The 72,089-nt window shown below is 37.9% G+C and overlaps 1 protein-coding gene across 5 annotated transcripts; it reads right to left on the minus strand.

Annotated features, from left to right (window-relative positions):
- Positions 1 to 13,865: 13,865 nt before the first annotated feature.
- YWHAZ (tyrosine 3-monooxygenase/tryptophan 5-monooxygenase activation protein zeta) lies at positions 13,866 to 41,072 on the minus strand. Of its 5 annotated transcripts, none has more exons than XM_081266256.1 (7): positions 41,055 to 41,072; positions 40,159 to 40,348; positions 37,104 to 37,408; positions 19,566 to 19,689; positions 18,847 to 19,010; positions 18,671 to 18,766; positions 13,866 to 16,107 (listed from the first exon to the last, which is right to left on the minus strand). In XM_081266256.1, exons 3-7 carry the CDS (start codon positions 37,395 to 37,397, stop codon positions 16,048 to 16,050), a joined length of 738 nt encoding a protein of 245 aa, XP_081122382.1. In that variant the 5' UTR covers positions 37,398 to 37,408; positions 40,159 to 40,348; positions 41,055 to 41,072; the 3' UTR covers positions 13,866 to 16,047. The 5 variants fall into 5 exon arrangements, with proteins under 5 accessions (XP_081122382.1, XP_081122381.1, XP_081122380.1 ...); XM_081266255.1 differs by lacking the exon at positions 41,055 to 41,072 and adding an exon at positions 40,688 to 41,043; XM_081266254.1 differs by lacking the exon at positions 41,055 to 41,072 and having other exon boundaries at positions 40,159 to 40,660.
- Between the last annotated feature and the right edge of the window lie 31,017 nt (positions 41,073 to 72,089).

The raw sequence follows: 72,089 nt of genomic DNA on the forward strand, positions 1-72,089 counted from the left end.
TCAGAGTTTAACAAAGTAGAGAGGGAAATTGGGCACTGATGACTTATTTAAAGGAGTTGAAGCAAAATCTTGATTTCTTTAGGTAAAAATCACTAAAGCCATAGATTAAGACACAGGATTAGACTGAGGTGGGTTTTTTAAAATAAGTCAATGGAGGGAACTCAAAATTGTATGTGCCTTCTCCTGATCCAAAAAGATATATGTCTTAGTTGTCAGAGACCCAACAAATAAATTCAAAGGAAATAACTGATGGACTGTGTGCACCCAAACTAGGACCTATGGAATAGGAGCTGCAGGAGGTCAATTTCTATCAGTAAGTACTGAGAACCTCCAAAGATGGAAACACCCTGCAAGTCAATAGGCAGCCTACAAAGGCAGGTCCCCTGATGTCCAGGAAAAGGTCAAATGACTACCTGGAAGAAATGGTACATGGAGAGGTTTAGGACCCCTTCTCTGTGCTTCTCCATTTAAGTTACCCTGCTACATTGACATTGTTTAATAATAGGTATTACATGTATTAAATTGTCACTGTACCCATAAATATGTACAATTAAAAATATAAACATAGATCCATGCATGCACACCTATAGTTTCAGTTACTCAGGAGACTGAGTCACTTGAGCCTGTGAGTTTGAGATCAGGTTGGGCAATATATCAAGACCCTGTCTCAGAAGACAAAAATAAATAAGTAAAACAATGAAAATAAATGAGTTATGAGGTGGGAGAAAACAGTAAATAAGGGAAATTATTTATTAGTATATTTTCCTATTGAAGACTAATATTAAAGCAAGCAAATGATGAGACATAAGAATAATAACTGCTTCAATCCTTATCAGACTGAGGGTCTATACATTTTATCTTAGCTTCTCCCCATTACTTGACCCTGATGTTGAATGATGTTGAATGAATTAACAAATGACGAATCAAAGCAAATGAGTCAATGGATAAATGAATGAAAGAATATGTGATTCTTACATAAGAAAGGTAGTTGTATGAAGTCATTTTCTTCTGCTCTAAGAAACAACAGTTCAATGAAGTAAGCATGTACAGGAGAATAAGACCCCCTTCTCCTATGCTGAAATCTGGCGGGTGATAGTCCTTTCTCCTTACATTTCTTCAAAACAGGATGACCAGGAATTCATAAAGCAGGGCTCCTCCTGCTCCTGGCTGATTTCTTGGGGACTTTTGCTGGCAGAGGGTGAAGCAGAAGTGGTGGCAGGGATGCCACTTGTCACATCAGAGCTTTTCCATTCAGGCCAGTTTTCATTCGTAACAAGCCACAAAACAAACCTTATATATGAGGACAGTAGAGAAACACTTAGTGGTACAAAGTAGCCACTGCTTCCCCTAACTTCCAGCATTTGGGGTGCATTAATGACTCACATGTGTCTGAGGGATAGGAACCACAGGGGTTTGCTGTTACAGTAGACGTTAATCTGGGAGAGCAGGCATCCTCCGACAAAAGTGTGCATCAGTTCAGACCTTAGGTGGAAGGAACCACAGCAAGATGTGCTTGAGATAAACCCTGCTGCCTTCCTCCCCTAACAATGCAGAACACTGTGCCCTTCCCTCCCTGGAGAATGGGGACATCAGTCACACCCTTGTTGGGACATCCAGTTGCACTATGTGTCTCCTGGGCTCCGTACCCACTTGTATTTCTATGCCCAAGACCCTGATTCCAATATCCAAACATGGGTTCATCCAGATGTGCCTTCTCATTCCCATCCCTGATTTCCATTCTGTCTTCCCTTCCCCTGGCCTGTCTGCCTTCAAATTCAGGCTGTAGCTCTGCTTGATAAGCCTTGAATGTAAGTTAACTTGTCTAAATAATTGCTTCAAGGCCAAACCAGAGAGATGAATATCAGTAGCCTTGTAGGGTAGCTGGGAGAAGTAAGGAAGTCTCTTCTTTATGAAAATGTTTAAAACTTCAAAGTGCCTCATAAATGTAAAGGTATGCCATGATACTGACTAGCAAAAACAGGCATTAAGGCAAACTTGGAATTTTTCAAGTCTGTCATAGTTAAGTTTTAGAAGAAAGTTCATTCAGGGGATTGCTAACTGTGTAAAGTGTGGGTGGCATCTAACAACGCTTTCTCAGGCTGCAGGTATATCAGATGTGAGGGAGAGGAAATAGTCTTTGGTACTTTTTCCTTATTCTATTTTTATCATGAAAGTCTAAGAATAGTTTTCTGGACACGGGTGACTTAAGTGCACTGTGGATTTTTTTTTTCTTCCAGGCTAATTTTTGAAGTGAAAGACATTGAATTCTGAAGTACCAGAGAGATGATGTGAAAAAGTAATGACTTTCTCCCTCTGTTTCTCTCCTTCTTTCTACTCAACTTGGATGCCTGATGAACAACATGGGTTCAAAAGAGCAATTAGTAAAACCATTATCTTTGGATCCCAGCTCCTTACAAATCCCCTTCTTGTTTGAGGAGGATATTCGACTTTAAATCCCATCATCAGAATTCTAAAATGAGCTCAGAGGCAAGAAAGTTGTCACCTGTGCAAGTGCACAGGTAATCAGTCAGAGGTGTGAATAAGGCCTGATCTTCTCTCCGATGGCCCATGATGAATGCTTAGCATTATGTGAAAAATTCTTTACAAAGATAGCTTTATCCACTTTTACCTATTATTTACAAACATAGATCAAAAATTCAAACTTTTTCCTAGCTATCCTTTTCATCTTTATCCCTGAAACACCCAGTTCGCCTAAGAGGCAACCAAACATATTTGTTTCTTAAATATTCTTTCACAGAATTTTTTTTATATAGGCCATTTTATTTCTTTGCTTTTTTTTTAAACAAGTGGTTCTCGTCTAACTTATTTTACTTAATATATTTTGTAGTGTTTTTTTACATGAAAACATAAAGAGCTTCCTTCTTTTTATGGCTCTGTATATAGATAATTTCAAGTCATGTGCTCTTTTTTAAGCAAAGCTGTACTGAACAGCTTTGTGTGTATATCGGCAGCATACCCTCCTAAAGTAGAATAACTAGTTATGTGCTGTAGAAATTAGATATTTCCAAATGTTCTCCCAAGCAGTTTTATCAAGTGGTACCCCAGAGGGATGCCCAAGAGCACTTTCTCTTCACCAACTACGTGCTTTCAAAACTTGGTGATCCTTGACAACGTCTCTCTGCCCTTATGGATGTGCAGCTTAGGCCTAACTAGACTCATTTCCTTTTATATCTAATATGACCTCCCAGTTAGTTTAAAACCAGATGTCACTTTCTGGCAACTAATGAAATATAACTTTCTGGGAAAAACAAAGCAAATCTTTCCTGTAAGTTATATCCAGGCTATCCAAATAGCCATTACATTTTAAAGTATGTTTTATTCTTTATTTAACCAAATTCCTACTTGCAAGATCACATGGTTGTGTGTAGGATACGGCTCTGCCATGTTCTCCTAACACTGTACATGTAGCCACATGGGCACAGACTTGGGCCATAGTTTATCTATTTTTTTTTTTTTTTTTTTTAGTTATAGATGGACATGATATCTTTGTTTTATTTATTTATTTATTTATTTTTATGTGGTGCTGAGGATTGAACCCAGTGCCTCACACATGCTAGGCAAGCGCTCTACCACTGAGCTATAGCCCCAACCCTATGTGAGTTTTGACAGAAGACCCTGTGATCTTCCTACAATACAGAGGCAGGGAGGCCTTTGAGGAGCTATTAAGAGGCCATCTTGAATTTGCCTCTCATGTCCCTATGAGAGGGTTTCTCATTGCCTCACAGGTTCAGATGAGGTGTGGGACCTTATGCCCAGCACCCCTCAGAAACGAGTTGCAGGACTTAAAACCCCCTTGTTTCAGGCTATAGGTGGCTCCTCTGAAAAAGGGGGCCATACACGTTTGATTGCAGTCAGCCAGCCCCTCCCTATCATTATTATTTCAGTGTCAACTTTTCTATGGGGAGGCAAGGATTTGGAAGCTGGCCCCTTTTCTTCTTCTTTGTGCTGTCTACATAAGTATGATAAACTGAATCTAAAAGTAATTCGTGGTATCTTTTTTAATCACTCAGACCTTGGTTTTGGTCCCGCCTTATGTTTTACATGTGACTTTCACACTCTGTAGCACTTCACATTTTATTATGCATTTAATAAAAAATATTCATACCACTTTCTTTAGGTCAGGCACTTTACAAGGTTCATTTAATACTTGCAACGACCCTATGAAGTAGATGCTATTCCCATTTTAAAAATAAGGAAACTAAAGCCTGGAGTGACTAAGAAACATGTCCAAAGCTGGGAAGGATGATGCAAAACTGTAATCCTAGCTCTCAGGAGGCTGACCTGAGGATTACAAGTTCAAAGACAGCCTGGGCAATTTAGTGGGACACCGTACACATAGCCACATGGGCACAGACTCTCAAAAAAATAAAGGGCTGGGAGTACTTCTGGGCTCAATTCTCAGCACTAAAAACAAACATAACACAAACAAACAAAGAAATCCAACAACATAGATAACCTAGATCACATACTTCGTGGCAGAATCAGGACACAAACCCAATTTGCTGTTGGTACTCCAAACCACAGTTCTGCTGTCACAGAGTCTGCACCTGGGGCACTTTTTCTTAACTGCGTCTATACAACATATCAGCATCACCAGGATCAGCTCATTTGTCATGCAGCCCCCTGGGCTCCAAATCTATGCTATGAGAATCACTGATAATGGGTCCAGAAGTTCCTAGACACCTTGCAGCAATGATGTACCTGGAGGACAACAGACAGACAGGAGACTGGGTTTCTGAAGACTAAGGAGCCACCATCCAAATCCTCATCACATCCAGACTCTTGTATTTGGAGAAAAATGATTCCTATTTGGCTAAGCCACTGAAGTTGGGTTTTTGTTATATGTAGCTGATCATAATCCTAACAAATGCACATTGCTTTAAATAGAAATGATATAGATTTATTGACAATCTGATTTTCTGGAGCAGCACTGAAAAATAGAATTATAATGTAAGCCACAAGTAATTTAACATTGTCTATAATCACATTTTGAAAGGTAAGATTTTAGTAACACATATTAATCCAGTAACACATCTTTATCAAAAACATTATTCATTTCAACATAATAGAAAAATTATAAGTGATTATTTTACATACTTTTAAAAAATGTAGTTATTTGTGTGCAAGTTATACATTTTGTTCATGGCACATCTCAATTTTGATTGGTCACATTTCAAGCCTCAGTGGCTAAACACAGCAGTTGGGCTGATGTACCAAACAGTACAGCCCTTAGCTCCTCATCTTTGGCCTGTTTCATTCTGGTTCCTCAAATGTGACTGTACTGTATCAACAGGGGAGCTTATAAGAACTATGTCTGAGTTCTAGCTCAGCTACTGTTATACAGCAGGTCTGAGTACTGCGGGGAATTGGGAATTCTTTAAGTTCTCTGTGTGATGATAACAAGCAATGAAGTTTGGCTATCACTGCCCTTGAGTTTTTATTTCATGAGTCTCATTATCAGTCTGGAAACAACTGGGAGTTTATCTCAGGACTGTCTCTTTCCACATCGGAACTAGCAGACTTACGATGGGTCCCATCTGTGTCTGCTCCGCCTCTCATGTACACACACTCACTCTGGGCCCCAGAAGTCTATTTGATATCACTGAATTTAACAGGGAAATATAACCGTGATTCTAGTACCTGATCAGACTGTACCTAACCATCAAAAAGATGTGCTCTATAGTTGCAAAGAAAACCTAGGTAACAATAGAATCTTCGGGCCATGAACACATGAAGATGGATATGACTTCTGCTTGTGGCTGAAAAAGACAAAACAAGTCCCCAGGGAGGTCAGGGATCAGAAAAGCCCAGCTCTACTTCATGCATGTGAATAAGGGCAGGTGCCAGCAATGTGCAGCACAGATAGCTACCATAAATCTGGCTTTGGGTTAGAGCTACAGAAGCCAGCTGTTTGTCTACAACATCTCTTCTAAATTAACCAGTAACTCAAAGTGAGTGTTATCAATACCCTGTGAAATGCTTGTATACATTAAAAAAAAGCCATTAAATACAAAACAGAACAAGTTTATTCTAGAAATAAAGTCTTGAAAGCAAATTACTCCAGTGAAGTTCACTCCTTCCAACCCCTAAATACTTTTTGAGCACTTATCTGAGTAAGCCATGATATTACTTGATTGCAAAGCAATAAAATGTAGGCTTTTTATTAGTAAGCAGCACAGCTGTAGAGGTGGGGGTTAAAGGTTTCTTCACAAATTCTTGCTCAGTGTCCATTCTGTTCCAGATTATAGGCTGAGTGCTGAGAGAAGAATGATGAAGTCCTGTCTTCTGAAGCTGAAATTGTACTGGGTACAACACCTGGCGGGGGTACCTGCAGCATGTTTGCCTTGAGGGGCTGGCTGACGACAGCTTCATCATCAAGAGCTCCTGCCTGAGGTAACTGCAACAAACAGGAAAAGTCCCCTGCTGGAAAGAGGTGCAGGTGTGGTGTTGGCAGTTTAGAAAATGTTGAATAAATAAGATATCTTCCATTTTCTTGAGAAGTAATTTTTCTTTAACAGCATTAGTACCAGGACAGAGATATCATGTGCTTCCTCTTGTGATGCCCAACACTACTTCAGTGAGACTCCTGAAAATCAAGTGTATGACCTGAACTTAATGACAAAACATCAAGGTGGGATTGGGACATTTGACAAATTTACTGGCCCATACTCTTTGAGAACATCAAGAGCATGAAAAACAAAACCAAGAAATTCTTCCAGAATAATGCAAACTAAAGACTAAAAAGACATAACAAAATGTAACTAGAGCCCATGATGAGATCTTGACACGAGAAAAACATTCTTTTCCCCTCTTGCTACAAAAGGTATCTGGTGGTACAACTGGCAGATTTGAATAAGGTTTGTAATTTAGGTAATAGTATTACAATGCTATAAATTTTCTGATTTGGTTAATATAACTTGCAATTTGCTTATGAGAAAATAACACTGTAGATGTAAACAAGTTTTGTAAAAAAATTTAAACATGGAAGACTATTTAATTCCTGCTCATATAATTCAGAATATGCAGCAAATCCAAAGATAGTCTTTAACCCCAAATAACCTGAAATAACAAAAGTATGTGTCTTTTACTTAGGAACTCTCTAGGACACGCCAAATCGAGACATTTTTCTTTTTTTTATTGATTATTTAAAGCATTACATAGCTCATGATATATCATCTTTCATACATTTGACTCAAATTGTGTTTTGAACTCCCATTTTCACCCCAAATACAGATTGCAGAATCACATCTGTTACATATTCACATTTTTACATAATGCCATATTAGTGACTGTTGTATTCTGCTACCTTTCCTATCCCCTACTATCCCCCCTCCCCTCCCCTCCCCTCCCATCTTCCCTCTCTACCTCCCCTGATGTTGTTCAATTCTCTCCCTTTTTTTTTCCCTCCCCCTTGCCCCTCATAACCTCTTATAATTTGAGACATTTTTCTTAATAAATAAGACTTCATACTCTGGAAAAAGTAAACTTGATATTTTGTGTCATTAGGTAGAAAATATTTTCTTTCCTAGGAAAAATAAAATTCTTCATGGTTAGCATTTTGCTTTAAAGTCCTTTGAAGGAAAAGAAAATTAAAAAATCAAGTAGGGAGTGGGAATGTTTTTCAGTTAAGGTGGACTTTAATCGTATTAAATGACTTGCCAAACTGTTCACTTACCTATGAAATTATCAGTTACCAGTGAAAACATTATTTTCAGTATTTTTAAATTTTGGTTTCTATTCTTTCATCTTCTTAATAATATTCAACATTTGTTTTATAGTGTTTTTTTCCTGTGGCTCTTCAGTTCAAGTTCTTGGTGTGCCAATCCTTCAGAGTTCAGTTTAGATTTTTATAATTCTTTTTTTTTTTTTTTTTAACTGTGATCTGAGATTGTTTTACAAGTGGGGATGAAAGTGTCTAGTCCCATACTGTAATGATAGTTAAAAAGAGAAATTCTTAACTGCATTTCACATTGCAGACCCTCTTCTGTGTGGTCTAGTGGATACCAGGACTTTTGGGTAACTTGGTCTCAAGGTCCTCACCTTGCCCACTCCTTCCTCTTCTGACTGCTCTCATTCTACCTGGGTGCAATGAGGTGGGAGCAGGAAAAGGCTTACTTGACTGGAACTTAAGGAAAATGGGCATAGGACTCTTCCAACCATGACAGATGTTTAAGCTGTTCTGCCTAGTCCTTTTCACCAATTCTTCAGAAATTTTTGCTGATTTATCTCTTGGAAACCATCTCCTGCTTCTCTGCTTTCTGCTGGTGCATCCCATGAACTCTTGCTGTAGAAGATCTCATCCAGGCAGCTCTTTAAAGCCAAGTTCTTTTTTCAGATAGCAATAAGCTGTCTTGATCTTGGCCTACTATAAATATATCCACATTCTTTGCTTCCTTGGTTTTTAGGAGGATAAACCAATTCTGATGCAGTTACTTCCCATACCACCATCTGTATGGCCAGCTAGCCCCCATCTTTTGGCTTGAGACTTTCTCATTGGTCTGACATCCCCCCATATCACACAGATTACTTTCCAGAATAGGGTGTGAGGTCCCAGTGGCACATCCTCTCCTTTCCATAACTGGACAAGCAGATGATGGAGAGAAATGCCTGGTACTCTAGAGCTTTTCTCTGTAGAAATTTATTTCCAATCTTTTGGACTCTTCAAGTTTAATCCTTTATAAGACACTCTAAGTAGGAACTAAGGTTTTCTGGGTACCTTTCTTGCAATCCCGGAAGAGACAAAAACAAACAAACAAAAAACAAGGACCATTTCTGTATGTTTAAGGATCAAGTAGAATTTGTATTTTTAAATCTCTGAAGTCTAAATTAGATTCTTCCTTCAAAAAGCAAATCGAGTTAAACAGAACTCTTGAAGAATCTCAAAGTATTGAAAATCTAAAGATTTGGCTACATGCAGGGTAAGATAGGAGATGCCTAAGTGATTTGAAACAAACTCACTTCCTCAAAAGGTTCAGAAGCTAGGAAGAAATCTCAAAGACAGGCTAAATTTGCTGAACTGGCTTTGTCTAGTGCAGGCAGTCTGGCTGGGCACAATTCAGGAGCCACTTGTCAAAAGAAACTAACTTTATTTTTAGAACTACAAACGCCAAACAAAACAGCTCCTCAGGAAAAAACCCTCAGAGCCCAACTGCCACCACCGGCTTCCCACAAACCTCTCACCCCCACACAAACCTCACCACCTCCCACAATCCTCCTGCTCTTGAGGCTGATTGGCTGGGTCGCGTGGGCGGAGCCAAAGAAGTCCCCCAATGAGCAGCTCCGTGGAGGAGCCAATCAGCTAGATGTTGCTGGGGCTGCTGTGAGCCAATCATCCATCAGCCGGCAGCTGGAAGTTTGCTGGGGCCCTTTTGGCTGTGGCTCTCAACAGTCTAGTGTGATGTGAAACTCTTCAGGTCCCATAGACATAGACCAAAGGTCCCTAAAGATGTTTCTGGCTTCTTCGTTTCATATGGTACTTTCTGATCCATTTAGCATTTCATAGTACATCCTTCATATCGCCATCTCTCCCCAGCCCCCTGACCAAAATCTCCAGGCCAATTTGGGAGCAAAGAAATAAGGTAGCAAAATTACATGTTCATTTTCCTGTCATAAAAAACAAACTCAGAAACTATTTCCCAGGTATTTAATGTCAATGTTATTTTTACTATTCAAGCAGGCCTTCAACTAATTTTTTTGGCCTGCTGGGCTTTCTTTTCATTTAGTTCTTTTCCCTTCTGTGAACTAAACTGAATCCCTGGATGCCCAGAACATGCCCTGTTCATGGCACGATCTTTCTCTAATGAGCATTTGTAAGCCCCCCAGCTCAGCCCCAAGCTGAAATCATTACTTAAAATTACTGCTAACATATTTGCCCATGTCCTCTTGCCTTAGCCTGTCACTTCCTTTTCTCTATGGGCAACCTCTAAATTAACAAAAAAAAATTCTAAACATTTAAATAGTTAAACATTACAGTAGACTGCATTTTGATACATCATACACAAATGTAGTATAAGTTCTCATTCTTTTGGATGTACATGATGTAGAGTTAAATAGGCCATGTAATCACATGTGCAGGTAGGGTCATAACGTCTCATTCATTCTACTGTCCTTCCTACTCCCATACCTCTTCATACCTCCCTTCACTCGCCAGTCTAATCCAAAGTACTTCTTTTCTTCTCCCACCCTTATTATGAATTAGCATCTGAATATCAGAGAAAACACTTGGCCTTTGGTTCTTTAGGATGAACTTATTCACTTAGCATTTTCTCTAGTTCCATCCATCTACCTAAAAATCCCATTTCATTCTCTTAAGGCTAATACTCCATTGTGTATATCCACATTTTCATTATCCATTCATCTTTTCAAGGACACCTAGGTTGGTTCCATAGCTTAGCTATTTTGAGTTGAGCTGCTATGAACATTGATGTGGCTGCATCAATGTAGCATGCTGATTTTAGTCCTTTGGATATGAACGGAGGAGTGGAATAACTGGGTCAAATAGTGCAACTTCTAAATTTTAAACTTATTTTTCATCACTTTGGTTGAAGAAATGTTTTATAAGCAAGATTTTATTTTTGGATTTCATAAGGATCATATTGCATATATAGTCATTGTTTTTTCACTCAACATTGTTATTAATGTTCAATCATGTTGCCAACTAGTTATAGCTGATTCATTTTCACTGTGGAAAATTATGTTACCGAGTAAATAACCATCCATTTTTCCTTTCAAAGGACACTGGGTTATTTCCAGTTTTTTTGCTGATTCCAACAGTGCAGCTGTGAATGTTCTTTCATTATTTCCTGGTACACACAAGATTCCTAGGAGACATACTAAGGAGAATTATTGGAATGTGAATGTTCACCTTTACAAGGGATGTACCAATCTTAACTCCCAGCAGCAATGTGTAAAAATCTAATTCCACTACATTTCCAACAGGTGATATGGCCAAATTACACTAACCTAATGGAGGTAAAACTTGGTTTGCATTTCCCTGGTTAAATCTCTTTTCTGTTGTTAGTGGGGATTGAACCCAGAGACTGCCACTGAGCTAAATTCTGTTTTTCTTTTGAGACATGATCTTGCTAAATTTGCTGAAGCTGGCTGACCTCAAAATTCCAATCCTCCTGCCTCAGCCTCTGGAGCCATTGAGATTACAGGCATGTACCATCCTCTTCTTGTCTCAATTGCCTTTTCACTTTGATACCTTAATATGTAGTTTAGTTAGAATTTATCTAAGATTTAGAATTTATCTATTCTAGCTGGTGCTTTGTGTGTCCATTTTAAAAGCTTTTCTTAACACTTCAAATTCAACAAGTTATTCACCTACATTCTCATGAAATCCCAGTTTGATTTTTTAAGTCTTTCACCTGGAATTGAATTTTGTGCATGGCATGGCATGAGGTAAAGAAAATACACATGGCATTAATTTTTTGAAAATTTCCCAAATTGTTATCTTTTCCCTTTCAACATAGGAAAAGTTCTAAATAGCATCTGCTCCCAAACTAAACTAGGTGTATTCATGGTTCACAAACTTGTTTTGTAGATTATTTCTAGTTTTAGAATTAGCCTTTTTGGCTCAAAATGTAAAGTCTGGCTCATCTGGACTTCCCTGAATGTCATCTGCATTCCCTCTCTGCTTGCAGTCTTTAGCTGTGTAGATAGTGCATTAATACCCATGAGACTTCTGCTAAAAATAATGCACATTCCTGGGCTCTAATCTAAAATATTAGAATCCTTGAAAATGGAAATAGGTATTTCAAATAAGTTATCAAGTGATTCTAAAAGCATTAGAAATGAAAACTACAGGCTGTTAGAAGGGAGAACATAGTCCACTTCTTCACAATCTCAAGAGTCCCCAAACATTTGAGTTCACACTGTTTTCTTAAATCGGTAGCTTCTCTTGATGCCCTTATACATGCTCTACTGTCTATGTGGAGCGCATTCATTCTGCAAATAGTAAACAAAAACATACATTTCTGAAGAGCTTTAATGGTGGATGGTTCAAGTCAACACCCAGTTCTGTTAGAAAATATAAGCACCTACTGAAAACATTAATAGGGGCTATAATTGAAGTGCTGGGATTGAAATTAATGCTGAGAAGCCTTTGATTATATTAGCCTACTTAAGTTCGGGCTTTCTGAAATGTCATGGAATAAACTATGATCAAATATTTGAATCTCTGGCATCACCTAGGGTTAAGTATGCTTGAATATATTCATTCTTCATTTCTGCATCGCAAAGTCACATATACTTGCATGTCCAGCATGATTGAACATCCTCTCTCAAAATTGAATAGTTATAGTTATACAGGATGGGTACAAATATCTTCCAAATGCTTGGCCTATCAAGGATTTATTCCAGTAACTTCCAAATTCTAAAACACTTTGGGGTTCATCGTCAGCAAACAGACTTCAAAGCATTCAAATAAGTAGCAAAATCAGATTTAGATTGACACAGGTAGTATTAGGTTAAAATAGATGTACTCAATTACTACCTGGTTAGCCAAGTTCTCTTAGAGGCCTATCATGGAGTTTGTTAAAAACCAAAAATTTACCTAGACCCAACAATCTTATTTTTATGCCTTTTAACATTTATAGGGAGTTAGAATTAACTAATGATATTGTGCTTGTTAGAAGTAACACTAAAGATAAAAACATAGATTCACATTTGGGAAAAATGACCCATCTAGACATTTTCCAGTACTTGGTCTCATCACACACATTAAGACTGTATTTCAAAGCTACCATTGTAATTTCCTATATGATGTGTATATGGCAAATCCTACAGAAATGTGATAAGCTCAAAGTAAAACAGCATCAGATAAAAGTTTTTAACACATTGCATACTCTCATGCAGTGATTATGATGCACTTGCATTCAAATGAATTACTGTTTTCCCCCATACACAAATCATTGAAATGATGCTGTTAAATGCTTAAGTCTCTAAAACTTCTCAGATTTTTAAGAACACCTCACCATTAAGTTTCCAGTTATTCTGTTTCACTTTCAAGTTGAGGTGTGACCACAAATAATACTAAACTGCATCTTCCAAATTAGTCTTGATTAGTTCGAAAATATTTTGGGCTCTTGTGAGACTGCCAACTATTTGTAGGGAAGACAGGGAGGAAAAAATATTGAGCCCTTAAAATTAAGTCACTTAATATTTAATTTTCTTATCCTCTCCCTCCCCAAACTCTTATGATGTATATAGAATAAGAAATAACAAAGCTGCCCCTAGACAAGGGCTACAGGAAATTCCTTCCTTTTCTCTAAGTAGAGCACTGTTTTACTCTCCTAGGACAACTGTGATCTTTCTTTTTTAAAAGAAGTTCCCATACTTCACCCACACAAAACATATCACTGGATTTTTCAATTTCCTGGTGTTACCATGTTATGTTGACAAAAACAGACATAAAGCCTTGATTTGGGACAATTAGGGAAATAAGTTATAAACAAATTTATTACTCAAATTCCAAGGGAAAAAAATCTCAAGTTGGAAATCATTCTTCATTTATTGGCACTACTATGTAGAAAACATTAAATCACTATTATCAGTGAAGTACTATCACATTTATTTCAGAAATGAACTAATTTAGATGACTAATGCCTATAAATAGCTAATAGGCAAACTTTGAAAAGTTTTGGATTTATTTATAATTTACTTGAATGAGATCCCATCCTTAAGTCTACTAGATTAATTCTCCTTAGCTATAAAAACGATTATTTCACCAACCTGGCCTGGGGAGTCAGGAGAAATCAACAGGTAAGGTAGGAACTGTGAAGAAGATGCACTGTTTTCCCAAATGCATGAGATCTTTTCTCCTGGAAATAAAAGACCCCAAGGCCTCCATTGCACTTTTATTTGAATATACTATTTGGGAAAATAGTCCCAAAAGGCCACTATTTCCCAATTTAATCTGAGATCATAATAAAACAAGCAACAAAGCAGTGTTTGGAATTTCAGTTTCTCACCCTTATCACCAAGACTCACTGCCTCCCATCATCAATATTTATTGAGCATTTACAGTGTACGAGGCACAATAGAACATACAGAAAACATTGTCCCTGCTCTTGAGGAGCTTACATTCTAAAAGGGGGAAAAAATACAACTCTTTTAAAATGGAATTTTTGTTTGGTGTTTTCTGTAAAGTACTGAGGAAATATTCTGCAGGGTGAGCTTTGGGTATAACTTAGCCCCATCATTATTTAAAGAGAGGAAGAGGAAAGATTTTAAAGGCAGACAATGACAGACCATTCAGGATTGGTAGGGTTTACGGGGAGATAAACACAATCTCATCAACTAAGGAGAGATGTGCTGCAGTAAAGAGGATGTGGGAAATAGTTGGTGGGATGCAAGCAAAGGAAGCAGGGTGGGTATCTTAGACATTGAGTGGAGCCAGAAAGATCATGCGGCCTTTTCCCAAGTACACGGCCACCAAATAGGAATGGTTGGTGACAAGACAGAAGGCTAAAAAAGAAAGGTAATCTTGTGCACCTGACAAAGGATCAAAATTGAAGGCAAGCCATAGAATATCAAGAAATTCTTAAAATCCAAAATGATTTGGAAGCACAAAACTTTCAGTTAATGCTACCCAATGTCATGATGGGTCAAGAACATTGTGGCTTCCTAAGTTAGAAAATGCCATGTACCAAAATTTTGAATGGAACACAAAACTTTTTTCCAATCAATCTCATCCTCCCCCAGAAAACAGTTTTTTTTTCTTTTTTTTTTGGGGGGGGGAGGAAGGGGAACATGGGACACGGTTGAGAATGGTAGTTATATTAGTAGTATTCTTGTTATTATAAATTTTGCATTTAAACTTGGTAAAAGCCCATTAGCTGCCAAGAGGGAATAAGGAATACATTTCCAAGAATGTACAATTTACTTTAGAGAAGTTTCAAAACCAAAAGACTATAATTTACATGAAAAGCTGTAGAGAAAGTAGTTGAAAAGTCCATTCATAAAACTTTTATTCCACTTACATGAACTTAATACACGGGTTCTTAACAATTATGCTTGGATTGTTCATGAAAATTTCATAAGACATTAAACAAAGCTAGCCATCATCTCAAGTTATTTCCCTGTTAACTATTTTTACAGCACATGCATGTTAGGTAAGTATCAAAAAAAAAAAAAAAAAAAAAAAAAAAAAAAAAAAACCACAAAAGCAAAAAAACAAAAACAAAAAAAAAAACCCCAAAAAAACCAAAAACCAAAAAACCCTAAAAAAGTTAAATACAAGGGGGTTGTTTTGTTTACTGCTGTGCTTGATATACATGAAGTAATGGATATCAAGCAATTAATTTTTACTGCATCTTTACTTTTACATTTGTTCTTAGGTTGCCTAAAACATTTAAATACAAATAAAATGTGTAGCAAAAATAATGAAAGCAAACAGCAGGTAACTTTACAAATAATGGAATGTGAACCGTTTCTGCCCCTATCCAGAGTAAATTGGGTCACAACTTTGTCTAAAGAAGCACTTTTGCAGCTGTAGTCAAAGTTGTGCACACTGAGATTGACTATTCCACAGAAACACATGATTCACACATGTAGGATCCATGGGATATCTGTTTCTACTACAGCCTTGTAAGTGCTCCAATCCTTAAAGTACCCACAATAACTACACCTGTGACTGGAACCAATGATCCCTTTTATTCCCCACCAGGACAAACCAATATGTAGGCAGTTTTCTTTGCTTAGACATGGAAGCAGTTTTAACACTGGCCCTTGTGAAGCCACAATGTACCTAAAGTACTATGCCAAACATTTATAACTCGTATAAAAATTCCACATCCCCATATTGGCCACCTCAAGATGAAAACAGATAACTCCCTAAATGTTAACTGGCTCTACTCCCCTAATATTAAACATAAAAACCACATGGGAAATATAGAAATTCAAATAGAAGTAACATAAACCTGTCATAAATCGTAAACAAAAAACTATTTGTGGGACAGCATGGATGACAAATGGTCTACTGTGTAAATTTTAGAATGAGGCAGACAAAAGTTGGAAGGCCGGTTAATTTTCCCCTCCTTCTCCTGCTTCAGCTTCGTCTCCTTGGGTATCTGATGTCCACAACTGGTTTAAAAAAAAAAAAAAAAAAAAAAAGGAGGAAAAGGTTTTTCAGCATGTTTCAGTTTGGAGAAAAGGGAAAACTTTCATATGTATGCCAAGTCCTAGCATGTAACCATGTGTTTTTGTTGAAGAGTATTCTTAAAAAGGTAGCTCTACTGAAAGCAGCTTCAAACACACTTCAACATTAATACATTTATTTCCCCCTTACTCATCTTTGTAAGCATGATACATATACAACACAGTTGTCTTCAAATAACAAAGTCAGATGTAGCAAACTTTTGTCATTCATAAAAGGTGAAGTAGAAGAAATCAATTAAAACAAAACAATGAAGTATCAAAAACTATCAAAATATCTTGTCCAGAAGAAAAGCCCCAATCTGAGATATATATATATATATATATACTTGTTGAGTGCAAGTAAAGCAGAATTAACCTAACTTGGCCCATGTTCAAGGAAATAAGGCTGTTTACTCTCCCCTCATAGAGCTTTGACTGACCTCCCACTCCAAAGAAAATCCTACACCATATAAAAGTCCAATCAGTATCAACTCTGGGTTAACTGCAAATTTAGCTTTTCTAACATTTTTAGCTTAGAAAAACATACCATCTATTTATATGACTCAAAATGAATGCTGAACCAAATAGTATGGTCGGAATCAAATATTCTAAGAGGCAAAAACAAAACTTGTTTCATAGTGTTGTAGATTGTTATTAACATTTTCACTATTATTACTGTCCTGCAACAGGTGAAAAAAATTCCATTAATTCATTTATTTATTAATCAAATATATCTCTGGCCTGGAAATAAGACTACTTCCAAGGTCACACAGCTAGCCAAATGACCTTTTATAATCTGTGCTTCCTGTTATATCAATAGGAGTTTCTCAGGACATGATGAAACTGTCTCTAAGGTCTCTTTCTAGTTCTAGCCTTCAAGGAATTTTGAATTTCATGTATAAATGTTAAAAACTTGACACAAGATAGTTCTCTGGGATAGTATGTTGATAATTGTGGTCAACCAGATTCAGACTCAAATACTAGGTTAGGTTTGTGCAAAATTTCTTCAGTTGAGGATTGATCAAATCAACCTACAATTTTATCAGCTGATGATAATAATAAGGCTCAGAGAAAACAGTAAATAGTGACAATCAAAATGGGAACATTGGCTTTCTTCTTATTCAGTTGTTGCAGTCAGTATACATTTTAAGCTATTCTGACACAAAAATTCAGCTGCCATGTGTACATTAGATTAGGCCCTCTTGAAAAAGTAATGAGAACACAAAACAGTAATTCAGGTTCCATCTCACTTCCAACAAGAAAAGAACTTTTAAGCTGCTTCTCAAAAAGAAATTAATATTAAAATTAGCTAATAAAGTGAAGTGTTTCTTTCATTTGACATGAAAATAGGCTGGGTTGATTCATTGTGGTACTCGGGATTGAACCTAAGGTCTCACACATCCTAGGAACTGCTTCACCACTGAGCTACACCCAAAGCCTTTATTAAATTTATTTTGAAGACACAGGGTCTTGGAGAAGTTTCTCAGGCTGGCCTTGAACTATAAATCCTCCGGCCTCAGCCTCCTGGGTAGCTAGGATTACAGGTGTGCAGATACCATGCCTGATTCACTCAATTAAATAAAATACAGTGAGTTTATAGATAGCTCCAAATCATACTCACTCACTAAAATAATTTTAGCTATTTAATTGGCAGTGGACTACAATGAAGTTGGAACTGAAACATAAAACAAAATGTGGTTCCCAAGAGAAATGCCTTAAAACTAACAAAACCTAGCAATTCTAGACTACCATGTCTAATTTCTACCCCTCTACCTGACACATAGCAGATACTTGGTAATTTTTTTCACCTGAGAATCAAAACTTCAAATTTAATATTTATCTTAAGAAGAAAAATGGAAAAATCTAAAGAACCAAGGATACATATAAATTAATTGCTATCTGTGGACTTCATTTGGATCCCAATTCAAATAAAAAACTGTTAAAAAAAAAAAGAGACCACTGAAAATGGATTTAGATATTTAATATCACTTAAGGAACTACTGTTCATTTTTTCTGTGATGGTACTGGGGTTCTTTTTCTAAATATGAATATAATTAGGACAATTATAGTCTTCTGTAAGTCATTTTATTTTTTTAAAGTAAGAGACTAAGCAAAGTAGATTTCCACTTGGATTCTGCAAAGTGCCTGAAAATTCCAGCTGATGTTATCAGTGCCTTATTGTATTCTATGCAAATATGGAGGCAACTTAATAAGAATAACTTTTGAAGAAATTTTAACAGTCTCTATTTTTGATATTAAACTGTTCAGTAGTAATATGAAGACACTCAAGATTTGAAATGAAAAATTTCATTTAAAAGTTAAAAATCATAGATTCACAAAATTTTGAGGACTAAAAATTTTACAATAGATCTGTAACTAATGGAAAATGTATTTCTGTTTCTTATTATATATTAAGAGTTTTCTTCATATGGGCTTTTTTTTTTTTTAAAAAAAAAAGTAAATTATTTCCTCATTCATATTAATCATTAATGATGCTATTTGTACTTACTGTCAAGTTGTCTCTCAGTAATTGCATTATTAGCGTGCTGTCTTTGTATGATTCTTCACTTAATGTATCAAGTTCAGCAATGGCTTCATCAAAAGCCTGTGATTTAAAAAGAAGTAAATTTCAGTGCTCAAATAATAAAGATTAGTAAATCTCCACATAATAAGTAAAATACATACTGTCTTTGCAAGAGAGCAGGCTTTCTCTGGGGAGTTCAGAATCTCATAATAGAACACAGAGAAGTTAAGGGCCAGACCCAATCTGATAGGATGTGTTGGCTGCATTTCCTTTTTGCTGATTTCAAAAGCTTCTTGGTATGCTTGTTGTGACTGATCCACAATCCCTGGATAATAAAACACCAAAATGTACTGATAAAGTAGTCTGCACTTAATCTTTACTCCCTGAACCAAACCTTTTATTTAATACCCTGTATGTTGGCTGAAACATAATCTGTAATGACCTCAACTGAACAAGACTTAAAAAAAAAAGGCGGTGGGGGTGGGGTTGAGGTGGAGGGTCTTTTAGATCAGATTAGCTATTTGTTAATCTTGAAACAAAACAACCTTGTAATCTTACTGTTCCATTTTCAATACTTAGTTTGTACTGCTTCTCAGTTATGCTGTGGCCTCTATTATTTTGAACCAATTCTGGAAAACCATCCTTGTACCCAAAATTTGCTTTTCAGAAAGCATAATTTTAGAATAGCAATATTAAGCAGTAGATATATATATTCTCAGCACTCAAAAACAAAATCTGCCTAAACATTTCTGCTCATTATTCAGTGCTCTAAAGCAATTAAAAAACAACAAAAAATTGTTTTTATTTCAGAAGGCAACTACTTCCACACTACCACATTTATACAAGTTCAGCCAAAAGGTTTAAAACAAATACAACATACCTTTCTTATCATCACCAGCAGCAACCTCAGCCAAGTAACGGTAATAGTCTCCTTTCATTTTCAAATAGAAGACTTTGCTCTCTGCTTGTGAAGCATTGGGGATCAAGAATTTTTCCAAAAGAGACTTAAGAAGAAAAGAAACAGAAACAGACATAATTAGAATAAAACATTTACAAAACAATGTAACTGCATTTCTTAAACATATACTGTTGCCTAAGAACTTTCATACCCAATTACTGTCATTAAGATAGCTGAGAATGCAAAGGGTTCATGAATTTGTAGCTTAAATATTAGAATGCTTTGGGCAGCTTAAACTTTGAAGTTAGTACTTAGTTTGTTATTTAAGAATAAAACTGAATATAGGTCCTTAACAGTATTTCTCTATTCACATGCTGGTTTCAATGAATATTATGCATGATAGTTAATATTAAAGAACATTTTCTAATGAACTGGCAAACTTTCCATTTAAATGCAATCATGACAAAAAATACAAAGAACTTCAGACAAATCTTTTGAGACTCTAGAAAAATAACTGAAGCAGAAATCATAATGACAGAACCAAAGCTCATGTTAGAGGAAGCAGAAAAAAATTAAATTCATTTATAAGAACATAATTTGAAGTAATACCTCACAATAGGTTATACCCTCAAGTAAAAGCTTAATTTTCAAAAGCAAATTAGACAGTAAAAGGATGGAAACTTAAAAATCTAAGCAGAACTTTAATCTCTTTAAAATGATCTTTTACCTTACAAGATACATGCTTAGAAATCACAGAAAAGCAGATAAAATTAAAATGTCATCATACAGTTCTGTTTAAAACTCTTAACAATTAAAGCTTATTTGAATCCTAACAGTAAAAATCACCCTCTACAACCATTTTAAAGCAAAAAAAGTGGTGACTATACTGGAAGAGAAGGCTCTTAAACAGACAAAAATACGGGCCACTCTCACCCCACCCATTCCCTTCTTATAAGTGTTAGTATACTCTAGAATTCAAGGTAGGTCCATTTTCAACTGGACAATGAGCCCCAGACAAGCCAAATTCTTACAAGGAAAAAAAAAAGATCTAACACTTTGTTTATACTCCATAAGGTAGTCGCTTAGTAGTGTATATCTATTTATATGCACAATCATTAGAAAAATGTGTTTTAATTGTAACTCTGCATGTGTTTACCCACTATGTTCCAGTAGTGGGTAAGTAAAACACTTTAACCCAGCTACTCATTCTGTATGTAGAAATGAAGACCATAAGCAGATACTGTTAGTTAAGAGTTAATCATTTAAGAGGCTGAATTTTAAACTGCACCAGAAAACTAAACCTCTTTAAAACAAGATGTCAATAAATGTTTTTAAGAATGAGTCATCTATTTTTGTATTAACTTATGCATTCCTAAAAACCTCTTATTTTACACTGGGGTAAATCATGATAAACTAACAAATTGCCTGCAAATTAAAATAACAGTTAAGCACCTTTTTACTCAAGTTGAACTCTGAATTAGCTGCAAAACAGTAATAACCAGCACCCACAAGAAACAAGCGTCTACAGTGGTAAATGTTTCTGGTGAAATGCTGACCCTACCAAGTTGATTTTCTTTTCTTTTTTTAAATATCTTTTAAGTTGTAGTTGGACACAATACCTTTATTTTTATGTGGTTCTAAGGATTGAACCCAGCACCTCACACATGCTAGACAAGTACTCTACCACTGAGCCACAATCCCAGCCCCCCAAGTTGATTTTCTTTTTGTTCTTGGAGCCCTGAACTATTGTATAAGAAGTTAAACTATCCTATTAAAAAGAATGACATGCATGCCACCCCCAGTCACTGCAAATGCAAGTGAAGTCATGTTAATTAAGATATTTCAGTCTCAACTGAAATCGTAGCTGAATGTAGCAATGAGTGGTTCCAGACAATGCCAAATGAAGAAATGCCCATTAAGAGTTCAGCCAAGCTGGGCTCAGTGGTGCATTCACCTGTAATCCCAGAGGTTTAGGAGGCTGAGGCAGGAGGATCAAAAGTTTGGAGCCAGCCTCAACAACTTATTGAGAGATCACTTATATGGGATTAAAAAAAGGGCAATGGTGCAGGCCTGCAACACCAACTACCTGGGAGGCTGAAACAGGTAGATTGCCAAGTTCCAGGCCAGTCTTGAAGAACTTAATAGAGCCCGTGTCTCAATAATGTTTTAAAAAAGGGCTGAGAATGAGGATGTAGCTCAGTGGCAGAGTGCATGCCTATCAAAAACAAAGCCCTGAGTGGTGGTGGGGGTGAGGGGATGATAGATGGGGTCTTTTTCAACTGTAAGGGAAAGTAACGTTCACTGGATTACGTTAACTGAAATTACAAAAGAGGCAACTAGGTAATGTTGTCAAACTGAAAGAATAATGAAAGCTAATTTTCCAGATTTGAAAGACAGAAGAAAGCAACAAATGCAGAGAGAAAAGAAGGAATAAAGCATAAAAGGAAACAGCACTGTTCAGAAAGCAGTGGAACAATGATGAAGATGAAGGCAAAGTAGAAAACGGAAAAGTAGAAAAGAATGATAGCTATTTTCAAAATGCACACAAAAATTAAGAGAACAGCCTATTAAGTACACAATGCAAGGTTCTAAAGTTTGTTCAACTACAAAAGTACAATGATGAGAACCTGAGTTTAAAAGGAGTGGTTGTGGGTACAGCATTATACAAGGTGTCACAACTTTCAACTATAAAATGAGGGCTAGCCAGGCACAGTAGCATATACCTGTAATCCCACTGGCTTGGGAGGCTGAGGCAGGAGAAACGAAGTTCAAAGCCAGCTTCAGCAACTTAGCCAGACTCTGTCTCAAAATATAAAGGGCTGGGGATGTGGCTTAGTGGCTAAGCACCCCTGGGTTCAATTCCCTGCCGCCCCTCCCCACCAAGAGATCTATGCTGATTATTACCTAAATTCAAATCCCAGTTCACTCCTTACTATCTGTGTTGTCACTTTTACAGAATTCTGCAATTTCTCTGGGCTGCATGTTTTTCATCTGTTAAGAAGGGGATTATCGGGGCTGGGGATGTGGCTCAAGCGGTAGCGCGCTCGCCTGGCATGCGTGCGGCCCGGGTTCGATCCTCAGCACCACATACAAACAAAGATGTTGTGTCCGCAGAGAACTAAAAAAAATAAATATTAAAAAAGAAATTCTCTCTCTCTCTCCTCTCTCTTTAAAAAAAAAAAAGAAGAAGGGGATTATCAATAGGGCTGGAAGGATGACTGAGTTAGTATACAGTCTAGAAAACACTTAGTACAGAGTCTGCCATGTAATAAGCAACAAAGAAATGTTGTCTTCATTTTTCTTGGAAGGAAAAACAAAAAAATCTAGTATGAGCCACGCTTTCTTTCCCCTTTAAAAGTCCTGTCCAAGTTAATTAAGCAAATTACTAAAAGAAAATATGCATACCATAGTAATCTTAAAACAGTTCTCTAACTAGCCAACTCACCTACCCAGAAATTACCCTAGCTTTTAACTCATTTCCTTATATTTTAAAAATACCATGGTACTTATTTCTCAACTGGTACACTTTCCAGAAAGAAAAATATTAACAAATAGTTTCATATTTTTGGTTAAAATATTTTTGCTCAAGACACCTTTCTATTCATAAAAATTTACTGGAAAGCTGTTAAGGTAACAGTAGGGAATTGTAAATTTTCAGAGTTCTCATTTTTATCATTGTCACAAATACCATTTAATTTCCTTGAAGTGACTGGCTTACTTCACTAATTTTCATGTTTGCCAAATTACCCAAATCTGAATAATCAGTTTGTCTGTAGTTCTCTGTAAAAAGAACATTCCACAATGATAGCTAGTTTAATACACAATTGACACAACTTTTTTTTTTTTTTTTGGTCATTATTCTCTATACAATATAATAAAATAATTACTTACAGAACATTTTTTTTTTTTAGGTATTAAGTAATCTAGCAATGATTTAAAGTATGAGGGAGAACACTGATTGGTTCATCATTTTATTTTATGTATGGGACATGAACATCTGTTGACTGGGGGTGGGGGGAGCAGTCCTAGAACCAATCCCCCATAGACAGGAGGACAAGTGTATTTTCCATTCTGCTACACAAAGATATCTATGTAAAGACTCTTACAATTAATTTTATTGTTCCAAGGATACTAAAAGCATTCTTTTTTCATTATGAGTGCATGGTGGGGAGGAATACAATGATTGCCAGTACATTACAGAATTACTGCCTAGATTCGTGTTGGGTAACCAGATTTTAAGCCATCCTTGCTTTTTACATCATCAGTGCTGATGTCAAAACAGGGACAGGGACCCAATGATTATTTAATATTGTCATGACCTCATGGAGCCACTCTATTAAACTTCCAGGACCTCATACCACTTTTAAGAACTGTTGGTTAAAAAGAAGTTTTGCTATACCATACACCTTAAAATATATAATACCTTTTTTCCCCCAATCACACCTCAGTACAACTGAAAAGAAAGTTTGTCCTAAATACTTAGTTCTAAATGCTATGTTCTCCCTAAGGTTAATTCTCGTAAGATATTCAGCTTCCTCTACACTGTCTGTACCATTGATGTCTAGTGGAGAGCTTTTAGTTTAGTTAAAGAAGAGAAAATACTGATTTCTGTTAATAAGAGATAGACGTTAAAAAGACAAGGTGTCTGTCAATATAGTAAGAAGCATTAAGGGGGCAGGGGGATAATACCAATTACAAAACACCAAGTAAATGACACTACTCCTCAAGAATATAATTATTTTCTTGGCACTGAAATTCCCAGAAGGATACTAAAAGGACTAATAGAATACCTCTGATGAAGTGGAATGAGATCACAATAGCTTCATTTTTTTCACTCTCTATCCTATGTTCTATAATAATCTGAATTACTATCCAAAGCAAATATAATTTATAATCTTTACGCCTGCTACCCAGGCTGACCTTGAACTTGCTGACTTAAGCAATCCTCCTGGTTTTAGTCTCCCAAAAAGCTGGGCTACAAGGTGGGCACCATCCCCTTATACACATGGATTCTTAACTTACTTACAAGGCTCCATAAAGACATTTTACACAATCAAACATTAAATCCCAACTGGATTACACAAAGATAACTTTTCAAAATAGTCTTCATGATCAAAAACTCAATACGTACACCAAACTTCTAATAGTTAAAACATGATAGAAATTACTGGAGTTGATGGTATGTCTGATAATGAATATTTTGCTAGAAGAGAAAAAAAGCGTTTATCTGAAAGCCTAAGAAATTGCTCTTTTAAAATGACAAGTATTTGGGCACTATACACTAAGCACATATGTTCAGAAACAGTAGCAAAGGGCAGGCTAAACACCTCCTAATTACGCTTGCATGACCCTTGGAAAATTGCTTTCTATGCAATGATTCTAAAAGATGAGGAGAGCAAAGAAAAACCCAGTGGAGGATGGGAAGATAGTGTGAGGCAAGTGAACTTGTTTGAAAGTCAGGAAACCTGATCAATTGCCACAAGAAATGTGACAAGAGTTTCAAAGACAAAATTATGACAGGACTCTAAAAGTAGCTACATTAATGCAACATTAGTTTCAAAACTCCCTTCCCGTTTTATCCCAGAAAAGCATTTCTAAAGCATCAAACACTATCTACTCTACCATTATCCCTTAGATTTCCTTACATTCAAGGCCACTTTTTCCTTTTCCTTTCTTTTGAAAGGGAATAAAAGTTCATAGACTAAGCTTTTTCAGACTAGACTCTTAAAATTAAAAACAAGTACTCAATAAAAGTGCTACTGGTTAAATAACAGAACAAAAATCACATGCCTTCCAATGATTCACTGAGGAGGACATAGTATCAATCCCAGGACCCCTGCCAAAAACAAAATTATGAATTTAATGGTGAGGAGTAACCATGCAAATATAAATCAAAGGAAAATCTACAAAATAACTGGCAGGTACTCTTGAAAGAGTGCCAAAATCATGAAAGGTAAAGACTGAAAAACTGATCCACAATAAAACAGAGTAAACAAAATGCAAAGTATCTCCTGAATAGAGAATTCTGGAGCCATCCAGGAAATATGGTGGTACAATTTGTGAAATTTAAATAAGATCTGCAATACCTTACCTATTATTTTTTATTACATTCCTGGTTCTGAAAACTACATGGTGGTTATATAACACAACAACATTTGGGATAAATCAGTGAAGGACATATGAGAAATTCTTCAAACCATTTTAGGCCAATCTTTCCTAAATCTAAAATACTTTTTAAAAAGTTGAAAGACAACTACCACATGTAGAGAAGATATTTTTCTCTCTGGTTATTTAGTATTATAATTTTTAATCTAAAAACAAATTTTAAAGAGAAATTCTCTTAAATAGTGATTACTTCTGGAAGATAGGCTTAACAGTGTATACATACCCTCATATTCTTTTGTACTCATGTATTTTCCTATTTCCATATTGTGCTGGTATTACTTTTGAATTCAGGAAAGAAATGGCACAAAAACAATGATACATTTGTAAAGAAAAACAACTGGGAGTTAAATTTTATAGAATCATTTTAAGGTGGAGGGGAAAAAGGGTTCTCACTTTGTCTTGATGAAATTTGTCACCAACTGGTTACAACATTATGCTTAATTTTCACAAAGGTAATTATGCATACAAATCATTAGCAAAACAAATCAAACCCTAATGAGACATTCCTGGGAGTCTGAAAATATAGCTGGGCTAACTGTGACATAACCTTGCCAAATAAAGATCAAGTCTCCATAAGCATTTCCTCTGAGATTTTACCACCGTGGCTCTATTCCTTGAATAAAACAAATCACAATACATACATACCTATTTTCAAACAAAGCATGCATGCACATGTGCGCACACACGTGTACACACACACAAAAAAGAGAGAGAGAGAGAGAGAGAAGAGGGAACAAAAAGAAAACCCCACCAGTGGTTTAAAAGAAGCAAAAATGGATGTACAAGAGCCCTCAAATGTGATTCTCAGTAAGTATAGAACCCCAAAGTCTAACACAGAAGCGATCATCTTTATAGTAAAATTAAGAGTGTGTACTCACAAAATCCCCCAACCCTCATATAGAAAAAATTCAATAAGGTGGTACTATGTAAAGGGCTAAACGTATTAATGTTTATTATATGACCTAACGTTAAGTCATGAAATCCTTCATCTTTCATTTCTCAGTCCGTTAAAATGAGAAAGCTAGGCTGGCTAGTCCTTCAACTCTAAAATTCAATTACTCTGTAAAATTCCATTCTCAATTTATAAACTCACAATAGACTCCAATTTAGTGAGACCCTGTCTCAAAATAAAATAAAAGGAGCTGGGGACATTGGTAGAGAGCCTCTGAGTTCAATTCCCAGCAGCACAAAAATAAATAAAAAATCCTCCTTAACAGGAGATAATGTAATTCAAATTTCTTGTCATGTATAATTATTCCATGCATAGAAAAATAATATCTACACAACTTTTACTTTACTCTGTAGAGCTACTCAGCTGCATATCATTCCTAGATCTCTTAATATTCTTTTTTTTTTTTTTTTAGGGCATTAATTTGTTGCCAACAGAGCCCATTAATCTGGAAATTAGTCTCTTACTCCCCCTTGTGGCTAGAGTGGCTTCCATTCATCTCTGGAACTGCAACTTCCTCAGCTGCTTCCAAACAACCAGAGAAAAGAACTTCTTTAGAAATGTTAATGCCAGCCAGGCTTGGTGGCACACACCTATAATCCTAGCTAACCCAAGAGACTCAGGCAAGAGAAGAAAGATCCTCAGCAGTTGGGTGTGTTGGTGCATGTCTGTAATCCCAGCAGCTCAGGAGGCTGAGGCAGGAGGATTTGGAGTTCAAAGCCTGCCTCAGCAAAAGCAAGGCACTAATCAAACTCAGTGAGAACCTATCTCTAAATAAACTACAAAATAGTGCTGGGAGTGTGGCTCAGTGGTTAAGTGCCCTGGCTCCTAAATTCAATCCAGCCCCCAGTCCAAACCGCAGTACCAAACAAACAAACAACAACAAAAAACCCTCAGCAACTTAGCAAGACACTGTCTCAAAAAAATAAAAAAAGACTGGGGATATAAGTTTACTGGAAAAGTATCCCATGCCCAGTAATTCCCCAATGAACTAATTAGTAAATAGGTATTTCCAGATGTTTTTACTTTATGTAATATTTGGCCTACTGGAGTAAATTTTAAGTGTTCTATGAGGAAATCAAAGTTAAAGAGAATTTTTGACCAGTCACTTAACTGAATACATCTTCCAACAATAAACAGATAGTAAATCTTCATCATTTTATTTATTAAAACCAACCAGATATTTGATAAAGCAAAGGCATATTTGAGAAATATCAATGCTACCATAAAACACCGTAATTCCTGCAAAATGTATTGCTCCCTAATTTATATGCCAAACAAAATAAGATAACTAACTGCACAAAATAATGAAGACACAATGCTTGGACTGTTATTTATTGCTGATTTTTAGAAAAGTCAATTGGGTAAAATGGCTTACAATAAGTGGGACTAAAAATTGCTAAGTTAAATCAGGATCAGGGAATTGCTTGCCTCTGGCTCACAAAGGCTAGAAAAATAACAGCAGGAAGTATAAAGTTTTTTGATATTGTTGGGTACTGCGGATTAATTCAAGGGCACTCTACCTCTGAGTTACATCCCCAGTATTTTATTTTTTGAAACAGGGTCTCACTAAATTGTTCAGTCTGGCCTCCAACTTGTGATTCTCCTTCCTCAACTGCTGGAGTCGGCAGGATTATAGGTGTTCACCACTGCACCTGGCATAAAGTACAGTGTTTTTAAAAACATTTTTTTAAAAAATTGGCCTACTGGAGTAAATTTTAAGTGTTCTATGAGAAAATCAAAGTTAAGAGAATTTTTGACCAGTCACTTAACTGAACACATTTTCCAACAATAAACAGATGGTAAAATCTTCATCATTTTATTTATTAAAACCAATTTGATAAAGCAAAGCCATTTTTAGTTGGGCTCACATCTGTAAATCCCAGACCTGGGAGGCTAAGCTGGAAGGATGACAAAATTGAGGCCAGCCAGAACAACTTAGTGAAACCCTGTTTTCAAATAAAAATAAATGAAAAGAGCAGGGGATGTAGTTCAGTGGTAAAGTGCCCTTGGGTTCAATACCCAGCACCACAAAAGAAGTAAAAATTTAAAACAAATCCAAAATGTAACCTCTAAAGACAATCAAAATGGTAAAGTACCCAAGAGAACTCATTGAGCAGTAAATGGTACCCATTAAAACTGATACTCTTTTGAGGGATTTCCTTTTTCCACTCCCCCAGAGCTCCTTCTACAGATGGCCTCAACCTTGACCTAGGCTGAACTTTCTAATAAATCAAGGCTCCATTTTGCAATTATTTTCATCATAAAACTTTGTTTGCTTAAAATGTCTCATTTCTATAGCTTTTTAAAACTTGTATATTATGTATAAATTCCCTAATAGGATTAAATTTTATTAGAACCTTTTTATTTTTTGTGACACTGGGGGTTGAACCCAGGAGCACTCTACCACTGAGATACATCCCCAATCCTTTTTATTTGAGACACAGTCTTGCTAAATTGCCCAGTGTGGCCTTGAACTTTCAATCCTACCTCAGCCTCCGGAGTTGCTGGGATCACAGGCAGTGGCGCACTGCTTATCAGACCCGTATAAAAAAGTCAGTTGAAGATGAATTCTTCAATGTTCAACCATGATATACAGTACTTTTTAACCTCTCATAATCTTGTTATTTTAAAAATTTATTTGGTGGTGCTAGGGATTGAATCCAAGGCCTCACACATGCTAGACAAGTGCTCTACACCTCTGAACTACATCCCTAGCTCTTTCTCTTTCATCCTGAGACTGGGTCTCACTGATTTGCCCAAGTTGGCCGAAGTTTCAATCCTCCTGCCTCAGCCCCCTGAGTAGCTGGGATTACAGGCTTGTGCTAAACAATGCTCAGCCTAATTCATGTTCTATTACTTGTGTACATGTTTTTTTCCTCTCCAGGATGTCAACACAAGAGCAGGGGCTTTTTAAATTTATTATTCTATGGCAAAGGGCTTACTAAATTGCAGGTAGTTAATAAACATTTAACAGAAAAACAAGAGTTTCATAGTTAAGCCTGCAGAACCTGTACCAATTCACCTCACTAAAATAAAGTAGCACACACTGTTAGTTTCCTTTTTAGAAATATTAGATGTGAATACCCTTTCAGGTTTTATTCCTGTGATCCAGAAAGAAACAGTCTGGCTGGGCCTGATGGTACATTCCTGTAATCCCAGCTACTGGGGAGGCTGCACCAAGATGGCAAATTTAAGAACAGCCTAGGTACTCTAAATTTAGCAAGATCTGTCTCAAAAAATAAAAAGGGCTAGGGGAGCCAGGTGTGGTAGTGCACACCTGTAATCCCAGCGGCTCAGGAGGCTGAGGCCAGAAGACCAAGAGTTCAAAACCAGCCTCAGCAACTCAGTGAAGCCCTAAGCAACTCAGCAAGACCCTGTCTCTAAAAAGAAATAGGGATATAGCTCAATGGTAAAGTGCCCCTGGGTTCAATCCCTGGTCGTCCCCGCCCCCCTGCAAAAAAAAAAAAAAAGGACTAAGGGATACAATTCAGTGGTAGAGCACTTCTGGATTCAATCCCCAGTAGAGCAAAATCATCACCACCAAAACAAAACAAACAAGAAGAACCTAAACATCATCTCTTATCAGATGGGAACAATTAGAAAGGAAACTAACAGGAAGCCATGACTTGACAAAATAGCACGATGATTTTGGGATGCTATTCTTTCCAATATCTTCCACAGTATTAAAAGTATTCATCATATTGAACTGAGAACTTGCTTTTACTATGGTACATCCTGTGTAATTAGAAGGTTCTCAATTTTAAATAATATATTTTTGGTGGATTTTCATCAAGTGTCCTGGGTTGAATGAGGTCCAAATGTGTCATTCTAAACTTGGGTGGGCAAGGGTGTTTATTATGCTTTAAGAAAAGAGCTAACATTTCTGAGAAAAGCAAGTATAATGAATGAGAATGAAGTCAAATAAATGAAATCCCCAATGTAACAAAAATTAGCCACTCCCTGTAAATTAAATGTGATACAGGGAATTACTGAATGGAAAACAAGTTGACTATGACCTCTTGTACACAAATGCCCCTAGTGAAATGGGAAATACTGTATTAGGCTGACCTGGCATGATATTCCTCCCAGGCCAAATTCAAATTTGTGCCTGAAAAAATTAAATTTATCATTTTCCTTCAGTGTACTTTCATTACAAATTAAATACCACAGGAGTCAATGGATCTGTTTTCAAGAAGCATGAAGAAATGGAGCCAATCTTCTCTAGTTGAAAAATGACTTACATATCAAGATTAAAGTAAGTTCTAAATCAGAGTATGAAACAAATCCCTTAGATCAGAAAGATGAGAATTAGCAATGGCTTGAATCAGGGACAGACAGAAGAACAAACTACAGCTAAAGACTTTATGTAGGGGACAAGGAAGGAGCAAATGAAAACAGCATTTTAGAAAGTTACAATGAGAAATATGTGCAACTTTCTGAAAGTAGCAAGTTCAAGTGAATGACTAGTAGCAACTGTAAAAGAACATTTATAATTTATTTTTTGTTCATTAAAATCAGATCAAGTTTATCTTTACAAAATCATTTCTTATTTGGCAATGTACACTTCTCTTTTGAGTCTAATGCTGGGAATACCAATGGGGTGTATCATACAAATGAATATCAGCATGAATGTAAACTACTGAAAACTAATGATCTAGGGAACATAGCAGTAGCAGTTTGTAGTGAGAAAAAAATTGGGACAGGGAGCTTCAAAATCAAGACAAACTACGGCCTTGAGCATACTGACACAGTAATTCTGAGTCCCCTAAAACTTACAGCACAGTTTATTCTCAGTGTAAAACTATAATAGTACTATAAGCTATGGGAACTAGGATGAAATCACAATAGGGATCCTAGGAATTCTAGAAAAACTCTTAAAAAGGCCTACTAGAATTTCAAAGGAGTAGAAGTTATTTAACTTAGTTGACATGAGAGAAAACCCATAATTTGAACTTTCAAAAATTTCCCACACATTCCTCAGTACAAATGCACTGAAATTTCATTTATTCTGAAATTGAAAAATTTATGGCGGAATGAATTTGATTTGTAAAAGTTATAAAGGTAGACTACTTCCTAATATTGGGCTTCCTGTCCTGTAAGTGCTAGAATCACTTTCAGACATGAAAACAGGAATATTATTCAGGGGGAAAAAAAAATCTTAAGTCTTTCACAGGTTAAAGATGCCCCCAGAAGTCAAAACCAATTCTGTAAAATGAGAGTGTAAGCAATGATTAACAACCTGACGGAAGGCATTAAGAATCTATTATTAATAAGAAGCTCTAAATTTCTTTATAAAACAGGATAAAGCAAAATTTGGAGCTGTTTCCTTTCCATAAAGTGTTTTCCATGACCTTAAAAGTTCCCATTCCTACTACATTTAGAGCATTCAGTAGGCCTTCATGATCTGACTTGTATCCATCTCTCCTTCTAATCTCATCTCTTCCAAAACCGAAAAAGGCTTTTATTTCCATCAAGGCTATCCCTCCCTAAAATTCTGATAGAATGATCTTGAACATAACAACTCCCTTAAAGAAACTCCAGTTAATTTGTGGATTTACCAATTCCACTTAATAGATAGACGTGTTTATTCTAGGTTCTTCATTCTTAGAACACTGATCCCCATAAATTGGGCTCAGTGCTTGAGGCTGTGGGTTTTCCAGTCACTCTCAGGAATATCCTTTAGCTTCTAAAAGCAATTACATGCTTACCAAGAGTGTGCTATTTGTTTACAAAATTATGCCACTATACCAGCTAGAATTACTTAAATGTTAACTAATGAAATACAGTTATGAAAAGATGTGGATGAACAACTAAGATCAGAAAAATCAGCACATATGGGATTCTGAACCAATGGCCTATTTACTTTCTCAATCCAAACTGCATTTTATGGAGGATGCATTTGTATTTAGAAGGATGGCTTATGCAAAAAATAGAGGAAATGATTTCCAAACTGTGGATCTACACATATTTAAAGAAAATGTCTTAATCCCATGTAAAAAAAAAAAAAGGCAAATAAATGTTTAATTTAAAATAAATGTTTAGAAAACATATGAGCTTCTTTTCAAATAGCTAACAAGAAGCTTCTACTCTATCATTTTAAAGGTGCTGTAGGATTTCTTCAATGATAAACTGACTAGTCTTAAAAAATGAAAAAAAATTACTCATTGTAAGTTATTATAACCCTAAGATAGCTTATTCCCCACTTTTTTAGTTCAAATATACAAGATAAGGCTAAAGATTTTTTCTTAGAATAAAAGAGTTGGGTCATTATTTCACAAGTGTCTACATTCTTCTTATATTTTTGAGACTTCTCAGATTTTTCATTCTAATTTCAATCTCAAATACTATAATTTTTCCCTCTTAATTCACTTTTAACTATTTTCACAATTTATCACTAAACATCTTCAGGTAATCCAGCATCTCTCAGAAGTAGGATCTCATTCCTAAGTATTGCTTAATATAAATGGGCAATGTGTTGCTCTTGATCACATTAATTGGTTACTCCCTTTTACACTAAAAAAGGAACTCCTACCTGCCTACCTTCATCTTCATTTATTTTTATCACTTCCACTTTATATAACTCAGACTGCCCAACTACACAAAATACCTCACCTGAGTGCCAGCACTTACCATTAAATGACTACTGAAACTCATTACCAAACTGACCAATTTATTACTTCCTGGAAGGTACTATAGGTATCTCCATCACATAAATTCCTAGTACTTTAAAACACACCAAAAGCCACATGTGACAGACATGTGTGTGTGTGTATATATATATATATATATATATATATATATATATATATAACTATGAAGAATTCAATATGGGTTAAGCACTACAGAATTCTTTTAAGAAATGCTTACTCCAGGGTATAAACCATACCTAATAATTTTAGGCTTAAAAACTAACACTACATAGAAGTCTTTTTAGAAGCCCAAGGCACATACAGAAGGATTCTAACTAGGTAAGACCCAAACACTGCCTAGTTTCCTATCTTGACCCTGTTCTGCTTAAAAGCAGTCTGTGGGCTGAAGATAAAAATCAGTACCCAGTAACCACATCTTAACACTGTTCCAGGCAAATAAAATACAGCAGCATAACAAAATGCAATTCAGTCAAGTTAACTGAATCACTATTACAGTAATTGATTACTTAACTACATTGCCAACTGTTACAAATGGTAGACAATTGTACAGCTTCCTCTCTTAGACCTCCTTTAATAAGGAAAGGAAGCTCTTCTTTGCCTTATATACCAGGTTTCAAATTTTTAAGTGATACATTGAAAATCTGATGGCCGGCATGAAGCCTCTGCCCCAGAGACACACACAACTTTCTTGGATCATTTAAATCCCATCCATGGACTTGAGTTGAGAGACTCCTGTACTAGTAAAGGCAGGTTCATCACTGCTTTTAAAACAGCCACAAAGCTGAGGACACAGAAGGAAGTCAAGGTGCTTTACCAGATCCTCCTCCTCCACAACAACCCCATGGTTCTATTTAATTGAGCTCTGTATTCAAGAGGGACTGAATGGTTTTCACATTGTAAAACTGTTGTTTTGATTCAAACTCTTGAGCTCATTATACTCAATACAGTGAATTGAGTTTGAATTAGGTTTTCTAGTATGTATTCCTTCATACTTTAATTTCATCATTATTTCCAAGATAAAAACTGCCTAATTATTGGCTGCATATTTCAGATTTAAACAGCAGTAGCATTAGATTATCACTAGCATTAAGTCCTTCCAACCACAAGAGCACCTACAGAAAAGGCAGACTGCATTAATTCACATAACTACATAAGTTATTTTTCAAATTAACACATAAGAAATAATTTCAAGTTCTACTGCATAAGGAAAAAATGTAAAGATTATTCCAGTGACCATTTCCCACAGTAATGTTCCCTAATTTCCACAGAGTAACACTGGTCTCTTTTTTTGTCTGCTTCTTAAATGGCACAAACTAAACACCTGACAAATGCATATAACCAGAATGTTATGTTAGGGATCCCTCAGAAAAACTGAGAACTCTAGCAATTAGGCTGCTTTTTGGGGGGGGAAGAAAGGACATTGTCTCAACAATTATAACACACATGACTCAATATAACAATGCAATCTGGTTCATCCCTGCCAACATTAATTCTGCACAAAAATTACCTGCTTTTTTTCCTCTGAAATTAAGAAAAAGTACATGCTTTTATTAATCAAGTACAATGGTCCAGAAAAAAATATTTAAGAAAAATATCAGATCTGCTATGTTTCTTCCATTTTACTAGAAAAGGGAAAAGGAATTTTATGTTTCCAAGTCAACCTCACCTCTGAAAAACATGATAGGGAACTGCCCATATGTAAAGAATAAAGTTATCATGAATAAATGCTGAATTTCCCTACCAAGTTGAAACAGAAAATGCCTAGGAAAATTAGCAGTACTGCTGACTTAATCCTACTATCCTCTTTCCCCAAAATAAGCTAGTTTATTTAACAAATACTTGAGCACCTACTTTACATTATGAGCCATGGAAAGATCACTGAGAGATTATTCTTGCTAAGACCAAGCCTGGAAGCAAAGCTTAGAATTCTCTAAGCCATTTATATATAAAGGAATTAAACTTTCAAAGTGAAAACTGTGAAAAGTTAGAGCTATTTCAAGGAGGTGAACATGTCATGCCTAGTGATAACCAATGACCCCCTTAATAATCTTAGAGGCTATTTAGAGATTAATTTGATCATCTTCATCAAGTGCTTCTATGTAGATTTTTTTTTTCCTCTCCTTGATAAGGAAACCAAAGTCAAAACTGCTACAGTTTTTTTTCCTAGGAAAATCCTCACAAGAGCTTTGATACTTTGTGTGTGAAAAAAATACAAATAACTACCAGGGGTTGCAAATAAGCTTGTTAACCATATTCCCCCCTTTATTCCTAAAACTGAATTTTGTTCTAAGGGAAATTACAATTTGTAATATACACCTTTGAAAGTAAAATAAAAATGAGTACTTGGCAGGGTAGACACCAGAAGGAAGAAAAACAGAAAGAAAAAAATTAAAAACACAATGTATGTTTTATTATAGAAAAAACAATTTCAAATTTTAAGTGCTTAATTTAGTAATCTTAAGTATAAAATTAGCCTCAATGAAAGATTAATATTCCTTTTTTCACCTTAGAAATTATAGCTGTGATAGTAAAGATTTCAGATAAGCAAACAACAAAAAATATACCCAAGACCTTAACTGCCACATAAGATTTTGTGAATGTGAGCTCACTTTTAAATAAATTAAAAAAAAAAAAAGCCAAGAGAAAAATACAATTTAGGAATTGAAGCTTTTCCATTAATAAAGACTGGTGTGTTAAATGAGTTGTAAAATTATCACAACAAAAACCCCACAACTACATAAAAAATGATCCTATATTGCTCATTACAGTAGTTCTTCCATGAACACAGTTCAAATCCTAAATACTGCACACGTGAATTTCCAGAGTCTGAGATTTAGTAACTTGTCCAGAGAATTTAGGATACTGCCCGCTTCTATATAGCAGAGACCTGCCATATTGAGACCCAATATATGTAACCTGAAGTCCTAGAACTATAATCATTTGGTAAAACGTTAAGTATTATTCCAAAAACTCTCAATTTATTAAAAAGGGAAAGTATTCATGTATGTAAAACGTTATATGCTAACTGGCTGGACTCTCTAACTAGATTACCTCAAATTTTTCTGGATCAGAAAACCATAGCTTATAAAAAGACATTAAAATTAACCAAAATGCAATGTCTAATTCTTTTAGGCTTTCAGAGAAACATAGTGCTATAACACAGTAAGTACTACATATTTAAACTACTTCTTGCACCAGGAAAATCAAGCTGAGTTACTCATAACCTTTCATGTGGATGCTGGTATTCAAAGGTGACTTCCAACAAATAAATGCAAGAAGGGGAAGAAGCAACTGAAGTCAAAGAGTTTTCTGCATGGCTGACTCATTTCATTAACATTATAACAGATAATCCAGAGAAGAGCATTATGTGAGCATCCTATTACATTCCTTCCATAAAACAAAGTGTGTAGAATTCCTATATCCACATGCATATATTTAAGATTTCACTTTTGGAATTACTAGATATTTTAACCATAATTGAAATGTAACGCAATCCAGTTCCTTTCCAACTAGCACGTAAGATACCTCCATAGCTTATTGTTTTTAGCAAAACTGAACTGATAATCATTACTCCATTTATTTTACACAAATTATCTATAATTGTTTCAACACATTTTAAGTAATGACATCCTGAAGACTTCTAAATTTAGAACAATTTTTCAAAGGAAAAGAAAAACCAAAGGAGGGGTAGAGTCATACAAAAACTGATGCTCATTTCCTATGCTATAATAATGAAGCTAGACAGATTCTCACCAGTACATCATTGCAGATATCTCTTAGCTCAGTCTCAATTTTCTCTCTGTATTCTCGAGCCATCTGCTGCTTTTTCTCAGCACCTTCCGTCTTTTGCTCAATACTTGAGACGACCCTCCAAGATGACCTACGGGCTCCTACAACATTTTTATAAGCAACTGAAAGAAGATTCCTCTCCTCATTAGACAATTCAGCTCCTTGCTCAGTTACAGACTTCATGCAGGCTGCCATGTCATCATATCGCTCAGCCTGCTCGGCCAGTTTGGCCTTCTGCACCAGCTCATTTTTATCCATGACTGGATGTTCTGTAGGGGGAAAAAAAAGGAGTATTTAGTAATGTTTTCCCAAATATACAGACTCAAAAGTTGTATGTGCTTAATAAGTCATATTAACACCTCAAACCTAGTTATCTGTGAAGGATTCTTCACATGGGGAATTAAAATTTAGGTCTCTTAGGAGAATGATCATAACTTGTTTCCAATATCACTAAGTAATCCAAAACTTATGCAGCTTCTCTTCATTTGGTAAAAACAATGCCTACAAAGAGCATTAAAATTTCTATGCTTCCAGAACCATGAGTCATGCCAGTTTGTCATAATTCATATCTTTTAACTTTCATCATACTTACTTCTGTCAGGAATGATTAAGTTTTAGTTGTTAGTATCCCCATCCCAAACCTACTAGATCTTGCCAGCTGATTATAGCATGATAATTTTCTGGGAAAAACGAACAAATATGGTTCTTCTTAGACATTTTGATTATTAAAACATCAAGGAGCAACATCTAATGCTAAGACCTCATCTATCTCTTGCTATATGCACACTTGCTTAAAAAATATCCATTGAGTCCTATCTGTACACACTAAAATATGTCACACTGGAAGCACCCAATGTCACTGTGCTTAATAAGTTTAAATGTAGGCTCAAAGCATTTTAATTCTAGCAGTCACAACTTTATTATGTTATCAATCAAGCTGCCCTTTCCCATGTCTTTTCACCTAATTCACTTTCCTTAAACTTCAATTTATCTCTGCTGGTCTTCTTCAAAAACAATCCTTTTTAAAGGGTCTGCAACACAGAGAAAGATACTAAAACTATACAGGGATCCCACAGAATGATGCCAGAAATGCACTATTAAAAGGTGGAGAGAAGAGCCACTGCCACCCACACCATGAAAGTGACATACACTTTACCTTCCCAAGGAAATCCCACTACACTTTCTTTTTTCTGAACAGTTAGCACTATTTAAACAAACAATCACCTAGCTTCAGTAAGAGCTGTACTGTTTCAATGAATAAACTATTTAATATTTGTGATCTCATTTTCCTCCTGTTCTCGAAATACTAATTTTTCCCCTAGGAACTCCGAGATGCTCTTTGATTAACGTTGCATCTAATGAAAAATGTCCTAAAACCAATATAAACGTTTCCCTATCCTCTTTGGTACAAGAGGAAGTGGATTAGGTTTCTCATAGAATAACTTGGGTTCCAATGCCTCGCCTCTACACTGCAGAGAAGACTCGCCGCACCCACTTAACCCTCAACTGACTTAAGACGTATGGTAGGGTGAAAGAAATCGCGCAGACCGTGACTTTAAAGTGCAAATCCCACGGTCCGCGCCGGTCTGAGCCGTCGGCAACCACCTCCCCTCCTTGGCTCCGCCCAGGCTTGCGGCTCCGCACAAGTCCCCGACTCTCTTTGTCACGGCGGATCTGTGTCAAGGAGCCCAACCTACCGCTGAGTGTTAATTCCACCCCCCTCCCCAGCCGCAACAGAGCAAGAGGGAGGAGCAGCCCGCGCACCCGCCCAAGTCAGAAGTGGGGGGGAGCCGCTCGCCCCACCCGGGGGCCGAGTCGCCAGCGCCGCCCGCAAAAGCGGAACCGCTACCAGTCCCGTTGCGGACACACCCCGCTCTCCCACCGCTGTCTTCCCAGCCACCGGACACCACCGGTGTCCCAGCAGAGTACAGAAGCACCCAACAGCTGCGGCAGGTGGGGGAGGGGGCGAGAACCACACCCAACCCAAAGGGGACACCACCGGCTGTTAAGCTCAAGCCTATCCGCCCCGCAAAGCAGGATGTGAGTCTCAATACCCGGAGCAGGGACCTTCTAGTTCTCCCCACGGGATGAATTTCCGACGCTCACCGCGGTCTTCTCCAACCCCTATTCTAGCCCGAGGGACTCGGCGCCCCCATTCGCACTTCCCGCGCCCATTCCCGAGTAGGAAGAGCCAACCCCTCCCCCACCCGACCGGGAAAATTCAAGTCCTTCCTCCCACTGCAGAACCCAGGAAATCCAGCCCTAGGTCCCAGGAGAGCCCCACCCCAAACCTCACCCGTAGTGGGTTTGCCCTGGACACCAGAGAGCGGTCTCGCCCTGGTATACCTGGCAATATGCTGGCCCGGCCAGAGCTCGGCCCGCTCTCGGCCAGGCCCTCCCCCCGCCCAGGTCCCCGCGGTCCCCAGCCCCTCCCCGCCGCCGCAGCGCGGGGCGCGGAGGCTGCGCCGCGGAGGAGGGAGAGGGGGAGGGGAATGGGAGGCGAGGCTAGCGAGGGGAGCCGAGGGGAGGGGGCGGCCTCACCTGCGCCACTGCAATGTCCGCGGCTGCCGATCATTATCTCCGGCGGAAGCGAGGGGCAGTGGGGCGAGGACAGAGGATGTGAGGGGCCACTAGGGCAAGGGTGGGGACGGATCGCGGCCGGTAGCGTCTCGGCTATGCCTCATCAGCCCTCCAGAGCTGGGGGACCCCCGGGGATCCCGCGCGTGGGCACCTTCTCCACCCGGGGAGGAAGAGAGTCAGGGGAACGAACGCCGATCGGTGCTGAGGCGTCGGTCCGGAAGCAAGTAGCCGGAGGCGGCCGCGAGTGCCCGCCCGAGCCAGCGGAAGAGGAGCCGCCGCCCGTGTCTGCCTAAGGAGACTCCGCCTCAGCCCAGAGCCACTACCGCAGGCGAGAGGCTCAGGGGACGCCGAGCCAGGACAGCTCCCACGCCTTCACAAGGCTGGCTTGGAGCAAGAAAGAACGGGGCGAGGCGGCGGCGGCCGCGGCCGGGTGCCTTACCTGTATCCGGAGTGGGTGGCGGCGGACGGACGGGGGTTCAGCAGTCTCTGGGCGGCGGCGGCAGCGGCGAGGCTGAGACTCTGTCCCTGGATCTCGCTGCTCACAGGCTACAGCAGCTCCGCAGACACGGGGTTTCCTCCAATCACCAGCCCCGGCAGCAGGGGCACCACACGCACGATGACGTCAAACGCTGCTATGGCAACCGTTGATTGGTGCCCACAGCTCTCGGGGCCCAGCGCAACCGCCGCTCCCCAGTGCGCGCGCCCTGCCCGCCCGCGCTAGAGGGCGAGTGGAGGAGCGCGCGTCCTCTCCCACTACCAACACCCCTCCCCACCCTGCACAGCTCCCAACTTTTCTGTTCTGGTCCCCAGTGCGCCTGGAAAAGGAGCCGCTTTGTTTTCCTCCCAGCCACTACCCTTTTTCCTAGTCTTCCCTTTGGCTTTCCCACACTCTTTTTCTCTCCCCGGCGACCTCCCCCGGCTCACTCTAGCACTAAGCCTGCGGGAAGTCAGTCTCTCCCCACCCCCACCTTCTCCGTAGTTCGGGCCTTCTGCGCCGGCGCCAGTCACTCCCTCTAGAAGGGGCTCCGGTTCAGCCACATCCGGGATCTTTTACATCCCCCCCCAGCCCCCTTCCTCCCCGCTGCCTGGCCGCCCGGCCCTCCGAGCTTCGCGGTGTCAACTGCCCCAGGGCCGCCCCAGGGCGGGATGATGCGTGGAGAGGCGACTCTGGCATTATGAGCAGGACTGGCGGTGGGGGGGCCGGGCGCGGTCAGACGTGGGGTGGGGGCACGGCTTGGGGCGCTCCCCGGCCCCCACCGGCCGCTCCCCGTCGCCAGGCGGGACGGCCAGAGCACGCGGCCCCTCCCTTCCTCCCTTCCGCCGCTGCGGCTTTACCTGCTGGCTCGAAGGAAACGGCCTTAGACCTTTTAAGGCTCGGAAAAGAAAGCGAGGCGTCCGGCCCCCGAGTGTGGCTGAGTGACGCGGAGGCTTTCCAATCCGGAGCTCGGGATCTGCGCTGTGACAGCCGCGAGGGGACAATGGGTGGGCGCCGAGGTGGGGGCGAGGTGGGCCGAGCCAGGCGGAGCCGGCAGGAGGTGAGGCCGCTTTCAGAGAGCCGGCAGTTCCGAGGGGTAACGAGGCGTTAAACGGAGGGTCGGACGCGCTCCTGGAAGCCTTAACAGGAAGCGAGGCGACGAAACAGGCTTGAACGCACAGATTCGTTTTTCGTGGGCTAATTTTTTCACCCAAATAAGGCTTTCACTTGAAGACCCCATACTGTATTGACTTAAAACATGAAAACCATTATCTTTTTGTCTTCTGGAAGCAAGGTTTGAGGGCGTCGTAATTCCCAGGGCCATGGCCGACATTGGGAGTGGGCCCGCAGGCTGGTTGGGGAGCGGGGACCGGAGTCTGGAAGAGGGGGAAGGAGAAGGACGGAAATTGCAGGTGCAGAAGATGGTAGGGTTTCCACCCAGTCCACTGAAGGAAGTTGGAGGAGATACATTCTCAATGTTAAGTATCTGCCCCTTCGCCCTTTAAATGTGCTTGAGTTAAGAAAGACTAGTGGTTCGTGCCCTGCAAAACCACTTGAAAAGGTCATCGACTTTGTAGTTGGCAGTAAGAAAACTCGGAACTCTTCAATTACCCTTGTTGGGTGAACAACTTGATTTTTTCCTAACATTACTGAGCACCTGCTAGGGGACTGCACTAAATACAGCAGACAAAAGTGCCTCAGGAATTCAGCCCCAAGATTTCTAGAGGATTCAATTTCTCACTAGCAGACACAAAATGATTCCTTACTCTCTCCGTACTTTGTGATGGATACAATGTCTGGATGACAAGGCTCTTCCCCAGATTACTCTTTGCCTGAAATGACGGCTGAGCTAAATAGTATGGACCTAGCATTTCCAGTGAACGGTTCAATTTCAGTGTTAATTTTCCCCCAAGTTTCTGTGTCAGCATAGATTCGTAGTAGAGTGAGTGGATGAACAAATTGATAGAGGTTTTTCTTCTGAGATGTTGAAGTCAACTTGCTTTGACTCCCAAGTAATTTCAAAACTGTTTTTTAAGAAATTGTTTCCAGTCTTGGAGTAGATGCTAGAAATCTGACAGAAGCTACGATATTAAATCTTTTTTGACGAAGGAAAGTGGTGTTGTTTTTTTTTAAATGTCTGAAATATAGGGATGTCCATATAGAATATATGCCTTTTGTTTTAGAAAATTAAGGGATTCCTCTGCATAAATAAATTGCAGTTTTAATTTGGGAAAGAGCTAAGTCTTTTGCCTCATGCTTTAAGTAGCAAGGTATTTTTTAATGAAACAATAGGCGCTAGTAGGTTTTACAAACTCAACACATTCACATAATATAAATGAAGCTATGAAGCTACAAGGAAACAGGAATAAGATATGTCAAGACTACCTCAAGAGAAGTAATTTGAGCAATTAAGGAATAACTATGGCAAAAACAAAACAATAAGTAGAACCTATGGACTTGATTTCTGGGAAATTACTAGAGACTTTCACTTATTAGTCTGACCTGTTTAATTTTCTACACTGCTCAACTCTTACCTTAGTCAAGTTGATAAACCTCTCTTGCCTTGATATTGACAGCAATAAAATATTAGTAATAAAAGCACTTAACTCATTAGCTGGTATTGAGGGTTACGTGAATACATACATACTCACATATATTTCTTAACACCATTCATGGTCAGTCATTTATCATTTGTAAATGGATATATCTGATGGATGTCTACTATTCAAAGGGTAGTAAAAATAAAATGGAACTATAAAATTTCTTTTTAAAATGTGCAGTCTAAAGTTCACTCTGAAAATGAACATTTGTGTTAGTCTGTTAGCACTAATGAGACATAAGTGACGGCACTAAATATTGCTCCATTCCTCACAGGAGACTGTAGTGATCTCTTCAGAGCTGTGCCATACATTATATCAGGAAAGAATTCAAGTAAATTAACTTGAATCCATCACTCCAACTGGAAAAAAACTCTTAAAGGATGGACTCTATTGAAGATGTGGCAGTTACATGATCTCTTAAGTGTAATCACAATTCAATCAGGCTATAATCTCACTTCAACATCATTTTAGTTGTAGAAATCAGTGTTGTGCATAGGGCTTTGCAGTCAGAAGTGGGCCCACTCTTGGTTTGCCATTCAGAAATATGTAAACTTAGGCCACAAAATTGGGCATATAAATTCCCAATTCCATCATATTATTGCAATGATTAAATGAGAAATTAAGGAAAGGGCTATACATAGTGCTATAGATCCTCCTTATCTATTGCTGAAATAACCTGGAGTTTGTGGCAGAGGCTCACTCTTCTCCAAACCATTTTTCTAACACTGCCACAGCTGGATTCCACTGCCCAATTTCCCTTATAGTGAGGTATGGTCCTGTAAGTAAGTGCTAACTATTGAGATATGACCAAAGTGATGTGCTCTGTCTGTGGGACAGGTCCATAAAATTTTCCCTGTTTAAACTCTCTTAAGTTCCTAACGTGCCTGCTGAATGGAGAGCAGTTGAAGTCTTAGAAGAGGATGAGATTATAAAATGTGTCCCCGAAAGCCTAGAAGACTGCTTTCATCAACTTGTAGTTTATTGAGGGGGTAAACTCTATTTTTAAGCCACTGCAATTTAAGTTTTATTTGTTACAACTGCTAGCATTGTAAAGTTTAGATGTCCTTGGCAAGTCCAAAACATGCTAAAAACTTTAAAAAAGAAGCAAGCAAGAAAGAAAATGGGTAAGAAAGAAAAGGAGAAGGAAAAGAAATGAAGGAGGAAAATTGATCTTTTGATAAAAGTGAAAATAAATATAGGTATTCTGACTAAATGTTGATGTCTAGAATGACCTTAGAAAAGGAATATTTCCTCACCTAATTGTGAATTGCTCTGATAAACTCACTACTTACCACCTCACAATAGCTCCATGGACTGGAGACCAAGCCTTGAACACATGGGTCTTCTGGAAGACATTTTAAATCCAGAATGGAAAAACAGGTAAATCATGGTTCCTCTTTGAAGAAACTCAATTATAGTGCAGCACTGTGAAGTAAGAACTAGTAAATATGAATTTGAGAAATCTGAGCTGTGAACTCTGTTTATGGAAAGGTGAGGAAGTCTCTCTGAAAAAAAATATTCATTCTAAAAATTACTGATTTGATTATGATCACAATGCTTTCTTGCATCCAATGGCATTTTAAATTCTGCAGTTAAATTTTTAGTCTCCTTCCATTCTTACCTTATGGGTCACTGTTTGATAGCATATGTCTTCACATTCTATTAAGGACACAAATTGGCTTTTCTAAAATTTTTCCTCTTTTCCCATAGTAAATAATAATTTTGTCACATATGTTTTTCCTTGGAGTCTTCAAACACATATGTATTCTGTTTCCTTGTATTCTAGAATTCTGCATAGCTCATGTTGTGGTAGTGATTATTTTCCTATTTTATGTCAATGAGGGAAGTTCCTGCCAAATGATGACATTTCCTCCACTTCTTTTACTATCCTCTTGAAAACTGGTATATCTAACATTGTAGGACAGGTCAACTATGTGCTCCCTTGCCCAAATTCTGAAATCAAACAGATGTTCACATTTATCATTTACTGAGTGGCCTCCGTGAAACAGAATCTTTCCCTGATCCAATTGTCCAGTTGTCTGCCACGAGAGGAATTTATGTTGTCAAGAATAAGAGGCTATCTGTGGTTCTTCTTTAATCAGCTCTGATAAATGGAAAAACCACAAAGTTAAACACTGTGGGCTGTCAGCGTGTTTCCGAATATGACCTTATCTGTGGTTCTCTATTCCAGGGATCTATCCATCACTTTTTGTAACCAACTGTCTCCCAGTCTTTGCTATTTTTCTTGTGATTTCTCCTTTGTACATTCTGATTGAATAAATAGTTTGAAAGCTTACAACTTTGTTTTTTTTTTTTTTTTTTTTTGAGACGAGGTCATGTTATGTTGCCTGTACAGGTCTCAAACTCCTTGGCTCAAGTGATTGATTCTCTCACCGTAGTCTCCTAAGTATGTGGGACTTAAAAGTTTAAATTTTTCCCTATCAAATTTTCTCTTCTTTTTTAAGAGGACAAAATATATAAAATAGAATTTCTTGATTTGGACTCTCATACAATGAGAGTCTTCCTAGACTCTTGCAAATGGTTTGTACTTATTTTTCAAAAACACACGATCTTTCAATGAGAAGAAAGGAAAGGTTATAATAAGAATCTTGGCATCATTTTAACATTTTAACCTTAAATCTTCAGTCAGTGATAATTTTACTATTTTTTTTTCATTTTATAACCAAAGGTGAAGATTTTAATTTGGTATGAAGCATTAGGAATAGATTTTGGAAGTGACTGTTGTACCAGAAATGAAGGTGTTGGTTTGTAATACAAGTTTGTCTGAATTTGGGAATCATTTCTATGGAGAAGTAGGACAAAATAAAAATGAGAGAAAGTATTGGTGCTACACTGTCCGCTAGACCAGTGGAGCTTGCTACCATGTGGCCATGCCTTGAGGCAGGTAAAGACATCTGGGAGTTTCAATTGCGCACTCTTAAAAATTCAGAAGTGATCAGTTCACCTTCAAAAGTATTCATGGAGTGGAGAGGTCAGAAAACCACATCCCTTCTTTGTATGGATTTCAGTCCTAAGTACTCAAGATTAAGCAAAGTGAACATTTGGAATTCATTGCGGGTTTAAAATACAATAAAAATGCATATGTATCAGAAGAAAATTTTTGTTTTATTTTTCCCCTTTCTAGCAAAACACACATCTGTAAAAGGAATCAAGCATAATGTGAATTTCTGGCAGTTTTCCTGGGGCCTGATATAAAATTTTTCCTGGACCAATGAACAGAATTTCTGTATTCTAGCTTCCTCTGTCGTTCCTCTGGGGCAATTACTCTAAACTTGAACTTATTTTTTAGGAGGAGTTCTTACTCTTTTTTAGCCATAAAATCCGCAGAAATTCCTAAGCTATTTCAATATTTCAGTGACTTAATAGGAAATGTAAACCAAATCCACTATATAGAACATGAGACAGTTATTCTGGGCAAGTCAGATGTGTTTTTGGCATGATTGACTTTCACACAATTAATGCCTCACTTATTTGTTAAACATTGATTTTTTTTTCAGTCAGGCTAACACTGTCAGTAGGCTTCAGGCTTGAATAATTGAAAAAAAACAAAACCGTAGGAACATGTTAATTTGGTAAGTGACCAGTGGAAGAAAAGCATGCATGTGGGATTGGTTTTCTAAACCACCATTTGTCCAAAGATCTATCTAAGCAGTTCTGAGGTCAGCTTTCTTTTGCGACTTTCCTAACACAGTTAGCTTATGCATGCAGATGGCATAAATAAGTTAATGTCTCAGGTAGGCAGCCTCTACAGAGGTTAGTGACAGAAAACATTACCGAGGTCAAGCTTTGGAAAGGAAAATTAACCCTTGGCTACTGACAAAAAGGCTTGATTGTTTTATTAGAGGAAGCTGAGTATAAGAGGACTGGGAAGAGAAGTGGCTATTGAACTTGACCTGAGAATAAACAGACTACCAAATCCAGAGAAAGTGCCAAGACTTGATGTACAGAAACAGGAGTGCACAGCACATTTCACCTTGAGGCTTTGATTATGACATTCTACAGTTCTTTGTCAAATGTCCCAGGGTTTTTTCTGGAAGGGTAAGTAAATAGTATCAGGACCAGGCGATTCTGGAATGTCAGTAAAATGGTTGATACCCCCAAGGATGATTGTCCTCATTTTTAGAAAAACAGAACAAAGCCAGGATCAGTGCTAGAGTGCTGGCCTAGCATGCAGGAGGTCTGGGTTCAATATCTGATACTAAGGGGGAAAAGAAGAAGAAGAAGAAGAAAGAAAGAAAAGAAAAAGCAGAACAACTTCAATGGATATGGGTCCTGGAAAGGTCACGTTTATTCTTTAAAAAATATTTATGAAATAGCTATTTTAATTTTTTTTTATGGATTGAACCCAGGGGTACTCTACAACTGAGCTAGATCTCCAGCCCTTTTTATTTTCTATTTTGAGACAGGGTCTCACTAAGTTTCTCAGGCTGTCTTCAAACTTGTGATCCTCCTGCCTGGAGCCTCCTGTCCTTGGAATTACAGTGTCACCACTGTGCCCAGCTGGGATAGCTGTTTAAATAACAGATATATCAGGTGCCAAGATTGGAAAGATGAAAACCAAAAAGACACTTTTGGACCACAATATAATCACATTTTGGGAAGGAAAAAATATACTGGCCACCTCTTCATAGATAACTGGTAAAGACTGGTTGATGGAAGAATTATGAAATAAAGTAAGTGGTTTTTAAAAGAGGAAAACATTTGGTGACTACTAATACTGCTATATATGGATAATAATATGAATAAATGAAATTCACTGATAAACATACTCTAAAGTATTTAAACCTGGAAATAGAGGGGAGTATTTTTTATTAGGAAAAAAATGAATACATTTTATTATATTTGTTTTTTTTGCAAAGGACCCTGGTCTAGATTTGGTAACAATAAAAATGAGATAGGGAGTAAAAATGGGGAAGAGAAATAAGACTTGAATAATCCAGTTATGTTTAAATACTAACAATAAATGGGACATTGTGTTTTTTGAAACATTTACTTAATTCAGGGAACAGACTCAAGAAATCAATTAAAAGAGACTATTAAAATTTAAACATCATCTTTAAGTGTATTTCTGAAAATACAGAAAAGGATTATATAGATAAAGATATGGGATTAAATAGAAAAACAAAATCTACTATTTTTAAAAGACAAATTTTAATCCCTTGCTGCATTGATCAAATTTATAGAAAATTTCCAGAAAGGTATATTTTAAATATCACAGATTAGTAGTAAGTTTTTTTTTTGGCATATATACTACCAAAGAGAGTACATAAATTTTTAAATTGTTATTAATAATGAGGTTTTCCCCCTCCACGTGTTTCTTTCCCTCAAAAATTTCTTACAAAAATCAAGTATTTATAATTATTGAATAAATGCAAATCAATTCGTAAGTGTTGGATATTTTAGCATTTTTACTTTTTTTCCCCCCAGTGCTAGGAATTGAACCCAGTACCTCACACATGCTAGACAAGTACTTTACAACTGATCCACTTTTCCTGCATGTTGGATGTTTAGATTTTTATGAGTTTTAGGAAACTCATAATTCTTGTTCATATTTATCAAGAATTAGAGGCTTGAGAACATTTGAAGAAGCAAATGTAAGGATGGCCTGTGCATGGGTCTGCAAAGTTTGTCCTGTATACTTTCTTCCTTTTTAAGATTTTTTTTCCTCAATTTTTAACTATAATTATTATCATATGTTAGTTGCAAAAATTAATGGGATCCACTGTGATATTCCCTACATGCATACCACGTGTAGATTTTGTCCACTCTTAATTCTTCCTTATCCCTTCCCCTTCTCCTCTCTTCCAACACCTATCCCTCTTTTATTTTCAGGTAATTTAATTTTTCACATGTGGGAGAACATGTACAGTACTTGTCTTTCTGTATCTAGTTGATTTTATTTATCATCATGTCTTCTGGTTCCTTCCATTTTCCTACAAATGGCAGGATCTCATTCTTCTTTATGGAGGAGTAATACTCTATTATGTATATACACACAATATACATACCCCATTTCTCAATTCATTTATCCATCAACACCACCTATCTTGGTTCCTTATCTTGGTTATTGGGAATACTGTCCCTTTTTTCTCATTACTAATGGAATTTCTGATACTCACCTGGGTATGTGGCTCCCTGGAATAAAGACTATATTTCTTTCCTTCCTTCCCTTCCTTCCTTTCTTTTTATGAACAGGTGCATTTTTTATTTTATTATACATTTTTACTGGTGTGTTGTAATTGTATATAATGATGGAATTTGTTGTTACGTATTTGTACATGCACAGAGTATGACAATATTATTTGGTCACTATCACTCCCCAGCACTACCCGCCTCCCTCCTACCCCTTTGTCCCTTTCCTTTACTCATCTTCTCTTGATTTTCATGAGATTTACCCTCACCTTTCTTTTCCTGTTTCCTCTCTAGCTTCCCCACTTGAGAGAAAATATATGACCCTTGACCTTCAGAGTTTGACTTATTTTGCTTAACATAATGGTCTCTAGTTCCATCCATTTTCTTGCAAATGACATATTTCATTTTTCTTTATGGCTGAATAAAACTCCATTGTGTATACAAACCACATTTTCTTTATCCTAGGTCTGTAGATGGACACCTAGGCTGGTACCATAGTTTGGCTATTGTGAATTGTGCTGCTATAAACATTGGTATGCATGTATCATCGTAGTATGATGACTTTCATTGTTCAGGGTAAATACTGAGAAGTGGTATGGCTGGGTCATTTGGTGGTTCTATGCCTAGTCTTTTCAGAAACCTCATACTGATTTCCATAGTGGTTGTACTAATTTTCAATCCCATCAATGGTGTATAAGTGTTCCCTTTTTTCACATCCTCCAGCATTTATTATTGTTTGTATTCTTGATAATTGCCAGTTTGACTCATGTGAGATGAAATCTCAATGTAGTTTTGGTGTTCACTTCCCTAATTGCTCATGTGGTTGAATATTTTTTCATATATTTGTTGGCCATTTGTATTTCTTCTTTTAAGAAGCACTGAAGACCTCATTTCTTAGCCTTCCATCCAATTGAGTGTGTCATGTAAATAAGAAATGCCCAAAGAGATGTAAGGAGATATTTCATGTGAGACCTCTGGAGATTATCCTTAATGGGAAGGTTTATACTGTGCTTTGTCTTTTCCCCTTCCAGAATGTGGACACAGTCAAGAGCCTAGCAAGCCAACCTGTGTGAGGCAGAATGCAAAGGAAAGCGGAAACTTGAAGCTGAAGGCAGCTGGGCTCTCACAACTTACAACTGCCAGACCAGCCCTGACCTGTGAACCTCTACATTGTCATTGTTGTTGCTGAGTGTAATTAAGCTCCTGCTTATTTGGAATTTCTGTATTTGCAGTTAAACCTAATCCTAACCAATAGTGACCTAAATAACCCTAAAATTGTTACATACTTTACATACTTGTTGTGGATTCTATGGCTCTAGAGCATTTTCTGAGTGCTCTGGTATAGCATGAGTCTCTTTTAGTAGATTATACTATATTTTTCCTGGCTAAATGGATAAATGTTAAAATAATCCATCACCATATTTTATCATATTCATGTCCACTATGTACAGTAATTCCAATGTCTCTTTTCCTAATTTGACAAAATTATTTTATTTTGTTTTGTATTTTATAAAAATGTGTAAGTTATTTAATAAATGGTATAGAAAGATTAAGAATTTTTTCTTTGATTTATGTATTAGAGGCACTTTTAAATTTTTTCTAATATATTAAAATAGAATTTACATATACTAAAATTCACTAACTTTAGATGAACAGTATGGTGAGTTTTGATTAAAACTTGCTTATGTTACATAATCATGTTAATCTCTCCAGAATCACAATATGCAATAAAACATTCCCACCACTCCAAAATCTCCCTGTGCCCCTTTGCATTCAAATGTTTCACCATACCCCCAGGTCTGACAACCACCCAACCTTTTTCTGGTAGTTTTGCTTTTTTAACATATATAAATGGAATTTTATATAAATAAAATCATATGGTATGTAGTATTTTCTGTCTGACTTTTTCACTTAGCATAATAAAGCAGAGAAGTCCTACTAACCTCTATCCAGTTTCCCCCAATGGATGCAGACCATAGTACAATATCACAATCAAATATTGACATTGACACAGTCAAGATACAGCACATTTCCATCATCACAGGAATAGTTTATTGTCCTTTTATAGCCCACCCCATTTCTACCCTCTCTACAAGTCTTACCAACCACTGATCTGTTTTCCATTTCTATGATTTCATCATTTTAAGAATGTTATATGCATGCAATCACAGAGTGTAGCTTTTTGGGGTTGGGTTTATTTCATGCAGAATAATTCTCTAGGGATTCATCCAGGTTCCTGTATATACCGATGGTTGGCTTCTTTGTATTCTGAATAGTAGTATTTCATGCTATGGTTATATCTCAGTTTATTAAATCATTCATTGTTTGAAGGACCCTTAGGTTGTTTCCAATTTGGGGCCATTACAAATAAAGCTGTTATCAATATTTGTATACTGGTTTTTGTGTGAACATAGGTTTCATTTCTTTGGAATAAATGCCCAGGAGGGCAATTAATGGCTCACATGGTAAAGAAATGTTCAGTTTTCAAATTCACCTGTTTTCCAGAGTGTTTGTACCATTTTATATTCTCACCAGCAGTGTCTGAGTGATCTAGTTTTTCTGCATCCTGATTGGCATTTGGTAATGTTAGTACTTTTTATTTTAGCCAATCTGATATTTATGTAGGGATTAGCTCCTGGTGATTTAAATTTGCATTTCATGTTGGTTGATGATGTTAAACATTATTTTGTGTGCTTATTTGTCATACATATGTCTTTTTATCCATTTTCTAACTGGGCTTTTTTTTTTTTACTGTTGAGCTTTGAGAATTCTTCATATATTCTAGACACTACACCTTTGTCAGTTATTATAGTTTGCAAATATTTTCTCTCAATCTGTAGATAATCTTTTTTGTGATATATATAATTTTTAAAAAATCATCCTAACTGGGTTTTTTACAGAGCAAAAGTTTTTAATTTGGATGAAATGTAGTTTATCAGTGTTTTCTTTCATGGACTACAATTTTGGTATAAAGTCTAAAAACTCTTTGTCTAGCCCTAAATCCCAAAGATTTTTCTACCATGTGTTTTAAGTTTCATATTTAAATTCATGATCATTTTAAGTACATTTTTATAAAGTATGAGGGTTAGGTCAAAGTCTCTTTCTCCCTCCCCTTTCCACCCCCCTTTCTTTCTTTCTGATTTTTTTTTTTCTCTTTCATTGTGGATGTCTTAATGTCCCAGTGTCATTTGTTAAAAGTAATTCATCCTTCATTGAATTACATTTTCACATTTGTTAAAACGTGTGGCTCTATTTAGTCTATTCCTTTTAATTACAGAGTAATATTCCCTTATATGAATATACCAGAATGTGTTTATCTACTCACCTGTTGTTTGACATTTGGTTATTTCTAGTTTTTGACTAGTGTGAATAAAGATGCTATAAACTTGCACGTTCTAGTTTTAGTGTGAATATATGCTTTTATTTCTCTGGGTTAAATACCTAGGAGTGGGATTGAGGGATTTAAAAGTAACTTTGGGTTGAACTTTATAAGAAGCCATTTCCAAAGTGGTGGTACCATTTTGTATTCTTACCAGCATTATTCAAGAGTTCCAGTTCTACGTCCTTACCAACCCTTAGAACTGTCAGTGTCTTTGATTATAGCCACTCTGGTGGGTGTATCATGATATCTTTCATTTTTAGAATGCATCTCTCTAATGGCTAATGATGTTGGGTATTTTTTTCATGTGTTTTTGTCATTTCCCTTTCTTCATTTTAATTGGTTTCTTTGCTTTTTTGTTATGTTTTTAAAACAACAAATAAATATTTTGAGGGATATGACCTTCAAAGGAACCCTGATGTGGTTCTTCCCAGCCTCAAGGGATCTTAGGCCTTCAAGAAAATAAAGGTTACTTCTCATTTGAGAGAGAGAAGAGAGGGGACTTTCCTGGTTTATTTGGTGAATTTATTTGAGTATCTATGTATAGTACTCAATTATTTAAAGGAGAGTATATAACAGTAACTAAAAAATGTAATACTTTTACTGCTCATGCTTTACTGAGTTAAAGTGAACATGATATTTTGGTCATTTATGTTGTTGATCCAAAATGAATGACTTAACTTCTTCAAGCCACCATGTTATCATTTTAATGAATTACTCTAAATAATTTTCTAACCCTTCTCCAAAGTAATCATTCATTTCTCTAACTTTGAAAAGCCCCTCGGTGTCTTATGGAATGGTAGTAAGTGTCACAAATCCAGAAAAGCTATGACACCACAGGGGGGTGGAGAGTGGCCGAGTCTTCCATTTTTGCTTTTTGTTCAATCCAGTGGGTTCTTTAAGACCAGGGTCCACATGGTACTCTAAGAGCCATGATGCCAAAGCAGGAGTGCAAGTTAATCACACTGTGAAAGTTGTTGACATGCTACTGAAACAGAAGGCAATTCCTCTTTTTTGGTGCTGCAAATCAATCTTTAGAGCACGCATTACTTAAATAAAGGAGAACACGGCAAGTATCAAACTGTTCAGCATTGAACTGTACTGCCTCTGAGAGAGTAAGCTCCTCACCCCCGGGAATATCCAAACAGAAGTTCCATGACATCTGACAGGTATGATATGGAAGTTAGTAATTGGTTTTGCTGTTTAAAATATCACATTAATTTTATTTACAGTTTAATTTGATTTCATCACAATTCTTACAGGCAATATAGCATAATAAGCAGAGATTGGGTTATTGAGTTACTTGCAACCTCTCTGACCTTTGGATCTTCTGTTTCCTCATTTATAAAAAAGAGATAATGATACCAGACATAATGTGAACATTAGGAAAAGATAAAGTGTCTGGTACTATGTTTGGCTCATGATAGAGGTTCAATGAATGATAACTGTAATTCTCGTATTTCACGTTTCCTGCTCTACAACTTAACCACTTAAAAATTAGAAATAGGGCTGGCAGTGTAGCTCAGCAAGCATGAGGCATTGAGTTCCATCCCCAGCACTGTTAAAAAAAAGATGTGATTTTTATTTTAATTTTATATTTTGTTATACATCATTTTCATTCTTATATAAAATTAGACACTTACTATGTACCAGGCTGTGTGCCAAATGCTTTATGTGTTAAATCTTACAAAACCAAAATGAAGTAGGTTTCCTTATCCTTATTTCAGAGAAAATAGAGACATACAAAGGTGAGGTAACTTGCTCAGGAGTCTTCAGTTGGTAAGAGGCAAAACTTGAATTCAAGCTAGAGCTGGACTCTGACCTTAGTGTTTTTAATCCTTTGTCTCCTTCCTCTCTCTTTTATTTTTATTTGCATTTTAACATTTATCTAATCTTAAAATTCAACTTGCCTTAAACCCACCCTCAGCTGTGTTTTCGGATATTATTAATTGACTCATCTAAATTATGAGAGTATAACAATATAAACCTGAGTATATGTGATCTGTTTAGCAAGTTTAACTTTTCTACCCTTAGCGTCTAAGATCTAGAAGCTGATTTCGTCTGTTCCATTCTATTCAACTAAAAAAATCTGAAGTTCCTAAGGTTTATGATAAAGACAAAACATGAGTTTTTGTTAATATAACTCTGATTTTGAATTGAAATAGTGAAAAGCAATGAACAAGTCTGAATTTTATTCTTGAAATATTTTCTTATTTCTTCTTTTATTTTTTACCTTTGAACCCTTTAAAGTTTTAATTTTCAAACTAAAGTTTTTTGTTGTTTTTCTTTTGGTGGTACTGGGAGTTGAACAGGGCTTCATACATGCTAAGTAAGTGCTCTCCTACTGAGTTACATTCTAAATTTTATTTTGAGACAGTCTCAGTATATTGCCCAGGCTGGCCTAGAAATTGAAATTCTCCTGCCTCAGCCTCCCAAGTAGCTGGGATTACAGGTGTTGACTACCATGTTTGGCTTGAACTTTTGATTACTGTTTCAAAAATTAAGATTCCTTGCAACACGACCTCTTAATGGTTCCCTGTTTCCATTTTAAACTAGCTTCTACCTGGGCAAAAGCTCATGGAAATAGATGATTCTTACTTCATAACCTTAAAGTCAAAGAATTCTAATCATTCCAAACCTGTAGCAGGGAAAGAGGATTTCAGGAACTGGAGCTCTTCTACTTCAGAGTTGTGTGCATATGTGTTTAGCTCAATTCTAATTTTTAGATATGCTTTGAAAGTTCCATATATTGAGAGAATATACAGAGATTTAGTATTGATGAATTATTGAGATAGTATTTCAAACATTTTTTGTCACTTTTGTTTATACTGCATACCTTTAATTTAGGTCTGCATAAAATAGGGTCTTGTTTATTAGATTGGGAACTATTAAAGTCAAAGACAATTTTCTGTAACCCACAGCAAATAAAGAATAGAGAATTCATGCCGGGCGTGGTGATGCACGCCTGTAATCCTAGCGGCTTGGGAGGCTGAGACAGGAGGATCAAAACCAGCCTCAGTAACAATAAGGCACTAAGCAACTCAGTGAGATCCTCTCTCTAAATAAAATGTAAAATAGGGCTTGTGGCTCAGTGATCAAGTGCCTCTGAGTTCAATCCCTGGTACCAAAAAAAAAAAAAAAAAAAAAGGAAAAGAAGAAGAAGCATATTTCATAAGTAGAATATCATAAGGTGCTGCAGCTTGTCAGCAAGAACTTTGCCGCTGAGATGGCCGGCAGAGTGTGAAAGGCTAGGCCTTTGCAAACTCTCCTGTTCAGTCATTGGTTGGGGATCTCTCCAAGAACAGCATGACTATTATGGTTTGAATGTTCCCACCAAAACTCGGGTTAAAAGGTATTAAAAGGAAGGCCCAGGTGGGCCCTTTAAGAGGTAATTAGGACATGAATATCATAGATTATAGATTAATGGATTATCTCTCTAGAGTGTGACTATAATAAAAGCCAGTGTGGCTCTGTCTCTTTGATGCATCCCTGTTGCTCTGTAATGTCCTGTGCCACCTTGGAACTCCATGGAGAGTCCCCAAAAGCAAAAGAGCCCCTGACAGATGCAGCCCCCAGATCTTGGACCTCCCCATTCCCAAAACCATGATCTGAACAAACCTTTATTCTGTATAAGTTACCCAGTCTGTGGGATTAAGGTATAGTAACAGCAAACCAATGAAGGCAGTGACCTTAGCTTGAAAGCTGAGGTTGAGTCTGAAAAAGCTGACAGTTGGAGGCCATTGGTAACCACATTCTTATAAATGGGCAGCGAGTCACTTCTTGAAGAAGGTTTGGAGCATCATGTTTATGCCTGCCCCAGGAAGACAGGAAGGGAAGAATCTGAAAGACAATTTAAAGAAGTCTTGACAAGTTTTGGTGATTAGACAGATAAACAGAAAGGAAGGTCAAAGGTAACCCCATAAGCAGGAGAGCATTACCATTAGCCAATGCAGTTTGGCTGGGATATGGCCTCTACTCACTATGCCCACAGCTTCCTTTTACTGAAAGTAGCTGATTATTATAATTATTATTTTGCAGAAATGGACATATCTTGTGCCTTCTGTGTTTAATGACCAACCGCCTTCCTCAGCTGCAGCTGATGGGGCTGGCCAAGAAATTGACAAGCCTCCATATCAGGCTGGAGGTGGCTGAATATGAAACTGCCCCTTTTGAATGGGACAAACCAACTCAATACTCTTTTTGTAAGACTCTAATGAGAGATTGAAGCACGTGCTCAAGCTGTCTCCTAAAGGATGTGGAGTTATTTTTATCCTTCTCTTCTGTTGCCCCAACTGTCCAAACAGTAGTGGGACCTAGAAGCCCCATCACTGCCCAAAGAGGCAATGTGTCCTTTGCTACCTGATATGACCTTGCAGTAAACCCCAATCATCACTTTCTTAAAGACTGTGTCCTTTAAATTTGAAGGTGTTAATGCTGATGTTTGTTTCTTCTTTGTAAGAACTCTGAGCCTCTAAGAACTGTCCCTTGATTTTCCTTTGGGCAGCCTCTAGTATGCACAGCTTGCCTCTGCACCTCCCTGGTTATTTTTCCCATAGTGGGAGCTGTCACTTCTCTAATTTTTGAATGTCAGCTTGATCTGTCTGCTGCACTTTGATGGCATTCCAAAAAACTGTCAGGCTACCGAAAGTAGCCTGAAGTGCTTATTCTCTACATAATATTTTTCTGCATCATTTCACTTCCTCACATTCAGTTCCAAAAAGATCGAAGGACTTCTGAAGTGAATGTCTACTTCTGTGTTGCCATACGACCGACAGTCCTACAAACTGTTATTTCATTCATTTACTCGTTCATTCATTCCTTCACCCAATTTTGTTCCCCTCCCCCACCCCATGTCGTGTATTCTGCTCAGAGTTCAAAGGCAGTGAGTGAACAAGTGCATTTTAAGACCTTTGTGATTGCCCTTTACTGTGAACCAGGGTTTCACACATTGAATCATGTCATTTAAGAAGCCAGATGTGTCATTTGCATATAGTGTGAGTGGGATAAGGATACGACAATATAAAACAAGGAATAATTGCTTACTTTGCAGAGAATTCTTTTTTAAAGGAAAACTATTCAAAACACTATTCCTACACCAAAAAAAAATTGTCTTGGATTTTCTCCATAATGAGTTTAAACTCTTTGCTTTATAATACTTGAATTTACACTTTACTTTTCTCAAAAAGTAGTCATAAATTTAACTCTACAGTATATGCCCCCAAATAATTATTCTTCACAATTGTAGATGACACATAGTGACAGCTTTTCTACTTTCTTTTTCTTTTTTTGCTTATGCAGTAGTCACTCTCTATCCAAGGGGTGTACATTTCAGGATCCTGGGTGGCTGCCTGAATTCATGAATAGTTCTGAACTCTATGTGTACTGTATTTTATATATACTTGTGGTTAACTTTAATTTATAAAGAAGGCACAGTAAGAAATCAGCAATAAGCACTAACAAAATGTGGCAATTACAACAATCTACCATAATAAAAGTATCATTATTATCCAAAGTACAGGTATGAAGACACGAATTGGTGTGAATATACTATGTATCAACCAGAAATATGAAAAATTGTGCTCTATATATGTAATAAGAATTATAATGCTTTCTGCTGTCATATGTAAAAAAAGTTATGTTAATGTGACCTCTTTCTTCTCTCTCTCAAAATATCTTTTTCTATTCCATTCACCCTTCTTCTTGTGATGATGTAACATGATATAATGTCAATATGAGGACATAAAATGGGGTGAATTACATAGGCATTGTGACACACACTCTGTGATACTGTGATAGGTGATCTGAAAACTGAAATGGTATACAGTGACTAGTGGGTGGGTAACATATACAATGTGGAAACACTGGACAAAAAGATATTTCACACCCCAGGAAGAAAGGATTAGGATGGCATGGGATTCTATCACACTACTCAAAATGGTGTGCAATTTAAAAATTAGAAATTGTTTACTTCTGGAATTTTCCATTTAATATTTTCGGATTACTGTTGACTGAAAACAGAACTACAGATAAGGAGGGACTATAGTGTGTATCTGAAGATCCTTAAAAAAAACTGAAGAAACACTGAAGCATGACTTAAAACAGCTCTCAAAATAAAGAATGACTATCCCAAACAATCTGTCATTTTGTGAGGTGCAAACAATAACAATGAGAATCAGTTTTATGATAAAAGTAAACAAGACATTCTGAAAATATCCTTCAAGAATGCTAATCATGTAAAATAATGTGGAGATGGTGAAGTGTTCATTTTTTGCCTCTACTTGGGGGAAGGAGGGAGCTGATCATATTTTTCTTTCCCTTTTTATTTAGTTATTATTTTCACATGATTCAAATCTCAAAAAGCACAATACAATTTGCAGTGAAGTCTCCGTCCCCAGAAATAGACCTTCATAATTATAGTTAGTTGATCTTTAATGAAGGAACAAAGACAGTACAATGGAAAGGATATTTGAATAACTGGACATCCACATGCAAACAACTGAATCTAGATACACACCTTACATGTTTCACAAAAACTAACTCAAATAGATCATAGACCTAAATATAAAATGCAAAACTATTAAACTTTTAAATAAAAAGTTTCTGGTCTGGTACAGTTATACATACCTGTAATCCCCGCAACTTGGAAGCGGAGGAGGAGTATTACAAATTTGAGGCCAGCTGCGTAACTTAGCAAGATCCTGTTTCAAGACAAAAAGGGCTGGGGATGTGGCTCAGTGGTAGAGCACCCTTGGGTTCAATCCCCAGCACCACCAATATATATATATTTGAAGATTTTTTTTTTAATCTGTGAAAGAAAAGACACTGTTAGAATGAAAAGACAAGACAAAGACTGGGAAAAAATATTGGCAAAAAGCATCTGATACCCAGGAGTGGTGATTCATCCCTTTAATCTCAGTGACTCAGGACACTGAGGCAGGAGGATTTGCAAGTTCAAAGCCAACTTCAATAAATTAGCGAGACCTTAAGTAGTGATATCCTGTCTCAAATTAAAAAATAAAAAAGGCTAGGCATGTGGCTCAGTGTCAGTATTCCTGGATTCTAATTCCAGTATGCACCCCCCCCCCTCAAAGAAAAGCATGTGATAAAGGATTTTATTTTACTTTTATTATCCCAAATTACAGAATTCCAAGAATTATTTTACTTTTATTATTTTATTTATTTATTTATTTTGGCAGTAGGGATTGAGACCAGGAGCTTTACTACCTCTGAGGTACACCCCTATCTCTTTTTATTTTGAGATGGGAGTCTCCTTAAGTTGACTAGTCTGGCATTACAGGTATGCACTGCCATGCCTAGTTGAGCTTGACTTCTTAAAACTCAATGGTAAGAAAACCAACAACCTGATTATAAAATGGTCCAGAAACCTTAACAGACGTTTCTTCAAAGAAGATATACAAATGGTAAATAAGCGGATGAAGAGATGCCTCACATCATAGGTCGTCTGGGAAATGCAAATTACAACATCAAAGAGACACGACTGCATATCTATTAGAGTGGCAGAAATCCAGAGAGAAATTTGACAGCACCATATGCTGGCAGATATAGAGCACCAGGAAATTCCATTCTCTGCTGGTGGGAATGCACAAGGGGACAGTCACTATAAAAGACAGGTTGGAGGTTTCTTGCAAAACTAAATGTACTCCTATCATACAGTACAGTGACTACACTCCTTGTGTAATTCCAAAAGAATTGAAAATTTATGTCCATACAAATACCAGCACACCGATACTTATATCTTTATTCATAATTGTTCCAAGTTCAAAGAAACAAAGATGTCCTTCAGGAGGTGAACCAGACAAATAAACTGTGATACATCCAAATGATGGAATATTATTCAGTGCTAAAAAGAAATCTGAGCCAGGTGTGGTGGTGCATGCCTGTAATCCCAGCAGCTTCCAGAGGCTGAGACAGGAAGATCTTGAGTTCAAAGCCAGCCTCACCAATGGCGAGGTGCTAAGCAACTCAGTGAGATTCTGACTCTAAAATAAAATACAAAATAGAGCTGCCCCTGAGTTCAATCCCCAGTCCCCACCCCACAAAAAAATTTAAAAATATTTTAAAAAAATGAAAAAAGAAATCCGCTATCAAGCCATGAAGAGAAATGGAAGAAACTTGAATGTTCATTACTAAATGAAAGAAGCCAATCTGAAAAGGCTACATACTGTATGGTTCCAGCTATACAGCATTCTGGAAAAGGCAAAGGTAAAGAGACAGTCACAAGGTGAGTAGCTGCTAGGGCTTAGGAGGAGGGAGGGATGATAAGTGGAGCATAGGGGATTTTTTTTTTTATGGCAGTGAAACTATGCCGTATGATACTATAATGGCAGATACATGCCATTGTGTATTTGTCAAAATCCATAGCATGTTTGACACCAAGAGTGAACCCTATATAAACTATGGACTTTGAATGATAATGATGTGTTATATAGGTAGCTCAATAGTAACAAATCTACCTACTGGTGGGGGAATTTGATAACAGGGGAGGAGATGTATGGATGGGGGCAGGGTATATATGGGAAATCTCTGTACTTTCTGCCTAGGTTTTTGTGGTCTTAAAGCAACTCTAAACAATAGTCTCTTTTATCTATAGCAAGTTAAATCAAAGAGAATGAAGAAAAGAATGATTCATGCCTATCTCGGTTGAAATCTACAATATATTGGTTCCATTAGTTACAATTACAACTTTTATTGCAGATGGCCAGAAAATATGCAATTTCTACTTTAAGGAACTGGTTGATGTTTTCTGTGGCCTCAAATATGATTGTTATTATTAATTGTCTTCATGTTTCTAATAAAGAAACATTGGTATTTAAAAAATAAAACTCCCTTTTTTGGTTAAAGAAGTCTTCCATTCACCCCAGTCCCCAGAGCACTTTGAGACTTCCTTGGCATTTAACCTGTCCTGCCCACTGCCAATCACCTTTTTTCCCCCTTTAACAAATATTTATTAAGCACAGACCTGGAGCTCGACACCATTTCCTCATGCAAGGAAACAGTAGAGAATAATACGAAATCCCTGCTCTCTGGAGCTGACACTTTAGCAGGTTAGAAGCAGACAGTAAGGAAAAGCTGAATACTGAGAGTCACTGGCTTGCGATGGTGTCACTTGCAGTTCCTCAACTTTATGACAATGCAAAAGTACTACTCTTTCAGCAAAAATGTCTGTCGTAGCTTTATTCAGTTCTAATTTTGAGTTTTGATCTTTTCCTTGCCTAATGATCATGCAGTCTGATATCGTCGCCTGATGCTGGACAGCGGCAGTAAGCCATAGCTCTGTCATCTGGCCAGGAGCAGAGTCCAAGGCATACTCTGTTGCTAAGCTGCAATGTTCTATGAGGTGTACTACATGCATTTTCAACTTTGAATATTTTTAGATTACAATGGGACATAACCCTATTGTTAAGTGGAGGCTCATTTGTACGTTGTCTGTCTGAATGTGCTAAGCCCTACGGAGGTAAGCCAAACCAGACCAGGGAGGGTGGATTTGGGGAGGCCTTCCTGACTGAGGAGCTATTTAAGGGTATACCTGAACAACAAACAAAAAAACAAGTCACAAATCCAGAGGTTAACCTTGAGCTGGTCAAGTTATCTTTCTTCACACTTACAATAATATATATTAATCCAAACATGTTTATAAGAAAAGATTTTTTTTTTATACTAGGGATTGAACCCAGGGGCACTCAACCACTAAGCCACATCCCCAGTTCTTTTTTATACTTTGTTTAGAGACAGGGTCTCCCTAAGTTGCTTAGGGCCTAGCTAAGTTGCTGAGGCTGACTTTGAACTTGTGATCCTCCTGCTTTAACCTCTCACAGGCATGTGTCAGGGTACCTGGCTGGAACAGAATTTTTTACTTTGCATAACAATATTCTTTTTATAAAAAAAAGACTTACTTGATCAGATCTTTGTAAATCAAATATTTTGTATTTGATAAGGATAATTTTTTAATCACCTTTGGACCCAGTATTGTGGATATATATCTAATCTCTCATCAATGATAATTTCAGGGCAGTGGCTCTTAAATTGGGGTGATTTCTTACCACAGGGAACATGTTGCAGTGTCTGGAGACATTTTGGTTTGCGACAAATTTGTTGGAGGAAAGGGTTGCTATGGGCATCTACAGTTGGAGACCAGGGAGTCTGTTCAATATCCTCTAGCAATGAACAGTCCTGATCCCCCCCAAACAGTTGTCTGGCTCCATATAACATTAGTGTGAGGGTGGAGGAAACCCTGCTTTAGGTCCTAAGCCCAAGCCAAAACTGATAGTACTGAGATGTCTGTGGCCATGCATATCAGGCTAAGGCAGAGGTGTGTGGCTCTGTTTTATGTTGCTCTCAATTTAATTACTCAATTATTCATTTGTTCACCATTTACTGAGTGCTGATATTTTAAAAATATTACTATATACAAATACTTAAGAACTTTGTAGCTTAAAACCACAATAAACATTATTCTTTTCTTTACAATTTTTATGGAATTTGGAAGCAGTTCAGCTGGGTGGTTCTGGTTCAAGGTGCCTCATGTGGCTGCAGTCCAAATGTCAGACAGAATGCAGTTGTTTGACGGATGGACAGAGGCCGGAGGCTCTGCTTCCCAGGCAGGTGAGCTGATGCAGGTTACTGGCAGAAGATCTCAGTCCTTGCCACATGGAACTTTCTAAGGCGCTTTGATGACCTCACCACATGGCTTCCCTTATAGCAAATGCTCCAGCAGACAGCAAGGCAGAAACCATACATTTTATTACCTGAACTTGGATGTCACACAGTCACTTCTGCAATATTGCATTGGTTTCACAAAACTGCCCTATTCAGTGTGGAAGGGACTGCACAAGAATGTGCATTTCAGAAGGTAAAAATCACGGGGTGGGGGCATCTTGCAAGCCAGCCAACACACTGCCCCACGATGGCCAGGCACCCTCCAAGGTGTGGGTGATATGATACAGTAGTGAACTTGATGACAGGTAAGTACCCAATTCTCATGGAGCCCTCTCCTAGCCTGGGGGAGATAAGTAATTGATAAGCTGATAAATTAACTTGGCAAGGGCAAGTGCTAGACAGGAAATAAAGCAGGGTAATCCAATGATGAGTGATGTACAGGGGAGGCCTTGCTGAGGCCTAAACGACAAGAACGATGGCTCTGGGAACAACCAGTGACAGAGTGTTCCAGGCAGAGAGAACAACAGGTACAAATTATTATGAATAGTAAGTGGTAGAAACTTAGTTTGTACGAGAAGGCTGAGAATGTAGGGTAACCAAAAGAATATGTTTTGTTTCACAACTAAAATTTACCCCTACCCATTTAAGGCAGGAAGTAGTATAGTCATATGAATATAAATGGCACAAGCACCTTATAAAGTATTCAGCAGCATTTGCTAAAACCTGAATGTGTGTCCTTTATGAATGAGGAGTTCCTTCCAATACCAGAGAAAATGAATGCACAGTTCACCTAAAGACAGACAAATGTTCAAAGCATTTGAACTGTTATTCCTAACAATCCCTAGCTGGAAACCACCTAAATGTGAACAACAAAGAATAGGGAAGTTGTGATGTATTAATACAATGGAATAATGCCGGGAACAAAAGGGGACAAACTGCTGTTATATACAGCAGCCTGCATGAATCTCACAGATAGTACTGAACAAAAAGAGCCAGACACAAATAAGTACCTACTGTGTGATTCATTGTATACAAATTTCAAGGGTGTGCAAAACTAACTCATGATGACAAATGTCAACAATGGTTTCCAGTGTGGGCTGGGATGTTTTGACTTTGGGTGTAAGGAGACTTTCTATAGAATTAAAAATGCTCCTTATATTGAACTGGGGGTGTAGCTCAGTGGTAAAGCTCTTGGCTAGTAGGCTCAGGGTCCTGGGTTCAATTCCCAGCATTGCAAAAGAAAAAAAGAAAAAGGAAAAAAAATCCATAGCTTGATCATAGTTAGCTACGGCTGTATCCTTTGGTAAAAATCCCCAAACCCAATAGCAAATTACAGACATAATTCATATTAAAAACAGCAATGCCAGGTCCAGGTTTATATATGGTAACATTGAAAACACATATGCCCAAACAGTCAGTTTAGAGTCTCCGGTTTACCGTAAGGGTCCCCAATTTCATCTAGTATTCAAGTTGGCAAGCTGAGAAACTGAGGATGTGGGGGGAAGTGTGGCCTCGGGAATGCATTTCTTTCGGAGGACAATCTTTACACTTACTAATCGCCCAACGCCCAGGGACCCACCCCCAGGAAGGCCATCCAGACCGGGCATCCTGCTGGCTTTCCTGCCAGCATCTCCTTTCTTTCTCTTTTATGGTATGTCTCTTTGTTCCTTTCCTCTCCCCTAGAGAAAAGGTGCTTTCTTCATATATTTAAAAACATGTTGGCATGCATTCAGTAAAGGAAAAAACAAAACAAAACAAGACAAAACAAAACGGTTTAAGTAGATGGCTATAGCAACTTGTAAAATTGTGGATTAGGGTTTTTTTTTTTTTTTTTTTTTTTTGCTAAAAGCTTTTTCAGAGGAAGTAATGGCCAGGGAAGGGGGCAGTGAGAGGAGTGAAGAGGAGTGAGCACAGGTAATGACTCAGTCACCCAGGTAACCATGCTCCAGTGGAAGGAAATCAGCAGGGCTCCAGGAAGCCAGGGGAGGAAGGCACTTGGTCTCTCCCCCTTTTCAGTTCCCTATGAGGTTTGGGAACATCTGGGGATGGGAGGAGAGTAATATTGATTGGCACCTAAATTGTGTTAAATAGTTAAATTGTGTTAGATTCAGTGCCCCTGTATAGGAATAGAGAGCAGGGGGAAAATTGACTTCGTACTTGAAATTATGTCCCATAGCAGTGGTGTCCTGGCTTTCAGCAATATGGTACACAAGGGCTTGGGTTCTGGTTTTTGGCTTTGTGGACTGACTGTAAGAATTGCTACTTTTTTTTTTTTAATTGCAAGCTGGGCAGGCAGGTGCTGTGTTAAATACAACATTCATTTTCTCACTTAATCTTTTGGACAACCCTACAGATCTGTATTATTATCCTTGGAGGCTGAGCTCTGAGAGATAAGGTCAGATGTTCAAGGTCACCCAACAGAGCCAGAAAACAAATCCAGAGCCACTTCCCACACTAAGTTCTTAAGTCCCTCCCGCCTACCCCTGCCTTGGCCTTGTGTGATCCAGGTTTCCTTTCCTGTTCTAAGGAGGCGCTGAAATCTCCCTGTCTTCCCCTTCCAAACTGAAATGCAAGCGTTGTTACAACTCCCGGAAAGGAACAAGCAATTTGATAAACTTCTAAGGGTGGAAAATATCAGATTTCCTGTGCACCACAAATCACCCTAGCAGCAGATGACCAAGTCTTTTCTAAATTCTTTGCTATTTTATTTCCTTTAGTCCCCAAAGTGTCAAAATACCTCTTTGAATTCCCATGCATAGGGACTCACATATGTAAACACATGGGACCCTCAGTTCCACGTGGACTCCTATTCGACTCCTATTTGTCCCAAGCACTTGGTGCACGGTTCTGGTTCTGGTATGCGTTGTCACACCACACTTCACGCATTTGGCACAGGTGTGTGAGCCCTCTGCATGCCTGGCAATGTTCAGGTCCTAGTGATGCCGCTGTGATCAAGACACAGAAGGCCTTTGCCACAGAGCTGGGGCGAGACTGGCGATTAAAAAAACATACAGGGACCTCAGATGGCATCGAGTAGCATGGAAAAAAATCAGGCAGCCAGAGAGGTAGGAAATGGGGGAAGGAATGACACCAATGGGACTTTTTATTATTTGTTGACTCCTGTGTCTTTTCTAAGACTGCATCATGGTTTCTCAAACCCATCACGTTTCACTCTGCCAGGACCTATGACCTCAAGAAGGATTTGTTGGCTGAACAAGGATCAGTTTCCTTGAGTTCATTGGTATAGAAATAATTTGCTTTTCATAGCTTTTGACAAAAGAAGTGCTCCTTGTACTACTTACTAATGGCCCTTCCAAGAAGGAAGTGACTTGTTTATTTTTGGGGTGGGTTCTTGCTTTCTATGGTTTTTAATCAGGGCTCAGTGTCCACTGGCAGTTTTGAGCAGAACTTCAACAGGAGCCCACAGAGAAGAAAAAATAGACAGACTTTGGTCAGCAATGATGAAACTTATTCCTTTTATGGAAGAGATGAGAAATAGGAAATTAGAAGGCAAGAAATGAGGTCTGTGTCAGAAGACAAGAAAAGGCAATGAAAGGAAACGAGAAAAAAGAGCAAGAGAAGAATATAAAGGGAATGCATTGGCAATAAATAAATAAATAGCCAAAACCAAGCTCAGAAAACTGGAAGGAGGGGCATGGAGCAGAGAGGAGGGAGAGTATCCAGTAGTGAACCCAAGTTGGCAGATCCCAATTTATTTCTATTTTGAATTAATTGTAACTATTCCTGAAAGTCTCGAAAGAGCTTATATGTCTCCTCCACCTTGTACAACTAGCCCAATTAGCCTTCACAGTCCTGAACATTAGATGGATGGGCTTCTGAAAGAAACACCTCAGACACAAACCTTTTAAATGACGGAGGGTCCAGAAAGCACCCTGGTCTCCATGCAGTGGGTTCCAAACAGTGTCAAAACATGTCCTCTTGCTGTGGGAGGTAGTGCATGCCTGAAATCTCAGTGGCTCAGGAGGCTGAGGCAGGAGGATCACGAGATCAAAGCCAGCCTCAGCAACTGCAAAGCACTCAGTGAGACCCTGTCTCTAAATAAAATACAGAATAGGGCTGAGGGTGTTGTTCAGTGGTTAGTGCCCCTGAGTTGAATCCCTGGTTACCCACCCCCCACAAGACAAATAAACAACAACAACAAAACAAAACAAAAGAAAACAAAAACCATGTTCATGCTTGTGGAAGTTCACAGTGGAAAGCATAAAGAGGCATGTGCAATCTTAGTAGGTCCTCAAGGAGAACTTTTTTCATTCCACATAAAAATAATGGAAAAATGAAGAGACAAAATCAAGGTCTCTTTCTAAGACCACTTCATAGGGGCACCAACTACACCTATGTTTTGACTCCTGGAAGAGGCAAAGAGATGGCGAGTGGTTGTAATGCAGGTGGCAGTTAGTGAGTGGCAGCTGACAGCCAGGTAGAGGAACCCGAGGATCATGGTGAGTAAGCATGTGGGCTTCACTTTGCCCACCTCAAAATTTTAAGGGCTACTCCAAACTGCAATATTTAAGTTCTCTTTTTAATATATATATATATATATATATATATATATATATATATATATATATATATATTTAGTGTTGCTGGACCTTTATCTTATTCATTTATTTATATGCGGTGCTGAGAATTGAATCCAGTGCCTCACACAGGTGAGGCAAGCACTCTACCACTGAGCCACAACCCCAGCTCCAAAGAGTTACATCAAAGCTGAGTGCAGTGCCTCATACCTGTAATCCCAGCAACTTGGGAGGCTGAGGCAGGAGGATCACAAGTTCAAAGCCAGCATCAGCAATTTAGCAAGGCCCTAAGCAACTTAGTGAGACCCTGTCTCAAAATAAAACATAAAAAGGGGTGGAGATGTGGCTCAGTGGTTGAGCGCCCCTGGATTCAATGCCCTGTACCATAAAAAAAGAAATTACATCAAGCCTGAGGCCCCTAAAGAAACTCCCCACACACTCTAGAACCATCACCCTCTGGGAGGGACAGAACTGGCACTCACTGTCTCCTGTCTAATTTATTCCAGCAGAACTCAGTATTTTCCTTTTTCTCATTCTCACACTCCAGGAGTCAATGGAGGCAGTAAGTTGTTAGACAACTTGCTTGGGACACCATGGCTAGTAGGGGCAGGAGTTGGGACTTGAACCTGACTCTGACCTTTTGTTTGCCCTCTTCTCACAGCACCCAGCTGCTCAGTGATATTCATATGGGGGCAACCACAGGGCACTGAGAGGATACAGCTGCAAGATATTTGTGGTTGTTCTTTCCATTTTTCTCCATTTTTACTTTCTCTTCAAATTTAAAAAAAAAGAGAGAGAGAAAGGGAAATATTTTGTGTTGGAACACTATAAAATAATAAATACAATTTTCAATAAGATATTCATAAAGCTTTTTCAGCTGTATTTTTGACACAATAAAAATTTGGAAGGTGATCACCAGATCCATGCAGTGAATAATATCCTAGGTCCATCTGTATTTCTCTTCCATATGTAATTGATCCAATGTTCCTGCTGCTTATTTCTTTAAAAAAATCTTTTTTTTTACAAAAGCATCATTGCAAGGAGCATCTAATCATTAACCTCAAGAAATTAAATATTCAAAGCTATGAAATAGAAATTCTCCCCACTTTCTTGCTGCTCCAAGGGGTGGGGTGGGGGTAGTGATTAGAGCAATCTATATTTTCTGGAACACTCAGAGTCAACAACTGAAAATGCATCCTGGCAGGAAGCATTTTAATTATTAAGATCAGCATAGCATTTGTCCTGCAGACGTGTTCTGAGAAAAGCCTCTCCTAGAGCCCGAGTAGGATTAGGAAGAGAATCTGCTCAAGGAGCAACCCACATAGCTTCATTTTCCAAAATGCTTACAGATGAATGGACAAAGGGGTCATGGTTTGTACAATACCAACACCCAGTGAGGTTTTGGTTAGTTTGTTTTATGGACAGTAGAAGACAACAGAGATGGAAGATACCAGTTATCAGTGCAGGAGCCCCCACAAAAGACAGAGAGAGGTGTCTGTGGTTTGCTGACCCTGCAGAAAACAGGGGGCCAGCAGAGGACACCATTAGGATCAGTGGTTATTCACAGAGACACTCTTTTCATAGCCAAAACCTGCTTTCTTTGACATCACCAAGTTGAGTGCTCTCCAGTGCTCTAGGAAATCCAAGAACAGGATAAGGAAAACAAAAAGCTGAGGTGGTGCATACCTGTAATCCCAGCATCTTGGAAGGCTGGGGCAGGAGGATTGCAGGTTCAAAGCTAGTCTCAGTAACTTAATGAGTCCCTGAGCAACTTAGTGAGACCCTGACTCAAAATAAAACATAAAAGGGTCTGGGGCTGTTGCTCAGTGGTTAACCACCCTGGGTTCAACTCCAGTACAATAAACAAACAAAAAACAAAACAAAAAAACATTATTTCAAATCATGAATTTACTTTTTCCTGGAGCCTCAACTCTATGTTTAAGAGTTTTCACTTTAGATGAAGTTAAGCATAGTCACAGAGATATTTGACAGATTCAAATAAGAATCATTTAACTGACTTCTCCAAACAAGCTGCAACAAGAGTAGTGTATTATGAATTAACCTTCTAATAAATTCTGTAATTATCTCGCCTCATTATACAGTATTGTATTTTTGTATGTGTATACATTAAGAATTTTCACTTGTTAAAATTATGCATTTAAAAAATATTTTAATATTTTATCCTATTTTGGATTGTTCTCATTACAAGAAAATGAGACCTTGAGCCTCAAAAGGAACCTTCCTTTCCTTTGTTAACCTCTCCAAGACTTGATCTAAAAAACCGAGTATCCCTTTGCCAGCCATGTCTCAAGCAATGACCTTGACAAATACAATTTTATTTTTAAAGACTTCAAGTTCATTTCCACTTGGAAGGGATGAAAGGAAGCAAATCAAAATGCTTATTAAGAAGCAGGAAAGACTCAGCTGAAATAGCTCAGCTGGAAGAGGGTTAGACTGAAAAGCAGGAAGCAGCCAGAGTGCTAAGAAACTCTTGGATTCAAAGCTATGCCCATAAATTACAGTGCTCCTGAATTTGTTGAAATTACAAAACATGTCTGGCCATTGATGTAGGGGATATGGTTAAGTTTTGCAGAGCACGGAAAGACCTGGTACAGCTTGGCTTCTGACACCTTCAGTTGGGCTCTAGAAGGAACCCACCTCCACCTGTCCATGCTTGAAGGAAAGACAAAACCATCTGGCCTTTAGAAAGGTAAAGCTGTGTTCCAAGAGTATCTCAAGGTCCTCTGAGATTGAAATGAAGCAATAGGTATAAGGACTCTTCCTTGAAGAGTTTAGGAAAACCTAGGATCTGAGCAAATGTGCTGCAAACGTTGTATTTGGGGAGGCTCCTCAGTCTGTTTCTGAAATGAATGAGTACTTCTTGTATCTTCAGGTTACTTGAGGGGCACACACATTTTTTTAAACAATGTTGATGGTTTATTCTTGACTTAGATCCATTCTTCATAAATTGGTAAACCCTAAAAGACTCTATGAGCAGCATAGAACTCCTTTTGTGTGAAAAAGTGCTAACAATTTAAAACAAAAAGCAATCAACAAACTTGTAATTAACAATGATTAATTTAATTTTTAAATTTCAATTATTATTACTATTATTACTATTATTTTATTTAATTTCAATTATTATTACTATTACTATTATCTTTGTACAATCTAGGCTAGTAGTCTACCACTTAGCTATACCTCCAGCCAGCCCCAATGTTTAACTTTAAAGGAAAAATATGCTGAACTTAATAATTTAGTGGTGAAATGAAGTTAAACTTAATACTCTGTGTGTGTGTGTGTGTGTGTGTGTGTGTGTGAGTGTGTGTGTGTATGAGAGAGAGAAAGAGAGAGAGAGAGACAGAGAGAGAGGGAGAGAGAGAGAGAGAGAAAGAGAGAGATATGCTGGGGATTGAATCCAAGGCTTTATACATGCTAAGTGGTAGAACTGGGGCTACACTCCTGCCCTTCACCCATACTCTTAAATAAGTTACTTTTGATTTGTAAAGTATTAAAATTAAACACTGAATTTATTTAATTAAAAAATTCCACCTCCTAGGCTTAGGCAATTTTATTTCTTTTTTTAATATTTTATTTTTTAATTATAGTTGGACTCAATATCACCTTTATTTTATTTATTTATTTTTATGTGGTGCTGAGGATCAAACCCAGGGCCTCCCACGTGCTAGGTGAGCACTCAATCCCAGCCCCTAGGCAATTTTATTTCCATAAAAGCTGAAGAACTCTTGTCTGAATGCCCCTCCCCACCTCCTCGAATCTTTGGTTCTTTTGGTTGACATGCAATTTCAGCTTCTAGTGATCTTGTAAAAACTCAGAATCCTCAGGCAGCTGTGGCAGCCACATGCCTGTCTCCCCTTTAAATCTAAGGCCTCTGCAGAACCCAGAGGGGGCCTGATTTGTCTCTAACCACAGCCACATTCCGGGTGAATGCCAAGTAAATATTTGTTGACCGAAGTGTCTGAATGCAAGTCATTCTTGAGGTTCTCTGGAAGTGTGCTTGTTATTTATTAAGCGCCCACAACGGGTCAGAGAGTCAATGAATTTCAGAGCTGGAAGGGATTTTAGAGGTGACCTGGTTCAACCCCTTTATTTTATAAACAAGGAAATTGAGATCCAAAGGGCCCTGCCCAAGGTCAAACACATAGTACTAGTTAAGCTGGAAATGAAACTCCCAGCCCAGGCCTCCTTCCACCTGCCACAGCTGCACTGTCCTGGGTCCGACATTACTCCTGCTCTCTAAAAAGTTGTAATTTAATTATAGCAGATTTTTTTTTTTAGTTTAAGGTATTTGTATAATAAGAATGATGGTGATAGAATCTACATTTGGATTTAGGGGAACACTGATAGAGAAAGGAGAAATGAACACCTCTAAGCATATATTTTAAAACTGATTTGACTTGATTTATATTCTACTTCGTTCTAAAAAGTTATTAAGAAGATTCAAATGGGGCCAGGCTTGGTGGCGCAGGCCTGTAATCCCAGTGGCTTGGGAGGCTGAGGCAGGAGGATCTTGAATTCAAAGATAAC

This window comes from Spermophilus citellus, assembly GCF_964194105.1.
Source record: "Spermophilus citellus genome assembly, chromosome: 14".
NCBI lineage: Eukaryota > Metazoa > Chordata > Mammalia > Rodentia > Sciuridae > Spermophilus > Spermophilus citellus.

Excerpts from the sequence above, each read along its gene's own strand:
- YWHAZ (XM_081266253.1), bottom strand. The coding sequence starts at position 39,714 with ATGATCGGCAGCCGCGGACATTGCAGTGGCGCAG. Across the intron at positions 37,409-39,680 it reads CGGACATTGCAGTGGCGCAG|AACATCCAGTCATGGATAAA; the intron begins GTGAGGCCGCCC and ends TTCCCCCTACAG. Across the intron at positions 16,108-18,670 it reads TACTGAGAGACAACTTGACA|TTGTGGACATCAGATACCCA; the intron begins GTAAGTACAAAT and ends TTTTTAAACCAG.